This window comes from Raphanus sativus, chromosome 2 (genome assembly GCF_000801105.2).
Source record: "Raphanus sativus cultivar WK10039 chromosome 2, ASM80110v3, whole genome shotgun sequence".
NCBI lineage: Eukaryota > Viridiplantae > Streptophyta > Magnoliopsida > Brassicales > Brassicaceae > Raphanus > Raphanus sativus.
The window spans coordinates 20,587,203-20,658,877 of record NC_079512.1 but is presented as its reverse complement, the minus strand read 5'-3'; the positions used below and the strand labels follow the sequence as shown (position 1 = coordinate 20,658,877).

General features: G+C 34.1%; 7 protein-coding genes and 3 long non-coding RNA genes across 13 annotated transcripts in view; 6 read left to right on the top strand and 4 right to left on the bottom strand.

The window, feature by feature from the left end:
• The window catches only part of LOC108842966 (E3 ubiquitin-protein ligase WAV3), a 4,184-nt gene extending 1,351 nt beyond the window's left edge, over positions 1–2,833 (bottom strand). Inside the window, exons 1-2 of the mRNA XM_018616033.2 lie at positions 2,429–2,833; positions 1–839 (exon numbers count right to left, since the gene is read on the bottom strand). The exon at positions 1–839 is cut by the window's left edge and continues 1,351 nt beyond it. Of these exons, the coding sequence (XP_018471535.2) occupies positions 1–839; positions 2,429–2,626 (1,037 nt within the window). The 5' untranslated portion in view covers positions 2,627–2,833. The remainder of the gene's footprint in view (positions 840–2,428) is intronic.
• A 16,555-nt stretch (positions 2,834–19,388) lies between these two features.
• LOC108839957 (ATPase GET3C) lies at positions 19,389–21,848 on the top strand. The gene is given in 12 exon segments (XM_018612746.2): positions 19,389–19,673; positions 19,947–19,972; positions 19,975–20,160; positions 20,254–20,316; positions 20,393–20,497; positions 20,581–20,655; positions 20,740–20,808; positions 20,893–20,958; positions 21,042–21,122; positions 21,193–21,291; positions 21,369–21,503; positions 21,579–21,848. Coding segments are annotated over 12 exon segments (1,176 nt in total). The 5' UTR covers positions 19,389–19,540; the 3' UTR covers positions 21,717–21,848.
• Positions 21,849–24,662: 2,814 nt separating this feature from the next.
• On the top strand, positions 24,663–26,863 carry LOC108843076 (uncharacterized). The gene is made up of 4 exons (XM_018616167.2): positions 24,663–24,966; positions 25,096–25,230; positions 25,579–25,650; positions 26,024–26,863. The coding sequence occupies exons 1-4, from the start codon at positions 24,805–24,807 to the stop codon at positions 26,693–26,695; spliced, it is 1,041 nt and encodes a 346-aa protein (XP_018471669.1). The 5' UTR covers positions 24,663–24,804; the 3' UTR covers positions 26,696–26,863.
• Positions 26,864–31,800: 4,937 nt separating this feature from the next.
• Positions 31,801–33,370, top strand: LOC130507870 (uncharacterized). The gene is made up of 5 exons (XR_008942481.1): positions 31,801–31,990; positions 32,099–32,234; positions 32,497–32,617; positions 32,731–32,785; positions 33,046–33,370. It is a non-coding gene; the product is annotated as an uncharacterized LOC130507870 (long non-coding RNA).
• Positions 33,371–34,541: 1,171 nt separating this feature from the next.
• LOC108837105 (P-loop NTPase domain-containing protein LPA1 homolog 1-like) lies at positions 34,542–37,848 on the top strand. The gene is given in 6 exon segments (XM_018610177.2): positions 34,542–35,068; positions 35,594–35,868; positions 35,956–36,037; positions 36,127–37,053; positions 37,295–37,408; positions 37,483–37,848. Coding segments are annotated over 6 exon segments (1,911 nt in total). The 5' UTR covers positions 34,542–34,921.
• Positions 37,849–38,398: 550 nt separating this feature from the next.
• On the bottom strand, positions 38,399–39,846 carry LOC108825291 (uncharacterized). 3 transcript variants are annotated; one of them, XR_001945241.2, is made up of 5 exons: positions 39,616–39,842; positions 39,357–39,536; positions 39,117–39,226; positions 38,914–39,030; positions 38,462–38,767 (listed from the first exon to the last, which is right to left on the bottom strand). It is a non-coding gene; the product is annotated as an uncharacterized LOC108825291 (long non-coding RNA). The 3 variants fall into 3 exon arrangements; XR_008942480.1 differs by having other exon boundaries at positions 38,399–39,030; positions 39,117–39,275; positions 39,616–39,846; XR_008942479.1 differs by having other exon boundaries at positions 38,399–39,030; positions 39,616–39,844.
• Positions 39,847–42,428: 2,582 nt separating this feature from the next.
• Positions 42,429–43,636, top strand: LOC108840038 (uncharacterized). The gene is made up of 3 exons (XR_001947818.2): positions 42,429–42,856; positions 42,968–43,253; positions 43,459–43,636. It is a non-coding gene; the product is annotated as an uncharacterized LOC108840038 (long non-coding RNA).
• A 5,179-nt stretch (positions 43,637–48,815) lies between these two features.
• Positions 48,816–51,652, top strand: LOC108843237 (high affinity nitrate transporter 2.3). Its single transcript, XM_018616374.2, has 3 exons — positions 48,816–49,692; positions 50,575–50,690; positions 50,789–51,652. Exons 1-3 carry the CDS (start codon positions 48,871–48,873, stop codon positions 51,459–51,461), a joined length of 1,611 nt encoding a protein of 536 aa, XP_018471876.2. The 5' UTR covers positions 48,816–48,870; the 3' UTR covers positions 51,462–51,652.
• A 426-nt stretch (positions 51,653–52,078) lies between these two features.
• Positions 52,079–54,600, bottom strand: LOC108843238 (ABC transporter F family member 1). The gene is given in 6 exon segments (XM_057002548.1): positions 52,079–53,061; positions 53,064–53,318; positions 53,435–53,669; positions 53,756–54,040; positions 54,125–54,355; positions 54,444–54,600. Coding segments are annotated over 5 exon segments (1,722 nt in total). The 5' UTR covers positions 54,341–54,355; positions 54,444–54,600; the 3' UTR covers positions 52,079–52,330.
• Positions 54,601–69,850: 15,250 nt separating this feature from the next.
• Positions 69,851–71,436, bottom strand: LOC108820373 (heavy metal-associated isoprenylated plant protein 3). Of its 2 annotated transcripts, none has more exons than XM_018593328.2 (5): positions 71,300–71,436; positions 71,048–71,186; positions 70,696–70,928; positions 70,523–70,610; positions 69,851–70,425 (listed from the first exon to the last, which is right to left on the bottom strand). In XM_018593328.2, exons 1-5 carry the CDS (start codon positions 71,306–71,308, stop codon positions 70,043–70,045), a joined length of 852 nt encoding a protein of 283 aa, XP_018448830.1. In that variant the 5' UTR covers positions 71,309–71,436; the 3' UTR covers positions 69,851–70,042. The 2 variants fall into 2 exon arrangements, with proteins under 2 accessions (XP_018448830.1, XP_018448826.1); XM_018593324.2 differs by having other exon boundaries at positions 71,048–71,189; positions 71,300–71,360.
• Positions 71,437–71,675: the final 239 nt, after the last annotated feature.

Sequence of the window (71,675 nt, the reverse complement as noted above, 5' to 3'; positions counted from 1 at the left end):
GCGCCTTTCTTCAAACCCTCTGCGATGTTAGTCCCTCCGTTCGAGACCAAGGAGTTAACCGCTTGTAACGCCTCTTGTTTACCTGTCTCGTTCATGAGACGGAGAGGGAAGTTACGGCGTGCTGTTGAGGAGAATGATATGACGGAGAGACGGTCGAAGGGGCCGAGGTTCTGTATCACGAACCCCATCGCTCGTTTCAGCAACGCTAGCTTCGTTCCAGCCATGCTTCCACTCACGTCAAGAACCGTGACCAGATCAACGGGGGCTCTGCAAGAAGAAGAAGATGACGAGCTTGTTGAAGAGGACTTTGAAGCAGCGGAAGGAGCTTTTAGATTGATGAGCACAGCAAAGTCTTTAAACGAAACAGATCTCAACACTTCTGAAACCTCTGGATACGTTTTGACTTGTAGCTTCTTCCCTGTAACACCAACAGGTTTGGACTTCTCCAAAGCAGCAGACTCATCAGCGGCGGGGAGGTTCTGATGTTCCAGAGAATCGTCGTCGTTGAAAACAGCTGGCTCGGTGTTGAAGATCGATGAGACTGGCCTTAGACGCTCGGGACGTGAAGAAGGCTGGTTCTGAGACGACCTGCGTGGTGGTGGTATTGTCATCATCCAAGCATCATCTCTTGGTCTACTAGCTACAGGGGACTTGGACTTAGGATTAGTGCTCTGGAGAGGGACCTCGTTCCATTTGGCGCGACAGACGGGACATATCTGGTTGCCGTGTTTGACGTTGGTGGTGATGCAGTGGAAATGAAACGAGTGAGAGCATTCCGCTGTGAAGATTGCGTGGCCTTGTCCAGCTTTCATCGCCGTCAAACATATCGCACACGTTTTCTGGAGATAACAAATAATGAAAGGATTCAGATTCTTGATCAAGATTCTAAGTAATAAAGGAAAGTTGAAAACTTTATGAGATGGGTCATTATTGTAATTAACAAGAATCCAAGGAGACCTGACATGAAGTGGGTCGTGTCATAGTCTCTGACACATTTGTTTCTGTTACTATGAGGCTCTATTATTGAAATGATGCATAAAAAGAAGAGCAAAATGGAATCTTTCCATTTACCATAATCTAAAAAAAAGGTCAAAGAGACTTGTGTTTGAGATTAACCATTAGGGTTAGTAGTTTGACCATTCAATAATCTTGTTAGAATATAGAATCTTGATCAAAGTTCTTTGGAATCTACGAGAGGTCAAACAATTAAAAGAACAGTGGACAAAAGAGAGGGAAAGACAAAGGACACAGCTTTTATAAAGTTAAAGAACAGTATTAACCAAATCAGTGATTAAAAGCTTTTTAGGTAAATTCAACCCATAAAAGAAGATCAAAGTTGAAATAACAATAATGCAAAAGCAAAGTTAAAGAGAAATGTGAACTTCAAACCAGATGTTTATGTATATATATAGTTATCTAATTTAAAGTTCAAAAAATTACAGTTTACTTATATAGTAAGGATAATATCAAAGTAAGAGCAGTAGATTTAGAGTATTAAGAAGGGTATCTTTCAACAATAATTGAAAAGTTGAATGCAAAATAAAAAAGATTGGTCCTTAGAAGTGCACTTGACTATTCACAAAACTTTATATCCCCATAGTGGCTCCATTTGGGAGAGTTGATAATTACATCACAGCAAATTGCTCATAATACCAAGAAATAATGGAGAGAAAAAAAAAGAAACAAAGGCACTATAAACCAGGGACAAAGACAGAACCCGATCTTACTATCTTAGGACAGCTATGTATTGTCAAAATCTTGATGAGTATATAGTGGTTTGAAGGAGAGACGTACACCGATCCTAGTCTCACTAATCAGTCTACATTTTCATCTACTAATCCTCATTAGCCCTCGAGGCATTATTATTATTTGACCTAAAAAAAAGATTTTTCTTTCACCAATAGTTCTCAAAAAGGTCAATACTTTGAAAGTTTATGAATCTCTAACACAAGATCTATTGGCAGAAAAAAGGTTGATAGTCACAGACATAGGGTCATAGAAGTTGAAAACCCACATCTAATTATATGAACGAAACATTCTCCATTTTAAGCTTCTTTTCATAATTTATATTCCCTTCAAAATAAATGAGTTTTTTGTTTAGTCAAAAAGATCACTTGATGTGCGTGAAGATCCGAACACTTTTTAGAGAAAAAAAAATAGCTGAAGATTAAACAAAAATAATACAGTTAAAAATAGATACAAGTAACAACTTTAAAGTAAATTAAAAAGTAAATTAAATTAGTTTTGGATTTGCTGCCTCCCCGTCGATTCAACGGTGACGCAAAACGAAATTTCGCTTTATATTTTTGCTAAAACAATTTTGAAATGAGCAAAAACAAATTTGACCGGAAAAAAATTCAAATTTTAGAGATGAAATGGAATCAAAACGCATAGATGATGAACACACGAGATTAAAAAAAAATCAAACCTTTGATGAGGATTTGCTAAAAGAGCGAGGCAATCGAAGACCAGAGGAGGAAGGAACCGGAGTCGTGGGTCTTGGAACCGTTACCGGAGAAAGCGAAACGGCGTCGTCGGATGTTCTTGACTCCTCGAGCGTTTTGGGAACGTAAAGGCACAGATTTACACCTAAAGCTACCTTTGCTCTTCGCCATTTGCTTCCCATTTTCTTCTTCAGACAGGAACAATACTTGGAGGTGGGCTTGTCTGAATATCCGATGGAGAAGATCTTCTCTTCCTTCCTTCACCTTTTATCTTCCGTAGACATTTTTTTTGGGTTAAGATAGAGGAGATGGGTACAAATAATAATGAATGAGTCTGCAAATTGCAATGCTTTCTTTGTTTGTCTGCGGAGAGAGAAAGAGAGACGGTGGGGATGTTTTTGACCTTTTTTTAAGAAGAATGATGGGTGAAGGGTACTTTGGTCAATATTTTTCATTATGAGCACTTGGGATTCTACCAAAGTTCAATTTGACCTTTGATTTTTATGTTTTTTTAGTAATTCTTTTTATTGGTCATATATACACGACTTTTACTTTTGTTTTACTCAAATTAAAAAATGTTGTTTGCCAAATTAGCTAGTACATTTCAATTTGGTTTTGATTTTGATTACATCCTTTTTTTGGTCAAGATTTTGATTACATCCACTTACTTGTTGTAATCATTTACAATAAAGTATATATGATATTGTTTTGGTAATAGTTGACATCATATCTTAGAATTACGGCGTCATATTTTCGATAATTTGTTCGAGTTTCCAGAATTTAGTTGATGATGTTTGACAACATACCATAAGGAAATATCTACATCTCTTGGCTTTTGGCAATATGACTCGCTAAAAAACATTTTTCAATAACAACAAGGCTAAGATATGAATTTTCAGTTAGACGATCTTTTTAAGTTTTCAATGTTTTCTTCCTAAGAAAAAGAGTTTCAACGCAATTTCATTACATGAATGCATATACTGATTTTTCTTTTTTTTGAATGAATGTTAAATTTATTCGAATCAAAAAACTTTTTTACAATGAATGCTACTCTATTTGAAATGTGATTTCTAAAAAAACTAAACTTGAATCCTACAAAGCTCCTTCCTCAACGGCTTGCAAACCACTCTTGCAAGTACTTATCAAATCTCCCATTTCTGCTACCTCTAAGAGAAACAATACGATTCCGAATCAACTTGTCAATGAATATACTGATTTTTCTCACAAGAAAACGACTTTGTATTATAATTAGCTCATTAAATGTTATATGTCAGGAAGAAAACAAAAATAGATTGAAACTTCGTGAAACTAGGGGTGGGCGTTCGGGTACCCGTTCGGGTTCGGATCGGGTATTTCGGATTTTTGGGTATTTAGATATAGGAGTATAATACCCGTTCGGGTATTTCTTTACTTCGGGTCGGGTTCGGGTATTTTTAGTTCGGGTTCGGGTATTTCGGGTCGGGTTTTCGGATATTTATATTTTGGAAAAAATATTAAAATTTTCATTTGAGTTTTTGTATTTAAAAAATATAAATTTCACTTAACTGATTTTTTTTATTTTCTGACAATCGAATGATTAATAAATTTGAAGATAACATTTTACAAATAAAAGATAATAAATTGATTATTATTTTTAAATTTTGGATGTAACTTTTGTTAATGCATGAAATAAAAATCTTGACATGCATTTTAAGTGAGTAAAAATTTCACCTTTTTTCCAATTATATGTAAATTATCTAATTTTGAACTATGTGCATAATAAAAATAAACATTTTGAATAAAATTAAAGAAGTAAACTAGGAATATAGACCTAAGTATACATATGTTCGGTTATCTTCGGATATCCATTCGGGTTCGGGTATTACCCGTTCGGGTTCGGATATCCAATATCTCCTAATTCAATACCCGTTCGGGTATTTTGCTACTTCGGTTCGGTTTTGGTTCGGGTTTTTTCGGTCGGGTTCGGGTACGGATTCGGGTATCGGGTAAAATGCCCACCCCTAGGTGAAACTTGTAAGATTTAAACCGTTGAGGTTGCTGGAAATTCATCAATGCATGCATGCCTTATAGGCTTATACATATATATTTTTAAATGATTTAAAGAAATTTATGTTGACTTGGCTAGGATTTGCTTTTCTGTTTATTAAAACTATCTACTTATTTAGTTTGTTTCAACTTCCAAGCAATTTCAGAGTTTAACTAACTGATGCTTTGCCATTTCCAATCCTACTTTATTTTTCTTTCTAAAATAAAATTTAAAGCAAGAATATTCCAATAAGAATATATATTTATTCCATAATAAAATAAAAATAAATTTACTCTATAACTAGAGTAACTTATTTTTTTGTTCTATCATTTTATTTTTACTTTAGAATAGTAGAGTACTATTAGAGTAAATCTGAATTCTATTATAGAATTATTCTATTTTGAAAAAAAAAGAATTAGGGTGAACCATTGCAAAACTTTCAAAATTAATTTGGCAGTAATGTGGGAAAATGACTATTGCATACCTAACATATCGCATATGTTCAATTCATACCATATTTATACGACTGTGCCAAAACATATTTGTATGTTGGAAATTTTCAAATAACATATTTGATGTTTATTTTTTTGGCGAAATCATACACTAATCGCTACATCAACTGTCATGTCATATAATTTTGATGACGTGGATGTTATGTCAACTAACTTTGCTGATAAAAATGACATGACAGATAATATGGTGATTAGTATATGATTTCGCCAAAAAGATAAACATTAGATATATTATTTAAAATTTTAAAAATACATTTATATTTTAACGCGATCATATAAATTGAGTATAAATTAAACATATCTAAAGTATGAAATGGCCGTTTGCCCCAGTAACGCCAGAACAATTGATTGTCACGATTCATGATCATATCATCATCAAGTGTATTTTATGATTATGTTTTGGATTTTCTCTTCGTCTCACAAGTAAGAACTCTTCTCAATGGAATTTAATAGACAATTATAGAATGTTGGTTCACCAACTTTAACCACTGCTCTAGAAGGAAAAACATTACATATATTTATGTAAAACGAAATTTCAAATACTAAGATAAAACTAGATAGTTTATCCAAAATAGAAAATTTATAAGTTATTAAAAATTCTCTCGTTCTAATTTAAATTATTCATATAACTCTATTCTATCAATGTACCCTCAGTTACATTCTGAACACATTAAGGATTCTAGTTAGTGACATTAGTTGGTGCGTTTTTATGAAAGTCAACTAATAATGTAACAAGTTCTAGTGTTTGTAGAAGTCATCGTCCTGTAATGCGGCTAAGCTACTTAGATACTATGTGTGTGAGGGTATGTAATGTAATAGGCGCGGGGGTGTGTGTATAGATTTATGGGAGGGTAGTCTCTTTATGCTATAGAGGAAACTGATAAGGAAGTGCATTAAGTATGGTTGGAAAGAGAGGAGAAGTGAGTTGAGGATAGGAGAAAAGGAGGGGGGACAAAGATAAAGCAAAAACCTTCACAACCATTAATTAGAACCCATTCAGTAGGTGGAGAATATTGAAATTGTAGTCTATCAGAGGATGTCAATCATCATTTTTTTTTACTGAAAACACAAATCTGATGGAGAAAATTATACTTTTATGAAAGGGCGTTCAAGGGAAAATCATATCCAAATAATGAAACAAAATATCTAATATTCACATCTTTGGATTATAATATGTTGCTTAGCGAGTAAATTCTTGAGAAATCTTTTCATTTAGAATATAGCGGATATGATATATATATATATATATATATATATATATATATATATGTTCTCTCTTTAAGAAAATAAGAACAGATATAACAATAAAAAGTTGAAGAATCATGTGAAAAAGATTCACTAAATTTATTTATAACTTATGTCGAGTACATATGTCATTACAAAAGTGTTTAATTATACGATTTTGTATTGCGCATATTGTGTTTTATACGATATAATGTGTATTTTGTTTAGGAAATATGCATTAGATATCCAAGGCATCGTATATGCATTAGAACACTTGCACACCTACCAGAAGTCAATCTCCGATACTATAGTCACCCCTAATAGACGGTCTCATTTATTTGCATCCTCGGTATCTTGTGACTTGTCATGTTTTTTTTTTTTTGAAAAAGACTCTTGTCATGTTATTAACTTGTTCTTTTGATTTTCTATAAATTCCACGCACATTTTTGTGTGTATATAAAAATCTATACTTTTTATTCTACTATCCGTGCTTTTTGTTTCAAAATCCCAAATAATAAGTTTGAAAATCAGATTGTCTATCCTCTAAACCTTATGAAATCAATGCCAAGAAGAGTACATCTCTGTGGAAATCATATTCAATCCATATTAAGGTTGAACATAAATTATAAAATTCAAACAAAGCCTCTATCAAATCGTTTAACTGTTGCTTATCAAAAAATTAGTGTCGGTATATGAATTTATTTTGGCTTATTTAATTTATATCTCTTTTTTTTGGTCAAATTTAATTTATATCTCTTTGATATATTTTTATTCCGTATTGGGTTTGCTTTGCTGAATATAATTTTTTTTGAAATCGGTTTTAGTTTGCTATGGGATTTAGTTTATGTCAATAATATTCAACATAAAAAGAGGGTAAGATCATTGTGTAGCTATGTTTTTTTTTTTGTATTTTGATGAGTTGGAAGATCACAGTCTATTACTGTATGTACATCTTTTGCGACATTATACCATATATGTATTTTATATTTCACACAAATAAGAGATATTATACCATATATGTATTTTATATTTCACATAAATAAATATTAATTGATTTGAGATAATGCCGGCAGTTATGAAGAGAGTAAGACGTCAAATGAAAAAAATAAAATAGTTTTTTTTACGAAAAAATAAAATAAAGTATACTATGAAAAATTTATTGAAATTTTAATTTTGGATAACATGTCCATATGTCAAAGACCAAAGCAGAAAGTTTCTCATTGGTTTGCGCTGAATATTTCATCGAGTTTTCTTACGTACACCACCGCCGTTTTGTTTGAACTAAACATCATTTTCGCTTCTTATTAAAATACGAGTATTTAATTATTTATACGGTATTAAGGATGGTTTATCTTTTGAAATGAGATCAACTTAAAATGAATTTGTATTTTGCTTTAATGGTTTCTCTCATTTTTTCATTCAAAAAATATTTTTTAAATATATTATACTATTTTCATTTTTATAATTATTCTAAAATGCTTATTATTATATAAAACTTGTAAATTTTATCCAAATAATTCTTTTGAACAAAATATCTGTTGTATACATAAGTTTAGTTCTTTTACAATATATAATGATTTATAGAAACTTATAATTATATTACTAAAGTATTAATAATTTCTTTAGAGTACAATATAAATAAATTACATAAAAATCTGATATTAAATTTAAAAATAAAAGAATTTAAATGAGTTCTTTTACAATATATAATGATTTATAGAAACTTATAATTCGATTGTTCTGGTGGTCGGCGTGCGGCGGCTCCCATAGCGCCGACGTCGGCCTCTTCCATAGTCATGTTCTCTTTGTTTACTTTTGTAGTGTGTCGTTTTAATATGTGCTTGTCGTCGTTTAAAAAGGGTTTGGGGTTTCTTGGTATAGATCTGCATAAATCGTTGAGTGATTGTCTTGTTTATGCATCAGATCTGGTGTATTTGGCGCATGTGGTGTTCTTTTGCCTATTTCAGAGATTTGTGTTTGTATTTTATAATTTTATTCTTTTAAATTCTTCTTCTTCTAGTGGGTGTTGAAGTTGGTTCTCTTTTTTCCTCACTCAAACCAGGATCCAATGTCTCTCTACTTGGAGTAACACTTAATTTAGCATTTAGCAGATTATCTTCTAGTGGTGGTGGTCGCAATGTTTGCATGCCGTTCCGTTGTTCCTCCGTGAGTGAGACCGGAGCCTTTCGGTTGGCAAGACCTTGTCTTTATGGTGGTTTGGTTGAGCTTCTATCTAAGAGAAATTGAACGTTTATGATTGCGTCTCATCCCTCTCCGAAGGCTGTTTGGGTCGTGAAGCGATCTCTCTTATCGGGTCTTATCAAGTTATGAAATTTTGAGTCGTGGTTCTTAGACGTTATCGTTGGGCGGGCGAAAGTGGCAGCGGTAAGTCATGGTGTCTTTGGGTGTTAGAGGTGGAGGTTATCATGTGGCGGGTCAGGGATAGCAATGGTACATCCCAATCATTAGCTTCTGCTTAGTTCGTAAGTTTGCTAATTTTCTTTGTGTTGTGCTCCAGTGTAGTTGTTAACTGGTTTTCTGGAGTTGTGACGGGTTTAGTTTTTATGTTGTTGATGTAAGGTGTCTCGGTGAGAGTTTTAGTCGCCTCTTTTGTGGGCTTTAGTCGCCTTTCTTGTAGGCTCTTGTTTCTGGAGTTTATTCGTTATGCTACCAGTCGTTGTATTAAAACTTTTATTTCGATTTGGAATAAATTTCAACAGATGAGAAAAAAAAAAGAAGAGGTTATCAGCGGTACCAGTACCATTACCGAAAGAGCACAACAGCAAATGAGGAGAGAAGTTAGAAAATATGGTTTAGAGAGAGAAGGTTTCTAAAACAGGAGATTTTGGATTTGAAGTTTTAAAGAAAATATACTCATTGGTTTAAATACTGAATGTTAGTCATTTTACAGGCCATACTTAGTAGGATTTTTAGTGTAGTGTTTTATAAAGTTTTTGTACATTAATATGCTTTCTATTCAAATAATGACACAGTTTTTGAATTCAAAGATAATGATTTGGTCAACAAAGCAAATCTAATATATAATTGTCAAGGATATATTGGTTTCACCATTTTAATTTATAATATCACTAAATTATGTCAAACATTAACACGAATACATTGTCAAAAACATTACTTTAATTTGTCAAAAGCATTGCTTATACTTGTAAGAAAATATTACTATTAGCAAAAAAATGGTCAAGGTCAACATATAATTATTAACTGTTTGAAGGTGACATGGAATCCATATAACTTTTTTTTGACTAAAAATACATAAAACTTAAAGTGGAGATGACAAGCTCAAGAGTTTGAAAAGTTGAAATGCACTTGGAATCCATAGAACTTGCAGTGAAGATGACAAGATGTAATGCATGTTGTCATAATCCATGTTCTTGAGAAAAAATGATGTAAGATGATCAGAAAGATGTAAAATGATCATGATCAAGCATATACATGTCAGAATAACAATAATTCACATATAAAAGTGTAATGCAAACTTTTCTTTATCTAAAAACAATTTTTTTTTTCAAATATAACCAATAAAAAATCGTATATATTTTAAATGGCTAAAAAAGTCCGGAACTCAAAACTATAAAACATTTTTTTAATTAACTGTAGTAATCTAAATTTAAAATGATAATTGTTCCAGATAGTATTATTTTATTTTTAATGTTATTTTTTCTAAAATATAATTTTATTTTTAATATTATTTTAAAAATTTAAAATGATCCTTCCATATAATATATTTTTAATAACTCTATATTATATTATCCATATAATCACTCCAGAGAATAAATATGACTAGCCGTTTCGCCCACTATGCGAGCCCAATTATTCTATTAATATTTAATAATAAATGTATTATTAATTTAAATACCAACAAAATAATTTATTGTCTACACATCAATAACAAATTTACATAAAACTATTTATTTATGATACGGTCTTTCACTAAAACATATAATATATTTATTTTATACAAATTAAAGACAATCATGTTGTGTAAATATTATAGAAATCTCTTTATATACAACTTGCGTTTATTTATTTTAAAATTTTACTTTTTCATTAAAGATCTTCAATTATGTTTATCAAAACATAGCTAATTAAGAATTCATTTTTACTTGATAAATATATGTTCAGAATTTTGTCTACTGAAAAAAATAATATTAGTTTGGATAATACAGTAGATATGAATTATTTTGTCAAAAAAGTTTTTTAAATGTTTTTATGATAATTAATTCATGTTTAGTGTTAATTATATAAAAATTTATAAAATTAAATTTAGTTATTTATCAAGGATAGCATCGCAATTAGTTAGTATAACTTTTAAGAGAGATCTATTGCGAAAAATTACTTTGCAAATAATAGTATGAATTTATTTTTTAGTTAAAATAGTATTTAATCTATATAATCTCTATTTAACTAAAATAAATAATATTTGATACTAAGAATCTATATTATTAAAATTAAAATATTTTTGAAAATAACCATTATTGCATCACAATAATTAGAACTTGTGTAGTGATTTAATAATTATTAATTAATTAATTATAAATAATTTATTTTACTAGGTTATTCTCTAACCAAACTTACGAATAATCTTTAACCGGAATATTCTTTAGTCAATTTTACAATAAATTAAAAAGTTTATTTAAAATGTAACATATAAACTTTAAATATTATATATCCATGTATATTATTATTTTAAAATAGAGAATAGAAACTATAAATATTTTATTTAAACATATAAATTTATTTTAAATAATTTGATGATTGATATTATCTACAAACAAACACACACATATATATTTGAATTATGAAAATATAATAATTAAACTTTACTTTAACATTTTCTTCAAAAATAAATATAAAAGAAAATTTACTTGACTAATGAAAAACTTACAAACATATTTATCTAATTTAATTAAACATAAATTAATTTTATTTAACATAAAATATTTTATTATGGAAAGATAGATTTATTAATATACATAAACATATTAATTGGTATTTTAATTTATAAATACATATATCACAAATGGTTAATGTAAATAAAAAGTACTAATTGACGAATCTGTCAAATATATCATTTTGATTGATTTAGTATTGAACCACAATATGAGCAACCAACAAATTATCTATAATTAAAACTGTTGATTTATCATAAATGTTATATACTAAAAAACAAAACACATGTATGTGCAACTATTAGATTCTTGTGCTGAGAAGATTTTTATATGTATTTTATTAAAACAAAGACTTGTGCGGATGCACGGATCAAGATCTAATACTAATTAACGGTCAATTATATTTTTCCCATAATTTTTCAATTTAGTACAAGAGGGACTATGCTTTAGGCTCACTAATCATTATCAACAATTTATATATCTATAACTGCAGAATCAAAGTGGAAGCAAAAAAAAAGATTTTAATTGGCCAATCATTTACCATTTCAAATTTTTATTATCCCAAAATAACCAATTCATGCTGATTTTCCTTGTTCTTAAAATTTGGATGCAGTAGAAAACGATCTTGTTGTATTGAGAATAAAACAGTTTTAATTTTTTTATTTTTGAAAATTATCTTTACAAAACTATAAACCAATAAATTCAAAAAAATATGTTAAGTAAAACAGATTAATTAATAAAATTACATCAAATGTTTGTAGAAGCTTGAAAAACGGAATCGATACAAACGATATATATATACAAAACGACGTTAAGGAAAGTAACGAAATGAACATGGAGGCGAGATATGATCTCTTTCCTTAACTCTAAATATTCGCTCCGTAGTGAGACGTGCACTGGCGAAATATCGAGTCCCAGGATACAACCATGGCAGACGATTTACGCTTCACTCGTGAACGCCCTATCGAACTATAATCTACGAAACACTCTCGGAAATAGACTTACGCTAAGGGAGTTTCTTTGTTGGTTTTGCGAAAAGTAAAAGTAGTCAAAAAATGAATGAAGAGGAGGCGAGTATTTAAAGAAGAGAACGAGATTTGATTTTCGAAACTGTTGCACACGTTTTGCAAAAATATCTCTGAAATCTCGGGAGTGGGAAGTTGAGCAACTTTCTCCGCAAGACTTCTCTTCTGTTGACTCGTTCTAATCCATTTCGAACAGACAAACTTCGTGTCGTTTTCAAACGAACTACGCGTTGTTTATTCACGAACGTCATGCTGTTTTTCATGAAATAGAATGGCAAAACATTGAGCTTAACTTGGTCCAAAAAGAATAGTCTTAATGGGCCGGAGGCCCTCCACCAAGGCCCTCCACCAAGACCCAAGACCCAAGCCCAAGCCCAAGCCCACGCCCACGCCCACGCCCACGCCGAGCCGGACGGACGGCGGCGGCGGCGCGCGCGTGGAGTGCCATCCCTTCTACTGAGTTGTTTACACACTCATAGCAAGGGACCATATATAAACAACTCCATTCCTCTCTTCATTTCCGATGTGGGACTCTTCCACATTGGCAATTCTCATTTAAATGACATTTTACTAGGCCTACAGCATCTGAAGCCCAAATGCCATTTTTATTCACATTATTAATAAAAGCCCATGGCTATTATTGGTCCAACAATCCCCCACATGAATAGAAATGACTCTAAACATATGCAGACTAAATGCAGACTCGATAGACTCTAAAACTTAAAAATTTACTGACTAGACTTAAACTAAAGACTAGACAGACTGACTTATCGAGAGTGTTTGCGAAAAATTCACTGTGTTTGAGTAGGTAGCATTTTTAAGCCTTGAACCACTCATAGTTAATATCTGTCGGGTTTACTTTACCAGAAGGTGAACATGATGTCTTGAACTAACCGGTGTTTTATGTAGACCGAGACAACAGGCACAACGCAGCTTCATTTTCTCGTAGAACTTAGTTCTCTATTGTGTTCATTGTGGCCCTGAACTATTCCTGGTTTTCATGAGTGAACTTAGAGAATATAGCCTTGCATTCATTCTCCTAGAAACGGCCCCATTTCACACCCATTAGGTGATTTACCATGAAAAGTATTGAGTAATACTTCGCTTTAGAAGCTATGGAATCATTAAAAGCATATGCTTATCCTTCTCTCATTCGTTAGCACTTATCATCTTTAGGAGCTGGGATGAGACTACTTTGTCTCAAAGTGCTTTGGTTAGATTCTGCTTGATTTTGTTTTCCCTTTGAACCTACGTCTTGGGATCTCCAGTCATGATAGGTAGGGTTGCAGTCAAGCATCCTCATTAGTTATAGGCTTTAAACCCATTCCTTTTGATGATTTAGCAACAACATCTCGTGGCAAACCTTTAGTAAATGGATCCGCTAGGTTGTCAGTCGATTTGATGTAGTCTATTGTGATTACACCAGTTGAGATAAGTTGTCTAATGGTTTTATGTCGTCTTCTGACGTGACGAGATTTACCATTGTAGAGATTATTCTGAGCCCGAGCTATAGCTGATTGACTATCGCAATGTATTCTTATAGCTGGTACAGGTTTCTCCCACATAGGAACATCTTCCAAAAAATTTCTAAGCCATTCAGCTTCTTCTGCTGCTTTGTCTAATGCTATGAACTCAGATTCCATAGTTGACCTAGCTAGCACTGTTTGTTTGGTAGATTTCCAAGATATTGCCGCTCCTCCTAGTGTAAAAACATATCCACTTGTGGATTTTGAGTTTTTAGAATCTGATATCCAGTTAGCGTCACTGTATCCTTCTAAAACTGCTGGTTCTTTACCATAGTGAAGCCCAAAATCTTTGGTGTAGCGCAAGTAATTGAGTACTCTCGTTATAGCTTTCCAGTGTGTATGGCCTGGATTACTTGTATATCGACTAAGTACGTTTACTGCATGCGCTAGATCTGGTCTTGTACAATTGGTCAAGTACATGAGACTTCCGATCACACGTGCATACTCGTTTTGTGAAACCGCTTCACCTGAATTCTTTGTCAAGTGCATTTGGGGATCTAACGGAGTTTTTGCAGTACTATTAGAGTAGTTTTTAAATCTCTCTAATATTGTTTCAGCATAATGAGATTGAGTTAAAGTAATTCCTTTTGAATTTCTTATGATTTTAACTCCGAGAATAACATCTGCTAATCCCAAATCTTTCATCTCAAATTTTCCTTTGAGCATGTTTTTTGTTTGATTGATAATGTCTTTATTGCTTCCAATAATGAGCATATCATCTACATATAGACATAACAAAACATACGCATTTTTGGTAATTTTGTAGTATATGCATTTATCACATTCATTAATTTTGAAACCATTTGACATCATTGTGTTGTCAAATTTTTCGTGCCATTGTTTAGGAGCTTGTTTAAGCCCATAAAGTGACTTTACAAGTCGGCATACTTTGTCTTCCTGTCCAGGAATGACATGGTCCTCAGGTTGTTTCATGTAAATTTCTTCTTCTAAATCACCATTTAGAAAAGCTGTTTTTACATCCATTTGATGGATTTCTAAGTCTCTTAAGGCTGCGATAGCTATCATCGACCTTATAGATGTTATTCTGGTTACTGGAGAATATGTATCAAAATAGTCAAAGCCTTCCCTTTGCCGGAACCCTTGAACTACAAGCCTAGCTTTATATTTTCCACCAGGTTTTCGTGTCATTATCCATCTATTACCTAATGCTTTGCAGCCAGGTGGTAAATCCGTTACGTACCATGTGTAATTTTGCATGATAGAATCGAATTCACTTTTAACAGCTTCATTCCAAAAAGGAGCTTCGGGTGAAGCCATAGCTTCTGCCAAAGTTTTTGGAACATTTTCTACTAGAAATGCCATTAGGAAATCATCACCAAAAGATTTCTCCTTTCGAGCTCTTTTGCTTCTCCGAGGTTCATCTTTTTCTTCATTTTCTGAGATATCATTTATAGAAACTTCAACGTTTGTCTCAATTTCTGAGTCCTTGTCGTTGTCTCTTTCTTCTCGAGTTCGTTTTGAACCATGTTTTTCCTTGTATGGAAAAATATTTTCGAAGAAAGATGCATTTCTAGACTCCATGACTGAATTTTTATGGATGTCTGATATTTCAGATTCATGTACCAGAAACCGATACGCAGTACTATTATGTGCATATCCGATGAAAATGCAATCCACTGTTTTAGGTCCAATAGTGACCTTCTTTGGTGGTGGTACCGCAACTTTTGCCAAGCACCCCCACACTTTGAGGTATTTATACGAAGGTAAATTACCTTTCCATAGTTCATATGGAGTTTTGCCAGTTATTTTGTGTGGAATCTTGTTGAGGATATAATTAGTGGTAAGCAACGCTTCCCCCCACATGTTCTGGGGTGACCCAGATTCCTGCAACATTGCATTCATCATCTCTTTAAGAGTTCGATTTTTTCGTTCAGCAACTCCATTAGATTCTGGTGAATAAGGGGCTGTAGTTTGATGTATTATTCCATGTTCCTTACAAAATGAATTGAATGGACCATCATACTCGCCTCCTCTGTCGCTTCTAACTACCTTAATAGTTGTTTTAAGCTGATTTTCGACCTCGAGTTTAAATTCTTTGAATTTATCTAAGGTTTCATCTTTGCTATGTAAAAGATAAACATAACAATATTTTGTGCAGTCATCTATGAAGGTCACAAAGTACTTTTTCCCACCTCTAGTTGGCATGTATTTTAAATCACATAAATCAGTGTGAATTAAATCTAGAGGTTTATTAGTTCTTTCAACACGAGGTGATGGCGTTTTTGTGAGCTTAGCCTGTACGCATACTTCACATTTTTGTTTACTTGTTTTAAATTTGGGAATTAGATTTAAATTCATTAATCTTTGTAAAGATTTATTATTCACATGGCCTAATCTTTCGTGCCATATATTAAAAGACTCAACCAAATAAGCAACTGACTCTTTCTTATTCATTGAAACTTTTGGAGCTACAATTTTCGGAGGGACGGTCATTACATTCAACTTGACCAGTCCATCCTTAACATACCCCTTTCCCAAATACATCCCATTCTTCCTAATCACGAGCTTATCCGCCTCAAAGCTTGTGGCGAATCCATTCTTGCTGAGCAAGGTTCCCGAGACCAGGTTTTTCCTCATGTCAGGCACATGCTTCACATTTGTCAGAGTGACTTCACGTCCAGATGTCATCTTCAAAATCACATTGCCGCGTCCTTCAATCTTGGAGACTGCAGTGTTTCCCATCCTGAGCTTCTCCTGAGTCTTGCTTTTCTGATAGGTGCTGAACATCGTCCTATCAGTGCAAATGTGGGTGGTTGCACCAGTGTCATACCACCATTCCCTGGGGTTGTTGCTTTCAACCATGTTGGCTTCAGTCACCACAGCAACAAGATTCTCCTCAGTGAGATTTGCCTGAGCCTTCTCATCTTTGATCTTCTTGCGACACTCAACAGTCTTGTGTCCCACTTTGTTGCAGTAGTGACACTTCCCCTTGAATCTCTCCACATTCGCATTGATTTCAATGCCTTTGTTTTTGAAGTTTTTTCCAGTAGCCTTCAGTGCTGCAGCAGTTTTCGAAGGCTTTGCTGGAGAATGGGCGTGTGCCTTTCCTTTGCCTTTGTGCTCAGCCATGTTGACAATATGCTCCTTAGCATTGATCTTGTCAGCAATTCGGTTCCTGGATTCCATCTGAAGCCTCATGATAAGCTCCTCAAGGCCCATCTTCTTCTTCTTGTGCTTCAGGTAGTTCTTGAAATCCGCATAGCTTGGAGGAAGCTTTTCAATGAAGCTGAGAGTTGTGAATGTCTCACAGATGGACATCCCTTCAGCTTTGATTTCATGGCAAATGAGCTGGAACGCTTCCACCTGATCCATGATGGGTTTTGAATCCACCATTTTGAAGTCATGAAATTTTGCAACCACATACTTCTGGCAGCCAGCGTCCTCACCTCTGTACTTCTTGTCAAGTGATCTCCATAGCTCCTTCGCCGTTGGAATGTCACAGTAGACACGGTACAATGGGTCAATGAGGCGACCCAAAATGTAGCCTTTGCAGACGAAGTCAGAATGCACCCAAATGTCAACACTTGCGAGAGTGTGCACATCATCAATCCCGTAAGGGACAAGGGGCTTGTCCTCCTGGATGAACTTGTCCAGTTTCATCGTTGTTAGGAAGAACATCATCTTCTTCTGCCACGTTTTGAAGTTTTTGCCATCAAACTGGTCTGGCATCAGTCCTTGAGTGAACAGGCTGGGCACAGACGGAGGAGTTGGAACTGCAACCGGACCACTTGAGGTTCCTAGACCTGAACTCGTTTGATAAAGACCAGCACCGAACAAGCTACGACGCGTGGTTTCATCAGCACTGTTTCCCGCAGGAAGGGTAGTGGTTGTTGTTGCTGCAGCAGTTGAGGAAGCAGGGATGTTTCCAGCGGTTGTCACACCAGATACATCAGTTGCAGCAACGTTGATTGGAGTTTGCGCGATGGTAGTGTCAATGGGGGTGTTGTTTACATCCGTCATCTTTTTTCTAAATAAGAAAAACATGAAAACGGATTAGTACTCCATTCAACAATAACATATTAACATATTATTTTAAATAAAATAATAGTCCAAATCCGATTTTCATTTTTGGTGTTTGAACCAAATCATTTCGGTATAAGTCTGAAAACTGTTTTGCAAACTCGCTTATAAGCGTTCGCATAAACCTTTTTGTGTAGACTTTGGAATGTTTCACAAACTCGCTTAAGAAAGCGTTCGTGGAAACGATTCGCATATCACACGTATTAAAAATCGCAAGATACGCTTCGCGGAAGTGCTACAGAGCAAATCGCAAACACGATTTAGATATGTAAAAACGTTTCGCGGAAGTGCTATATAGCAAATCGCAAACACCGTTTAACAACCGTTTACAGATCCTTTAATAGACCGTTTTATAAACCGTAAGATCGACCCGAAACAGCTTTAGAAAACGATTTAGAGTTAAGATTGTAGAAGCTTGAAAAACGGAATCGATACAAACGATATATATATACAAAACGACGTTAAGGAAAGTAACGAAATGAACATGGAGGCGAGATATGATCTCTTTCCTTAACTCTAAATATTCGCTCCGTAGTGAGACGGGCACTGGCGAAATATCGAGTCCCAGGATACAACCATGGCAGACGATTTACGCTTCACTCGTGAACGCCCTATCGAACTATAATCTACGAAACACTCTCGGAAATAGACTTACGCTAAGGGAGTTTCTTTGTTGGTTTTGCGAAAAGTAAAAGTAGTCAAAAAATGAATGAAGAGGAGGCGAGTATTTAAAGAAGAGAACGAGATTTGATTTTCGAAACTGTTGCACACGTTTTGCAAAAATATCTCTGAAATCTCGGGAGTGGGAAGTTGAGCAACTTTCTCCGCAAGACTTCTCTTCTGTTGACTCGTTCTAATCCATTTCGAACAGACAAACTTCGTGTCGTTTTCAAACGAACTACGCGTTGTTTATTCACGAACGTCATGCTGTTTTTCATGAAATAGAATGGCAAAACATTGAGCTTAACTTGGTCCAAAAAGAATAGTCTTAATGGGCCGGAGACCCTCCACCAAGACCCAAGACCCAAGACCCAAGCCCAAGCCCACGCCCACGCCCACGCCGAGCCGGACGGACGGACGGCGGCGGCGGCGCGCGCGTGGAGTGCCATCCCTTCTACTGAGTTGTTTACACACTCATAGCAAGGGACCATATATAAACAACTCCATTCCTCTCTTCATTTCCGATGTGGGACTCTTCCACATTGGCAATTCTCATTTAAATGACATTTTACTAGGCCTACAGCATCTGAAGCCCAAATGCCATTTTTATTCACATTATTAATAAAAGCCCATGGCTATTATTGGTCCAACAATGTTGACTATATATCCATAACATAGATTTGATTAAAAATCACAATAATAAAATTTAAATTGATCCATCAAGATTCATAGTCAAGAAAATAAGAAATGAAATTAATTTGCTATCTAAAATTTATTCTTCAAGATGTATACTCACAAAATGTCCTGAGATAAGACAATGTCAGATATGACCTTGAACACGAGATGTCCTGAGATAAAATAATGTCAGATATGACCTTGAACACGAGATGTCAACTAATGTGAGGTCACCAGTTACTAGTAATTGGTTTTATTTTCCAATAATTGTCAAATTCGATTTGTAATCAAATCTGGTCCGACCGGCGGGTTAAAGAAAAATTAAAACTGGTTGAAATTTTCCAAAATTTCCGAAAAGTAGAAGGATCAATTCCTAAAAACCTCGCTAAAACCCTCCCCTCCTCTGTCGCCTGCTCCGCCTTTCTTTCAGCTCTCTCTCGGCGTCCTCCGGAACTGTGTGCTATTCACCGGGAAAGTTTCTATCTTTCTCATCTCAAATGGCGGCATCCCTTCTCCTGAACCGTGTTTCACGCTCTGTTTCTCTCCAACGGCTCGGAGGAGGAGCTCTGCGTTTCAGTTCCCTCGATGCTCAAATTCACGGTGGGAGAATCTCCGGAGCACTCTTTCCAGGTACCCTTTTGATCATTTCTCATCCACCCATATGTTAAAGCAAACGTTTTTGAGTAGAATAACTCTGGTTTCAGATCTGATTTGGGTTAAAGCTTCAGACTTTGATTACTGTCTCTGTCCTTACTTGTTAAGTGTGAGACAAATGTTCTATCTTTGTGTCCATGGCTTTTAGATTCTCTGTGAAAGTTGTAAGATGAGAACTTTCCTTTTACTGATTAGTTAAGTATGTGTCATTAACATTTTGGTTTCTCGCTTGTGTGTTTTACTTTTTAGAGAGGTCATTGGCTACTCTTGCGAAGGAGGAGCTTCTTGTTTTGATGAGATGGTCACTGCGAATCAGCGAAAGTATTACCTTCTGGGAGGGAAAGGAGGTGTCGGGAAAACAAGCTGTGCTGCTTCTCTCGCGGTTAAGTTTGCTAGCCACGGTCATCCCACCATCGTGGTCTCAACTGATCCTGCTCACTCCTTGAGTGATTCTTTCTCTCAGGTCTCTCTCACTCACCTTGGCTCTCGAAAGTGCAAGTGTGTGTGTTTTCAGTTATGAGCTTATCTCTTCGTTTGTTTTTTTTATGGAATCCAGGACTTGTCAGGAGGAGTGTTAAAGCCTGTTCAAGGTGTTGACTCTCCACTTCTAGCTCTCGAGGTGATTAACGAACTAAGCTTCCCCCTTGATATGTAGCATATATTTGCTGAGTTTTTTTGTTGTCGTATTGAAACAGATAACACCTGAGAGAATGAAGGAAGAGATTAAAAGGCAGGCGGGTGGTGATAAAAGCGTTAAAAACATGATGGACAGCATGGGGCTAGGAATGTTTGCTGGCGAGGTTTGTATTCTCAACATCTTCCAGGATGTTGTGTATTCTGTAAATATCTTGAAGATATGTTTGTCCATTTTTTTTTTTGGTAGTTAGGGGACTTGAATCTTGAAGATATGCTCAATGCTGCATCACCTGGTATTGACGAAATTGCTGCTATTTCCAAGGCACGTATCTTACCTTACCTACTGAGTTTGGAAAATCCCTTGAAAGATGAACTTTCTTAAAATAATGTTGAGATCTCTTTACAGGTTCTTCAGTTTGTGGAGTCACCAGAATACAGTAGGTTCACACGTATAGTTTTCGATACTGCTCCCACGGTTAGTATATGTACATACTAAGTTTGGAGTACATTCCTTCCACTTGGTGGAGTCTTCTGTTGATTCAATTTAGTTTTCTTGCAGGGACATACTCTGCGGCTTCTTTCTCTGCCTGACTTCTATGATTCATCCATTAGCAAAATAACAAAGGTTTGAGCATTTGCTCCTTTCTGCAAAGATTGATATGTTTTAGCTTTACCTCTGTAACTAAATGAATGATTTGATTATTTCAGCTCAAGAAGAAGATCACTGCAGCAGCTTCAGCCTTTACGTCAGTCTTTGGTAAAAAAAAGGAGATACAAGAACAAGGACCTGTAAGTATTTATAGGTTATTCTCTTGCTCACCTTTTCTCGAATGCTAAAGGTTCCAATTTTGTTTAACAGTCCAACGAGTTGGATCAACTGAAAGAGAGAATGGAGAAAGTTCGAAATGTTTTCCGTGATGTGGACACTACTGAGTTTGTCATTGTAACCATCCCAACGGTAACACTCTTCTCTCTTACTTGTTCACAAAGAATCATTAATTTACATACTCACTTGGCTATTATCTTTACTTGTAGGTGATGGCAATAAACGAGTCTTCGAGGTTACATGCATCTTTAAGAAAAGAGAATGTGCCAGTTCACAGGCTTATTGTTAATCAGCTTTTACCTCCTTCTGAATCCGACTGCAAATTTTGCTCAGTGAGACGAAAGGTAACTCTAGTATCAGCTTGGTAGTATTTTATATATAACTTTGAATGTGATATATATGGTTGTTGATATTTTCAGGAACAAACGCGTGTGCTTGGACTTATTGAGAAGGATACAGAACTTTCTGGGTTGAAAATGATCCAATCCCCATTGCTAGATGCAGAGATAAGAGGGGTTCCAGCACTTAAGTTCATGGGTGATCTCATTTGGAAATAAGAAAATCAATTCTCGGTTTTTATTTCTTTAAATAGTTTGAAATTTCTAGATGATGAGAGGAAAACAAGTTAGTTACACCAATGTTATTAACTTTTAAGCCAAGAAAGTAATGGAAGTTGTTGAAAGATTTTTCTTATTCTTACTTGGTGTATAAAACGGTTACACAAACTTGTAGTTACTTCTTTTGGATGCCGGTTAGTGTCAGGAAGATGAGGCAACGAGGGAAGTGCCTTAATGTTGTTACCCATTCTCCATCAGTGATCCACAGCGAGTGATGAGTCAGACTCCTTTATATCTGAGATATTTTATATGGAAGAGTAAGCAAGATGCAGTACTTAGATCAACCTTTGAGCGTTTGATACCACGAGGGGCCCATCTTGTGTAGCACACCTTTGAGATTGAATATACAATTTTGTTGTTGTTTGTACTGGTGGAAATTAGAGTTAAAAAATAAAAAAAAAATTAGAGTCAAGAACCACTGGAAGCAACACTGGCCACTGCGCAAAAATAAAAGATGTGAAACAAAGGGTTGTAGTCTTGAGTCTTTGCTTCTGTCTTCAGTATTGGGCACTTACCACTTGAGCTGGACCAGGTTCGAAAAGTATGGCCAGGGCATAAGCTATGCTAGTCACACAGTGGACAAGACAGATTAGGACAATGTAATTGTCTGCGACTGTTGAACATGGAGAGATAGACGAGTAACTTGACTATGGTGTTGAGTGATCACTGAGCAACTGTCTTTTGCTAGGAAGTAAGTTAGTAATCGGGAGGATTCACAGGCTCATCAGGGACAATATGATCATGAGGCTCGAGAAGTATTCTTCAATCCTTGGTAGTGAATTAGTCCCACCTTTTGCCAAAGGTATTAGATCTCATCAAAACATCCGGAACAGAGTGTAGCTGCATAAAGAAAAAAAGGAATGAGAGTAAAGATACAATCCTATAACTTAATGTTTGTTTGGACAAAGAGGATTACTCACTTTTTCAGCAGTTAGAACCTGTTCTGCAGAAATGTCTGGAGCAAACAAAAGATTATTAGTTTCAGCAGATTAGAGAAAGATGAATCTCAGATCTTAGTTAGGTGCTGTTCGTTTGTTCACCTGGGTGATCCATCTGGGTGAAGATGCAAGTTGATGTTCGTTTTGTACATTAAAATGCTACATCCAGATGGATCACTCAACTGCATTTATGAAAACTCATCTCAAATTCTCATCCAAATGAGGGTGAGTCTTCACGGAGCATCTGGGTGAAGGTGAGTCTTCACCAAAAATTTGATAATTTTTTTGTCAAAACAAAAAAAAATTTCGCCAAATCCAAAAATGCAATTTCCCGTCAAAATTGGAAAACACAATTTCTCGTCAAAATCGGGAAAAGATAATTTCGCCAAAACCGAAAAATATAATTTCCCACCAAAATCGTTCGTCAAAATCAGAAAAATGCAATTTCCCGCCAAAACCGGAAAACACAATTTCTCGGCAAAATCGAAAAAACACACACTTTCAAGCCAAAACTGAGGAATCACAATTTCCCGCCAAAACTGGAAAATATAATTTCCCGCCAAAACCGAGAAACCACAATTTCCCGCCAAAACCGGAAAACATAATTTTCCGCCAAAATTGGAAAATGCCATTTCCCGTCAAAACCGGAAAACACACAATTTCCCGTCAAAACCGGAAAAACGTAATTTTCCGCCAAAACCGAAAAACGAAATTTCTCGTGAAAACCGGAAAAACGCATTTTCTGGCCAAAATCGGGAAAACGCAATATCCAGCCAAAACCGGAAAAACGCAATTTCTTACCAAAACCGGAAAATACACTTTCCCACCAATACCGAGAAAACGCAATTTCTCGCCAAAAACGCAATTTCCCGGCAAAACTAAAAACGTAATTTCCCGTCAAAACTGGAAAACACACAATTATTCGTCAAAACTGGAAATAAACAATTTCCCGCCAAAACCGTAAAAACGTAATTTCCCGCCAAAACTGAAAAATGAAATTTCTCGTGAAAACCGGAAAAACGCAATTTATGGCCAAAGCCGGGAAAACGCAATGTCCCGCCAAGACCGGTAAAACGCAATTTTTCACCAAAACTGGAAAACACACTTTTCTACCAAAACCGAGAAAACGCAATTTCTCGCCGAAAAACGTAATTTTCCGGCAAACCGAAAATGCAATTTCCCGTCAAAACTCGAAAAACACAATTTCTCGTCAAAACTGGAAAAATACAATTTCCCGTCAAAAATTTAGAAACAGGTCTATTTTAATTATTTTAATAACAAGTTTATCTCGATGTAAATGTAAGTTGAAAAAAGCAAACAAACATAGTTGCATTCAGATGATTCATCTGGATGGATAAACGAAATGTAGAGACGAACAACACCTAGGTGGAGCATCTGGATAAGGCATCTAGATGGACCATCTGGATGCATCTTTTAGATGTACAAACGAACAAGGCCTTAGTTACTTACACTTTTCTGCAAGGAAGCTTGTGGATAGATAGATAGTTGAAGGACAAAAAAAAGATCCAGCAGCTGAGCAGAAAAACTTCACCGCTGCTAACAATATCAGCAGCACCACCACAAGTATGATTTGAACATCTCTAGGAGAGTCCGATCAAGACTAGAAGATACGCACGTACAGATTCTGTAAGTACTTCACGCACTGAAGATCCAAACTCTAGTGAAAGCAGATTAGATTTGCTTTAAAAAAGGTCCAAACGTCTTTAAATAAAGATGGAAACATTCTGTTGAGTAAGTTTTAAAAAAAAAAAGAAAAAAAAGCATTTTGACTAATACTCTCCAACAAAACATTTTGTTAACAATGAGCCAAAAGACTCTAACTGATAGAGAGTATTAGTGAAAATTACCCGATTACCCCTTATTCGTTCGTTTGCGACTGCGTTGAAACCACACGCAAAATTGGTTTCGTTCACTTGTGGTTGTTGTCACGAAGAAATCCCCAAAAAAAAAAACCCTAATTAGAATCTCTCTCTCTGTGTGTGATGAAAGCCTTAAGAAGATTATTCTTTTCTTAGCTTCTCTCACTTCTCGCAGGGGGAGATTTATAAAGCTTAGGGGGGGAGGGTCCCATGTTGACCTCACCATGCTCGTCTTCGTCTCTATTCTGCCATCGCCCAGCTCTCTCCTCCATCTCGCGTTCCAAGTTTAGGCTTCCTCGTCGCGTCCTAGTCTCCCCTGCTCTCACCCACGTTTCTCCTCTTACCGCCTCCCCTTCCAAGTCCGCCAAGCACGTACGCCTCTTCTTCTTCTTCTTTCTATCTATGAATTGCGTTTGAATTATGATGAAATTTTGTAATCCAAGAGTAAAAATAAAGAATCCATAGTTTTTGCCTCAGTTGTATTAAAAATTTGGTGTGCAGAAATGGAAGATTCAGTGCTTCAGAAATGAGGATTCTGCTCCCGAGAATCCAGAGCCTGGGGAATTCATTAAGCCAGATCAAGATATTCAGCCATGTACTGATCAAAAAGCTAATTGGAACACAACTCTTCACAAGGTAACCCTGTCGCTCCCTTCACGTTTACTGTATACTCCGTACACATGAATAAAAAGAAGAACTACTTTTTTTATCTCTGTTTTAGTCTAACAAAAAGAACCAGTTTTGACTATGCTATTATCTATCATCGATTCATCATCCGCTCGATTTTTGTTTATTAGTGTTATCAACTTATCATCAGAGGAAGCTGATGTTTCTTATGATTTCGAAATGTGCCATGAAACTCTTTTAACCTTGGTTTTATTGAAACTGATGAGATAGTGCAAATAAATTGACTCTAAGAAAGGCTTTCACGATCTTGTCTTCAAAACATCATTATTAAAAGCATTTTTTTTCGTTGGCTTTCAGGCTGCCGATGCAGTTTTGAAGGGAATTGGTACTCGTTGGAAGGTACCATGGACTGCTGAGACCATTGTTCAGGTACCTACATCTTTATACCCGCCTTTCTTTTTGTTGTCATATTGGATTCACACTTTTACACAAGAACATTCCTACTAGAGAACCTTTACTTGTTGGTGTTGCAAGATTTGTATTATAATGAGTGGGATACAATAGATATTAAGTGTGCTTACGAAGTAGTTATCGAAAGTGGAAAGCTAATATACATCACTAGAAACTGGAGAGTACACATCTTGCCTCTTGACCCTGTATTAGTTAGATTTAGCTTTGTTGAAATGAAACTTTTAGTTTGAGCTACTAGTAATATAGATGCCTTTGGTTCAGTTTCAACCAGATTATTTCCTTGGTTAAACTTGCGATTAACTCTCATTCCCCCCAACATAAACTTGGTCAGGTAATGCTATTATGGGTAGCCGCCTTCTGGTTCATTGGATCTTGGATGATCCCCTTCATGGCTCATATATCAGGTTTCCACAAGGATTCTCTCACTTTTAGAGGCCAAGCTTTGTTCAGTCTTATAACCGATGTAACAGAAGGACTAGCCGGGATTGCTATCCTCCACCGTTGCCTCTCAATGTTCCGTCCACTTGCAAGTGATTGGTTCCGCTTTACTCTCAAAGGAAACTGGCAACTAGACGTCATCATAGGCTGTTTCATGTTCCCTTTCGTTAACCGTCTCTCCCAGTTAAACCTAAACCTCTTGCCACTCCCACCAACCTCAAGTCCTGTCTCGCTCTCTAGTGTGGAGCAGTCGATAATGGCTAGAGACCCTGTCGCGATGGCCCTGTATGCGGTTGTGGTATCGGTTTGTGCACCGGTTTGGGAAGAGATAGTGTTCAGAGGGTTCTTGCTGCCGTCTCTGACTAGGTACATGCCGGTTTGGTGTGCGATTCTTGTGAGCTCGGTTGCGTTTGCTTTGGCTCATTTCAATGTGCAGAGGATGTTGCCGCTGGTGTTCCTTGGAGTGGTTTTGGGTTTGATATTCGCAAGGTCAAGGAACTTGTTGCCTTCGATGCTGTTGCATAGCTTGTGGAATGGCTTTGTGTTCATGGAACTGATGCGATGATGATGATGAGGAGGAGGAATATATCTTATGTAGGGTGTCTGTTTCCTTTTCCCCTTATTCTTGTAATTGATTCATGTTATGATTCTTATATATTTTTCATTAAATGGACAGTTCAACTGTAAAAAGAGAAAGAAAAAAATGTCAAAAGGAAAATGAAATGAGCAGATAGATGATGATCAAAGACATAAAAGTTTTATTAACATTATAAAAGAGAGTTTTAACACTTCTGAATAGATAGATAAATAAGTAAAGATCGTACTGAAACAAAAGCTAATTTATACAATTTCAAAAAGTTATATGATTGGTACCAAAGAATTGAACTGGTTTTAATTTCGTCTTTCAAGATTTCGAAACGATTGGACTAAGCTTCCATCTTGATGGATATGGAGTAAATACTATGGAAAACGACATCCATGTTCATGTACTAATAATATTAATATATATACAAGCAAGATGTGAATTAAGTAAAAAAGAAAACACAAACAAGTGCATGTCTGTAACTTAGTCTTATCACTTTTAAATGCAATCAAGAAGGCCCATTATAAGTTCCAGTTGGTTTCCCTAAAAACACCCTTTGATAGTGATACAACTCGTTGTTTGAACGCGTGATTTATAGCGGACATAAGGTTAGTTTCGTCATTTCGGGGAGGAATGATTGTCCCTGTAAGACTTTAAAAGTTAAGACAGTTAAGTTTTTGACTTTTTTTTTTTGTCGACATTAAATTTCATTAACTATGCTCAAAGGCATTGTTTACAAGTTGGCATCGGGTTTTACAACTTTAAAGCCCAACAGAGAATTAATAAAGTTACAGCCCTTTTTAAAAAGAAACTCCGAGAAGCTTTAGAAGCCACGTGCCCAATCTCTATGCTTCGTCTCCAACACGTGTCTCACCTGTAACAAATGGTTGTCACAGTCACCGCTATGGAGCTTCAACATCGGAAAAACTCCCTGCACCGCAACTTGAGCTCCTTTCCCCACCGTATTATCTCCTGGAAATTTAGATGGGGATTCTCTCTGTCTATACTTGATTAAAATGCCAACGCCAACAAACCTTTCGCTCAAACCTCAATCTTTTGATAAAAAAAACTTGATTCCTTGTTGATTTAAACAGGAGAAACATCAGTCGGATGAAGATAGATCTTTTGTTGGACCGTTATCAAAACGCCAACTTTACTAAATCTTCTTCAAAAAGACCTAAGAAACCCAATAAAACTCAATCATCCCTCGACCAAGAAGCTTTACCTAGAAGCACCAATTCATGGCTATATTAAAATGGTAAAGACTGATTCTTATGGAAGGATGTTCAGTTGAAACTAAGAATCAAGCTTCTAATCAAATAACTGATGGAATTGAATGAAGAACTGCGAAAGGGGAAATTTTCACGGATCATTATTTATTTTCATCCTTAGCGGAAAAGATAGGAATGATAAGCACTCCGATTGGATGAAACTACAAAACAAAAATCGCCTATGCGAATAAGAGAATCCGCAAACGGAAAAAGATAATCGCCTATGCGAACAAGATCAAGAAAAGTAGATATAATATGATACAAGATTAAGAAACAAAAAAGGGTGGCGACCGGTGGCGAATTGCACACCGGCCACCGGAAGCAGTTTCAATTTTTTTCTTCTTAGAAAGAGGTCGGAGCGTTTAGAGAGAGAGAGTGATGGACACCAAAAGTAAGTTTTTGACTAGATGAATGAAACATGTGACTGAGTACTCAGTTAAGTTCGTTTTGTTTTTGGAAATCAAATGTTTTTGGACAATAAATTGAATGCAAACATAGGTGAAAGTATAAATCTAATTTATAGGAAGAGTATATTTGTGTAGTTTCACAGTTTCGTTTATAAAATAAATAATTTACAAATTTGTTAAAGTTATAATAAAAACAGAAAAAGATTTTCTAGTTAGAGCATGTTAAACTTATCAACTTTTTATTTATTTACTCATATATTTTCGTGTGTCATCTTATTACTATGGACCTATGGTTAGGTAGTGTTACATTATTTTTGGATCTTAGAATGAGGAAAAATATTTTGCCAAAAAGAGGTTTTGTAGAAATTGGGTCATATATATGATCCGTTCATTTCAAACAAAATAAACAATATTAATTTTCTCAAACAGATTATTCACCTTTGTAAGTTGGAACACAAAAATCTTGATTTGAGCTTTTTCTTCCATCAATATTTTTAATAAAAAATAACAGGCCGAAACCCAAACAAATTATAAAGCCCATTACAAACCGGGCCAACGAACACTACTCAACTGAGCCTAAAACCCAAATTCTAGGAAACTCTAGCTTCTAGACGTGGCCGCCTTGCAAATCGGACTAGGAAGAGGAGCAGACACGTGTTACTAACCTCGCCGTCGAGGGACACTGGCCGTCACGGCACCACCGCTATTCATCCAACCGGAGGTCCAAACACCGAATCACCAGGCCTCGCCGGATTCGACACCTCCACATCACTCCACCGTGAACGCCTTGAATCTCATGGGTGCTCGAAATCGGAGAGCATCAATTGCCATGGCGAAATTTCATTCGCCAGTAAACTCCGCGAAAACCCAAGAGGAAGCTTCACATGCATCAACATCATTTCCGTCATAGGTCTTCACCGACCTCCGACGAAGATTCAAACAAAGAAAATAAAAGGAAACGGCTAGAACAGAACAAAGAAGGAAAAAAGCTAAACCCTAAATGATACGTCCTGAGATTGGACAGGATCACTCAAACGGACTTAGGGGATATGAACTCGCCAAAAGGGAGAACTAATAGTTTGAACGGTGACACAAAGGGTTGCGGAAGGCCCAATGATACTACCAGAGGTGAACTCCGAAGAGAACTGATGGATTGAACGGTGACACAAAGGGTTGCGGAAGGCCCGATGATACTACCAGAGGTGCTTGATTGTCGCCTGATATGACTCACAGGTCCGACAAGGAAGCAAACTCGATCTGTTGCCGGATGTGACGCACCGGTCCAACGAGAAAGAGAGTGTTACTTGGAGCTAACCACACCAAGAACAAGAAAAGTGAGATACCCTCTCAAGGTTCCAAAAATAATCTCTCAAAGCTTATTTTATTTCATTAATCAAATGGCCTTTATATAATAGGCAAGACATACAAAAGGTCTGATTCCAAAATACTAGTCAAACATAAAAATTATCAACTTATAAAAACAAGGAAGACTTGACCAAAGACTTTGAATTGACCAAAAATCATAAATGTCTTGACTTGACCAAAATTGAATGATTGTGGTCGCAGAACTCTTCGGCTCTGGTCTCGTGCTTCCGCATGGTCGACGGTCTCTGAATTACCGTCAGATTGATATATTATTGGACCATACCTTCTCGTTTCTTGTTGGGCCTTTCTTTCTTTGGGCTGAAACATGTTCATAAACATATTTTCATAAATCGTCAAGCCCATCTCGTTTAAAACTTAAGCCCAAAAGCCAGATTTTCTTGATTTGTTTCTGCTGCTGATTCAGGGCACATCATTCCCTCCTTCTTTAAAAAGATTTGCCCTCAAATATGTCTTTCTTTAGCTTCAGATAGAATGATCTCTTGGCTTTTTGTAGAACCTTTTTTTTTTTCTTTTAGAAAAGAAAATGAAAGGTAGAAGATGGATGAAGAAGATGGAAAGATGAGAAAAATGAACAGACAAGTACCGGTTGAGTGGCTCTGATACCACTTGATAGAACCTGAGATTGGACAGGATCACTCAAACGGACTTAGGGGATATGAACTCGCCAAAAGGGAGAACTAATAGTTTGAACGGTGACACAAAGGGTTGCGGAAGGCCCAATGATACTACCAGAGGTGAACTCCGAAGAGAACTAATGGATTGAACGGTGACACAAAGGGTTGCGGAAGGCCCGATGATACTACCAGAGGTGCTTGATTGTCGCCTGATATGACTCACAGGTCCGACAAGGAAGCAAACTCGATCTGTTGCCGGATGTGACGCACCGGTCCAACGAGAAAGAGAGTGTTACTTGGAGCTAACCACACCAAGAACAAGAAAAGTGAGATACCCTCTCAAGGTTCCAAAAATAATCTCTCAAAGCTTATTTTATTTCATTAATCAAATGGCCTTTATATAATAGGCAAGACATACAAAAGGTCTGATTCCAAAATACTAGTCAAACATAAAAATTATCAACTTATAAAAACAAGGAAGACTTGACCAAAGACTTTGAATTGACCAAAAATCATAAATGTCTTGACTTGACCAAAATTGAATGATTGTGGTCGCAGAACTCTTCGTCTCTGGTCTCGTGCTTCCGCATGGTCGACGGTCTCTGAATTACCGTCAGATTGATATATTATTGGACCATACCTTCTCGTTTCTTGTTGGGCCTTTCTTTCTTTGGGCTGAAGCATGTTCATAAACATATTTTCATAAATCGTCAAGTCCATCTCGTTTAAAACTTAAGCCCAAAAGCCAGATTTTCTTGATTTGTTTCTGCTGCTGATTCAGGGCACATCACTAAAGACCTAGGAAATCCGAAGCCGGCGACGCAAAACTGTGGTAGCTTTCACTTCCCAAAAACTAGAACCGACGACGCCGGAACTGAAGAAGCTTCCACGTCCCGGAGATAAAAACCGGCGGTGACGAAACTGTGAGAACTCCCGTCTCCCGGAAACAGAATTCAAACTACAAAAACTTTAAAGAGGAGGGCGGGATCCGGCGACATCACACACGCTCACGCGGCGGCCGACTGCTAGAGCCAGATTTACTTTCTCTCTCTTCTCTCTCTTCTCTCTCCAAAGTTTGAACTGTTCATTTACTTTCTCTTTTATTTTTTGATTTGAGCTTTTCTTTTACAGGAAAACATCGAACATAGATTTTAAAACCTTTAGTAAAACAACTACAGTGGTATATATATATATCTTTTCTTGGAACAACCAACTACAGTAGTATCTATTATTATAAAGAAGAGTCACTCTCTCCTGTGAGACTGCCACGTCACTAAATAAGGCAAGGAGAGCATGACATCTGTCCGCTTTATTTAAACGGTGTGTTTCGTTTTTGGTTACGATGTCATGTTTGGGCTTCGTATTGTATTCTATGAAATCAAACCCATTTCGCGTGAAACAATGATGTTACTGATCCGTAGCGTTTCGTTGATTGGGTTCCACTGTATTCGTCTGTGTCTGCAACTAGAGGCGTAACTTTTGGTTCCACCACAATCGTCGCAATTCGCCATTAGAGAGACTGAGGTGCAGTCGGTGTGACGATTCCATTCGTTGGTTTTGATCAGGTCCTTTCGCCTTCTTTCGATCAATCGAAATGAGGTAGCTTCCAGATCCATGGCATTAAATATGTTATTAATTCCTTCGGCCACGATCTGCACTTAATGTGTTTCAATCTTCTTAGAAGCGGTGCTTTCATGGTATAAATAGGTTAGCTTAGCTCCTCTTCAAACCATCTTTGTCGACTTTCATGGCCAAATAAGAGGAGATCGAGAAGAACAAGTGGGAGGTTTGCAAAAGGATTTAAGCTCAGCTTTGTTGTGTCGAAGAAGAGACCGGGCGATTGGTGAGTTTATATAACTTTATCATCCTCATCACAATCTTATTTATTGTACAAAAAAAAAACTTTCCTTCAAGGTTTTGTTTCTGTAAAAGATCCGACTTTAATGTTAGGCCTAGAACTGAAGTGATCAATATCACCAAAAGACATGATATAGTATGGTTTTTGAGGCTTTTATGAGTTATGTGGATCAAAGCTCTTTCCTTTTTATGAGAAGAACCATTTGTTGAGGGAAGAAGTAGAAAAAGATTTCTTTTTCCTTTTATAGGATCTTCAGACTATGTTTCTTTGTTGAGAGAAGAAGTCGAAAAAGATTTAACAGCTTCCGTTGGGAAAAAACACCTCCTGGAAAACAAGAAAAGACCAAAAACTGTTCAGAAGCAAATAATGTAGTGTTCCCTTCTCTCTTTCCCTCTATAACACAAATAATGTTATAGCTTTGGTTTGTTGCTTAACATTTTCATTTTTGGTTGCTGACTCTTTTCCGGATTGTGACTAGCAGAGGACATAACACAGGCTCTTATGACCCCCCTGACGCTGAGGAAACATGATCAAAGGTGTGATTCCTTGCTTCGGTTTCTTTTCTTTTCTGGTTTCTTCAGTTTAGTGTCCGTACAATTCTTTGTGTTCTTTTTAAATGTTTTCAGTCGTAAAAAAGAAGGACAATTAGCAATTTGTCCATTTTTTGTGAATGGAATCTTCTCTTTGTTTTTAGTAAAGAGGCGAGTGGTGTTTATATTAGCAATGCAAGTATAATCTGTATTATGATGTTTCGGTATTTACATAGACATGTTTAATAACGAACTCAATGTATCAGGGACCAGGGTGATGATGATGATGGTGATGACAACAAGCCAGCTGTCAAGCCAGTTCATGTTATGTCTGAATCTGCAGGGGGCAGTGGTAATACGCAGAAGCAGGCGGCCAACTCAGATTTGAAGATGGTTAAAAAGGCGCGTGTTGCTTGACATGAAGTTTCATCTATACATCTTAATAATGCTTTTGCATCTTTATTGCCTTTCACGTATTTTTTTTAGACTGAAAACCTCTTTTTCTTTCTATGTTTTGACTTTCTCCAATATTATGAGCACTCTATACGTTTGTTCCAGGCAGTTTTCGTAATATGAGTTTATTTTTCCTTATTGCATTCCGTTTTAGGATTATAATGAACAGGTTTAACAACGACCATTTTCTTCATAGTCCAAAAAGTAACAACTCTCTTTGTTATTAATTATAATTTATAAGTAGTATTGCCCAAAAGCACAAATATTTAAAAGAAATGCACTTATACCTTCAGCATTTGATTAATGAGAGAAAATAATCAAAAACCAATCACACTTCTATTTTAACTTCTAGCTTTTTTAAAAATATAACAAATCACACCTCTATATTACCTTATAACTTTTTAAAACTATTGTTTTATCTGATTATTTTTGGCATTAGATTTTAAAAACAACTTATATTGTGAAACAAATAAAAAATATTAGAAGTACTAATAATAGAAACATATGGAGTATTATTTTGCTTATCTAGCCCTAACTTATTGCTAGCTTATTATTTTCCAAAAAATATATTTTAAAATCTATTAGTTCAAGTTATGAGGTAAATAATTTTGTTATGGTTAAAATTTTTTTTATGGTTATTGCAAGTACATTAATAGGCTACCACTATATATATTTTTAAGTTAAAAATTTATTTACGGATTAAACATGAAATGTCTTTTTCTTTAATCATTTATTGAGTAAACTTAAAACATATTTTAGTTCAAATGTAAGGCCAAATCATTTGTTCGTGTCATTTAGACTGAAAATTTTTAACAACAAAAAAAAATCAAGCTGATAAGTAATAATAAATTTTAAAAAATAATAACTAATCTTCAATAAAGCATGGTTTATTTATTATTCAATTACAATAATTGTAAAAAAAATAATTAACATGTATATTCTTATGTGAAAATTTATATTAAATATTTACGTTAACTGTTTAAATTATTTTAAATTTTCATCCCGCCCGTAGGGCGGGCCAACCCTAGTAACTTATAAGAATACTACTACTTTTACTCCTGAATGTTTGACAAAGGCCGGATCAAACGAGGTCGGCGGAAGACTTGGTTATAGAAAATTTTTAAAGAAATGTTCTAACCAAAGAGAAACCAAAAATGATAAAATTATAAAATCAAAAGATTCACCCCTACACATGTTGACTTGGTATGTGAATTCTGAAGTTGGGATCTAACCTAAAATTAAACTTAAACCATAATTAACCGACTATAATTTAAAAAAAAAAAGAAGTTAACCCGACGCGGATTGAAGATCTGCTACGGGGTGCAATCTGATTAAACAAAGTTAACAGTAACATTTGTAAGGAAAAGATAGATACGAGGTCCGAGTTAGAAAAAAGAACCAAACAAACAAGCAAATTAAAATATGTTCTGTAATGAAAAACAGAGAGGAAGGTGGATGATCCCTTTAAAGAGAGAGGGAGGGTACTCGTGGAGGCTCAACTGAAACGATGCGTCACGAAGCTGACACAAAATGGCCCCAACATCTTTCTTCCTTCTCTTCTTCTTATAACGTCGATACATTCATCACAATATCCGCCTCTTAACCCTTAACTAAAAGCTAGGTTTCGCATTCCTGCATGTTATCGGTTGATCATCAGTTGTAGAGTCCGGTTTAGTCTTTTTTAGCAACATGGCGGAGACGACGAAGGTGATGTACATAGTGGTAGTGGACGACGATGACGTTGATGGGAATTGGAAAGAATGGTTTAGGTATACGCGTCCGGTTTTGCAGAGTACTCTTCAGCTAATGGGTTGCAAAGCCCGTCACGCCTTCAAGGTCTTCTCTCTTTCTCTTAATAAAAGATTCTTTCTCTTTTTTTTTTTTTTTTACCAGCAAACATCGCTTTCTTCAAACTCTGATTCCGTTTTTGTCGTTTAATGGTCTGAGATTTACTTCCCTTAAGAAAATTGGATGGAATACGAATTGCGTTCTTGAAAAGTGATAGTGTCAAGATTCAGACAAAGATCAAAGAATGTTTTTGTCTTAATTTCGTTATTTGGCATTACTATATGTCTATTCTTTCTTTCACTGATGTTGTTACTAAATATTATTTTACCTCGGAGATAGATCATTTATCCTGAGCCTGAGTAGTATTATGTTGTTGCCCGTGTCTTTCACATTTTATTCGAGTATCTTTGCACCCATCTTTGTGTGTATGCTCAAAGTCACCGTCTATGATACCTTGTAAAGGCACACTTGTGTCTAAAAATAAGATAATAAAGTTTCAAGATTTATGTTGTTTGTAACTTAACACTTGATAGATAGATCATCAAGTTTTGCTTTTTTTGTTGTTGTGGGCAGATTAGCCGCAGGGTTTTCGAGCTAATAAGAAGTGAGGGCTCACTAATACTTTCACCCTCGCATGCGAAAGAATCTGTATTTAACAAGACAAGTGATGCTCCTTCGGCTACTACCGATGATGTTGACAAGAGTAGAAGTAAGCCCTTTGAGATGCATAAAAGGCGCACAACCGTTGTTGTTCCTCGAGAAATATTCGTTAACGTTGTATGTGACGCTCTTGCTGAATACAAGTATGTGGGTCATGACCAAAGAGCAGACTTGATTCTAGCTTGCAAGTAAAATCTTCTTTACCTTTTATTCAGTAACATGTGGTGAAGAAAGATCATCAAAAATAGGGAAGTTCTTACCATTATTTCCTGCAGGATTCGAGAAAGGAAAGAATCTGTGACTGTTCTACTATGCGGCACTAGTGGCTGTGGCAAATCTACACTCTCCGCACTTCTGGTATTCTTCATCATGAGCTTTATAGATAAGGACATAAGAAGATTTGATCTTTTGCTTTAGGACAGTGCTGCATTTTTGGGTGTTTACAGGGCAGCAGGCTGGGGGTTACAACGGTCGAGGATGACACTACCACTGTTGCAGCTGCTTTGTTAAGTCACAAGCACATGGCTGTAGAAGGATTCAAGGCTCAAAGCGAGATGGTGATTGATAATCTCGATAGGCTCATTACATCATGGGAAGAGAGGAAAGAGTCTGTGGTTGTTGAAGGTGTCCATCTAAGTCTTAACTTTGTGATGGGACTGATGAAGAAGCATCCATCGATTGTTCCTTTCATGGTTTACATCTCAAACGAGGAGAAACACTTGGAACGGTTCGCGGTCAGAGCCAAGTACATGACACTTGACCCCGAGAAAAACAAGTACGTCAAATACATACGCAACATCAGGACGATACAGGACTACCTCTGTAAACGAGCCGACAAACATCTCGTTCCCAAGATAAACAACACCAACGTCGACAAGAGTGTGGCTGCGATCCACGCCACGGTCTTCTCCTGCCTGCGTAGGAGAGAAGCAGGAGAGCAGCTCTATGATGCTACGACTAATACCGTCTCTGTGATCGACGACGAGTACAGGAACCAGTGTACAGCTGACTCGTTGAGTTCCAAAGGAATGTTTCAGCTGATCCAGAGGAAAGGCTCTTCCAGGCATCTGATGGCTCTTCTCAACACTGATGGCACTTTCTCAAGAACATGACCTCTTGGTGGTAATGGTAAGGTTGATGATGAGACAGTGGAGGAAAATGGAATGGTGCATCCGGTTTATGGATATCTACAGAGAGCTGAACCGGTTAATCTTCAGTTTGGTCTGTTTGGGATCAGTGCTTGGCCTAGTGATGGAGCTACGAGCCGTGCTGGGAGTGTAGATGACTCTAGAGCTGACTTTGGTGAAAATTGCAGTAGGCATTACTCTTCTTGCTGCAGTTCTCCTAGGATGTCTGAAGGAACCTCCAAAGAGGTAACTCTATAACTTAAGTTGTGAGAACTATAAATATTTACACTTAATAAAAACAAATTATTAATTTATGACTTTAGTTGTATTATATAATTACCCAGGATCTAAAACATTGTTCTTATTATATTATTTTATTGATTTTGCGTCATATTTTGATAAAAATGTATATTAATTTATAGTGTTTATTTATTAATTCATATAGTTTCTACTATATTTTGTATCTTATTATATCTTCTTCATTCAGCTAAAGGAGGAGCAGTCCGTGCATGGGAGCGATGAAGAAGGTGAGGACGATCCTCCTGATGAGCAAGATACAGATTTTAGCGATGAGGATGATAACAAGCAAGACCATGAAGAGGTAAATAGTATTTTCATATGATCCTGTTGGCTTTGTTTCATATGTTAAAAAGATGTTGGGTTGATATTTTACAGGTTGGATCAGTTGATGAGCAATCTACAAAGTCAGATGAGGAGTACGATGATCTTGCAATGGAAGACAAAAGTTACTGGACTGATAACGAGGAAGAGGCACGAGATACGGTGGCGGTAATGTCTGAGAAGCCGGCGAGAAAAGATGATAAGTATGTGCAGAACTTAGACCTTTTCCTTCGGACCGCGGCGGCGAACAAGAAGCTGGTTGAGCCGCTTGAGCTATGCGCATCGCTGCTCACGTGTGAGAATGGAAACAGAAGACTCTGGTCGGGTAAAGAGAAGATGAAGAAGCGTTCTCTAAGCATCTCGGCACTCGGAAAACACGGGTTGGGTTTGGGGGATCCGATTCTCTTGGGTGCCCCATGATCCTTTGCTAGTAAATTCCTTAGTTTGTGTAATCCTTTATTTAAGTTTTGTGTGTGTATAGTTTTAACGTGTCTCAAACTTTGGGGTGTCTAATACGTTTTTATTATTCTTATCACTTAAGAGTTTAGATTCTAACTTTGATCTCAGATTGTTATTATTTTTATTACACATTGTGTTTGAATGTGTTATGATGTTATCAATTGCTGTTGGTCTACGTGTAAGTACTGTAGGTTCCAAAAAGTACTTTGTGTAATTTTGTTAACATTGTTTTATATCTTAGCTTTTTTATGTTTCAGTAGTAACTCTTAAATTAATTCATTTGTGCAAAAGAAAAAAGCTCATTGGGTCGAATTATAGATCACTTCTCTCTACACCATAATAGCATTTCTTGCCTTAGAGCATCCACAATGGTGGACTTGGTTAAGAGAGTCCTTAAGATTATTAAAGTATTTTTTCTTTTTTTTTAAATAGTTAAGGATTCTAGTTAAAAAGTGTGTGCAATGGTGTACTTGATTAGGGGAGTCCTTAGTATTATTATTATCAAAACAAAAAGTAGAAGTGCTACTTGTTTACTCTTGTAGTTTTGAAAAAAAAGGTTGAGACTTTCAATCGATTAAGCTAAAATCACTTTCAAAATCACTCACTCATAAACCAATGCATAAGATAAGATAAACACTCATATTTCTTAGGGGCCATAACATAAATCACTTTCAATCGATTAAGCTACACAACACCAACTCACTGATCAGATAGCAATAGAGAAGGAGATGAATCTTATTCTTACAGTGCCCATAGTAATCTCGCTGATATTGAGCTCGGAATCCCCTAACTTCCTGTACTCCATTGCTTTCTTCATCTGTCTTCTCAGTCTCCAAAACCCAAGTTCTGAATATTCTCCTCCGAACATTCGGCGATGGAGCTACACAGAGGCATTACATAATTACCTAACTGGCCACTTTATCACACCAGAAACCACTTTTCTTCATTAAAGACACTTAACTAAATCATGAAAACTATACAATATTGTCACTAATGAAGAGGTAATGTGAGAGATGCAAAAGTTACTCGTTCTGCTAAGCTATGACTATCTGTTGCTTGACCATGTCGAGCTCTAACATGAACATACGGCAGCTTCTCGTTCTCTTCAGAGCTTTTGTTCTTCTTCTTCGTCGAGCTTTTCACCTAAGACATGTTACGGACATGAATCAGTGTCTGGAACATAATGTAAACAAACTAACTTTGTGTGTCTCTCTCTCTCACAGTCTCACCTTCTTGTCGAAATCTTTCCTCTTGCCACATCTATTGTTCTGTTTTTCTCCTTGATCAGAAGTCTCTGTCTCAGCAGGCAATGTGTTCGTTAATACCAAACAAAAATCACCTGAAATTCTCAAGAGTCAGAAGCTGAGTGATCTCCTTGTAAAACAAATCTTCGAGATAAAACAACAAACACAAATGTAATCATCATCATCAATACAAAGAACCACACTAACAAAAAAAAATCATTTTACCGATCTAGAGCTTCGAGATACTTTTTCTTCCTGATCTCAAAGAAAATCTTCATAGAGTAACGATTATCATCAACCTTAGTGAAAGCTGAGAGATACTTCTCCACTTCGTCCCATTCACCAGCGAGAGCTTTCTCTTCAAAGTACTTTATGTTAAAGTGGAACCCAGATTCCTGCTCTAGCCTTCACACACACACACACACATCAAACCTAAAATTACAAAACCGTTCAGACAAATCTAGCCTCCGATTAAAGAACTTACTTGTGAACAGATTCTTTGAACTTCTCTTCATCTAAGAACTGAAGGATCAAGAACACTAAAGTGAACAGATTCTTTGAATAGAGATTAACCAACCAAAACTTTCAGATTCTATTAAAAAATTAAAGGAAGATGATAGAGGAGCCATGGTGGGAGATGATGGCGCTAGCAAGGAGAAGAGATTGAGAGAGAGAGCGAGCGAGGAGAGATAGAGAGAGAGAGAGAGGGAGAGAGAGACACGTGTTAAGGATTGAGTCCTTAAAATCCTTCTCCAAGAATTGATCCTTCATTAATTAAGCCAAAATATTATTATTATATTCATTAATCCTGCTAAGGATTTGGGAAGGATTTCCGTTGCAGATGGTCTTAGAAATAGACTAACAAATCTGATAACGTGATATGGTCTTTTGAGGGAGCTCATCAAGCCCAATTAAATTCTAGTTTCTTTCTCACAATTTGATTTAACTCTGAGCCAGCCAGCCCATACTAAGATCATGTTTATTGGTGACTCTTAAGTGGGTGCGTTAGAGCATCATTATTGCTGGGACTATTTTGAATCCTTAAAACAAAAAAAGCAAAGGACGCAGGAGAGAAGCAAGGAAGAAGCAGGAAGGACCAGCAAAGACGTTACTTAGAGCATCCACATTGGATGTCCTTAAAATTTGGTCCTTAACATTTTTTATTAATTTGTTGTGCTTAAGAGATTTTGGTAAGGACTTAGTTAAAAAACCAGATTATTGGTAGGACTTAATTAAGTATCTTAGGAAAATAATTTTGATTTGTAAATGTAGTGATATATAGAAAATAGAAGTTTAAAAAAATAAATACATAAATAAGAAACTTAGCATTATAATTGAAAATTACAAACTTTTAAAAAAAATTACATGTTATTTCAAAGATCTCCAAATTTATTCCATATAAATTCGATCAAATCATCTTTTAAGCGTTGATGGACTTGGTTATCCAGAATTTGTTGCTGAGGATCAATTGCATTGCCGAGATCAACCGCATTGATGAGATTTGAACCTGAACCGACGGAATATGAACGCACCACACCTTCTCCTTCCCCTTCTCCTTCATTAAATTCTGAGGATGGAAAACTTTCATAATGAAAGTTTTGATTACCAACATTTTCACCTTGGCTGTGAAGCAGCCCTACATAACTACTATACTGGCTATATTCATTCGTTGGATCCATTAGACGAGGAAGAGAGATAATACTTAAGAAAGTGGAGATGTGGTTGGTTTATGAAATATAGAATTGATTTTATAAAATGTGAAAGGTAAACAAGCAATAAGTTACAACAACTAACCATTATCTACATATGTCTAATCAGAACTTATTACAGAAGTAAAGCAAGTTGCGGAGGAGTTAAAATGAAAGACATACTGCTTTAACTACCGATATGAAGCTAACTCTAATTAGACACTTGCCATTTTAATTTAATTAGACAATAAACACAGAAGTAAAGCAAGTTGCAGAGGAGTTACTTAAAGCCATTTGCATTTACTTACATCAAGACAGAAAATAAACACAGAAGTAAATTCAACACGGTTTCACAACAACCACAACTGATCAGAGTTCTATACACGGTTTCAATGCAAGTAATCAGTTCATTATCACTACCTATCTTTGTTGTAGTGGAGAAAAAGAACTATTATTATCAAAGGTAACCAAAACAAACGACAAATAAGAAGAACAACCTTTACTTATTATTATCAGTTCATTATCAAGTGATCAGTTCATTTTCAAGTGATCAGTTCATTATTAAGTTCATTATTATTATCATTATCAAGGTGGAGAAGAAGAACTATTAATATTATCAGTTCATTATCAAGTGATCACTTCATTATCAAGTGATCAGCACCTTTACTTTCTATCAGTGTTCTAGCCTAAACGCATTCAAACGAACCTATCAGTTTCATCACATCTAACATTTAACAACAAATAAGCACAACTAAACTAGATCGAGAATCACTGATACACTGAGTAGATCGAGAACCACAACAAACTAAATCGAGAATCACTGATACACTGAGTAGATCGAGAATCACTGATACACGCAAACAACTGTACAAACAAACCAACATGCAATCTCAATCAAGAGTAGATCGAGAACCACAACAAACTACATGCAATCAACTTCGAGACCGAAAACAAAAAAGATAGAGAGGGAGTTAATTACCTTTTCCGAAACACACGAGAGGTTACAATCGCCGATAAGAGACAAAACGCGAGGAAGGGACATACGCCAATCGAATCGCCGTGGAGAGGAATGGAGAGACGCCAAGAGAATCGCCGTTACCACCGCTCGAGACACGCCGACGAGAGAGAACACCGCGATGAGAACCCAGACGATTCGCCTCCAAGAGAGAGAACAGAGAGAACAAGAAGAAGAGACAGAACAGAATGAACCCGAATCTGGACCTTTCATCGCTCTTCCCCCACCAGTTTCGCATCAACGGCCAGGAACCAAACACGTGCCTTCTAAGGACGCGAAATCATGTCTCTTAAATTAGGGGCGTCCCAATGATATTAGCCATTTTTGATTTAAATTTTGACCTTAATTACTAAGATATTTGGCCTTAGATACGCCGATAATCATGGTCTTAATTAAAAAAATTTCTCTTTGGTTCTTCTGATTTTCATAGGTCCCACCATTTAAGGACAACACTAAGAACTGCCCGATAATTATGCTTTTAACGTAAATACTAAATAGGAATTTAAAAAAAAAAGAAAAATAAATGAAAACCTAAAGCACGTCCCTTAGAAACACGTGTTGAATTGTTATTGGACAGAGGAAATTCTCTCGGTGATTCTGCGATGCGCTAGTGCTTTCTACCCATGTGCCAAAATCTCCATCATCTCCAGCGGAAACGACGTTGTCTCGTACTCCCCCAACGTCTCCCGTTCCCCCGACGTGCGATGCAGAACGTCCATGGCTGTGATGGGACACAAGAATCTTTCTGTGATTCTGGCGGAGACCCGTTGGCCTAGCTCCGGGATTGATTCTGGCGAAGTCGACGCTACGTTGTTGTATAGTGAGATGTTCTTGAAAGTTTTGTTGGCGTATTTGAGGAGCGGTGGTGGGACGAAGATGGTGGTGGTGGAGGGAAAGGAATAAGATTGGTGGAGGTTTTGAGTTCTAGGGTGGTGGTGGAGGGGAAAGAAGAAGATTGGTGGAGGTTTTGGTTGGGTTCTTGGTGGGGGTGGTGATGCTTTATTTGTTGGTGTAAACGAGAGGTATACTTACTATACCTCTGATGCTTTCTTTTTGTTCTTTGGAATTGGATCATATTTGAAGCTATTGTTTGTGTGCATATATTTTCTAATCCTGAGATTGATTAATGGCAGATAAACTCAGATGAGATAATTCGTGTGAGATTAACTCAGATGGGATCATGTGAGTGAAGAGGAGCATGACAGAGAGAGGAAAGTAGAGTCCTTTGGTCAAGTTTGATTGGAGATTTAGTCAGGTTCGAGTAAAAGGGGGAATGAGGATGGAGAACGGTCATGAGAACGATTCTTTTCAAGTGGGTGATGAAGATTCTTCTTGCCGGAGAATGACTTTAAAAACGATAACTTGTTGCAAGTCATCAAAGCTGTTGAAGCAGCTGAAACCACCACCATCAAGCAGCAGGTCTTGGTCTCTTTCTATGTGTCTCTGTTTGAAAATTGATTCAATGTGTGAACCATAATTCACTCATGTTACCTGAGTTCTGTGTAAATTTATGCAATGACATGTCTGATTTATTAGCGTTGGGTAGAGAATTGATCTGTTAAATTGATTGAACATTTTGTTCTGTCATATTCTTGTGTTCATTGTTCTGCTCATTGTTTTGCAGGTCAAGAATAGCAAAAACAGAGTACCATTAAACCAGGGACTGAAGTGAAGCTTTTTTTGCTTGTGTCTATTTTTTGTATTTGTATGTGTCATGAGAATGGAAGAATTAGGAACTGAAGTTAAGCAACTACCATTAAACCATTATAATTAAATGTTCTTTATCAAAGTTGCTTATCTCACTTTTAAAAGTTAAAAATTCACTAAGGGCTATAAGTGGTCTTACCAATAAACATGCTCTAATACAACTTGGTGTTATTCTGCTTTGCTATCGTTTTACCATTAAGCTTTACCTTACGCCGAAAGTTGAACTGATTCTTTTACCAAAAAAAAAAAAGTTGAACTGATTTTTTTACCAAAAAAAAAAAGTTGAACTGATTTCAAAAATATGTGCAATGACAGATGTTTTTGTTATTAAAAACGTCTAAACCATCATTAAAATCAAATTGGAAGGATTGTGCGGTTCAGTTTTTGTTTTATTCTGTTAACGATAGTTATTAATCAGAACTTATAAAGTCCTAAAATTTATGCAGTTTAACTAACTAGGATATAAAACTAACTAGGATATAGCTCCGCGCAAGCGCGAAGTCTTGGATGTCTAAATTTTTTTTGATTTGTGTTCAAGAATTCGACATCTATTAACATTTTTTTTCAAGAATATGTCAGATATAAACCATATATCCTCTCAGATTCAACATCTGATACGCTGACTAATTGACATCCTCATTAGCTATCCAGTAAATCTGCAACATGTGTAAATATAAGAAAATAATAATCTATCCCAAATTAGAAACCCCATATAATAGTAAAACCCTTTATTAAACATAGCACAATAATATATACATACCCAGAAAAATAGCCAAGACGAGATTTTTTAACAGAAATAAAAAATGAATCTCCATGAGCTCCTCTCAGATCTATGCGAACTCTCTCGGTCCATCCAAAAAGTTGTGTTTCTTTTTCATTGGTTTTTTCTGTAGTTATCAGCTGTGTAAACAATTTTGTTCGCCTCTTCCTTGAAACTACCAGTGTTTTTTAATTCAAATTTGAAGTATGAGAAATTAGTAAATCCCTCCATGGCGTACATGTCTCAGCGGACAACTTCAGAAAATAGAACAAAGAACATAGAAAAGTTGTACTAATCAAGTTTTCAGTAGGTCTATGAAATTATATCAATTTAAGGAGTTTCAATGATATGTGACACTGAATAGAACGGTTTAGAGTGTAATGGTTTATCATTGGATGTGAGTGTTAAGCGACAAAGTGGGAGAACCCTATGCTATATTCAAAGACAATGCAAAAGAATATACGATTAGGAAGCTTTTTGGGTATGTCAGACGCATCAGCCTCATCTTTTAAAGATTATGTAGAAACTGAGTGTCATAGGCCGCAAGTTAATTTAAAATGACCCAACAATCATTAATTCATTACATAATCATGTTCGAAAACTCACTGTCGAGGACCGTAAAATCACCGGAAAACGTAATTCGGACACCAACGATGACGATTTAAACTGACTCAGTCCAAAAACTGAAATTCTTAAAAACTTAATTTTTCACTCATTCATCCTATAATCGAGTAGTATATTTAAAAATTCATGAAGTTTTCATGAAAATGGCAAAAACGAAGAAACTGATGTATAACTCTTGAAAAATTATGAGCTGTCGGAGTCAATATTGCAGAAAGTCTAAAAGTCTAAAGAAGAAGACGACTTGTAAAAATCATAATTGCCTTTCATTAAATTTAATCATAAAAAATACAAAACGCACATGCTCTCTATTCGAACCCGGGTTGTGAGCTTCTTTAATGATCATAAACCACTGCATTAAGTGATATTTAGTGATATTCATATGAATACATACTATTTTAAAACAAAAATATAAAAATGAATCCCACAAATATTTATTAAAATCTGATGTTATAAAAAAAGTTTCTCATTATATATATGATTTTGGTAAAAGAATATTACAAACATCATAAGAACTTTTGTCTACCGTACGAGTCATAGCTAGATGACGTGTAATAACTAATAACATACAATTCTTTGAATGATAAGGATTACAGTCAGAGAGATGGCGCCGTACTTCTTCCGCATCATACGGACAGAACCCAGTGCTGTGATCTGTACGGTTTTTAAAATAGTATTCACGGATAAGTCAATCGAATTATCATTAATGTATGTTACGTAAGTCAATAGTTAGCAACTATCAGAACAAAAAAACATCATTAGATGAGCACGTTAAGCATCAACCACTTTTCTGGTGAACAGAATCCAGCTCCACGTTCATCTTACCTAAAAATTGCCGTCATTCAAAAAGTAGATATCTTTTTAACCCACAACTTTTGACACTAATCTATTCACACCGTTTACTTTTGAATGAAGCCACTTGAAGTCTACACGAGTGTTTGTTCATTCCAAAAGCCAATCTCAAATCACATCTGAATCTTTCGATTTGTCTGATTCTCATATTAAACTTGAACCACATAAACCATTTGGAAAAAGAAAAGAAAAACAAATAATTATTTTGTTAAAATAAAAAATAAAAGAACTTTACAACAAAAAGATATTCAATGTGACTTATTTTGAACAACTTAAAGACATAACCAACCCAAACTAGTTTAAAACTTTTGATGATCCGTTATGCCAAATGAAATTAACCAACTTGATATGCAGAAGAAAATATACCAACTAGGCTGTTTGCATTCTTAATTTAACATACAGTATATATGATGCTTTGAAAGTCTGCCAAGTTGCAACTAAGATAAACCATGGACATTAACTAAATATAATAAGTCAATGAGCCATTACTCATGTTATGAAAGAGTTTTTTGTCTGACTTCCCCACAAGATTTGAATTTCATAACCTATAAACATTGGACTTCTATAGTTGCCTTCCCTACATGTAAAAACAATAAAACTAAAACCACTGCAAACTTGACCAAAAAATAAAAACCATTGCAAACAAAAACATTATTAAACCTTTGTTAAAATGGTTATTTTCTAAAACCTTTTAAGTTTATAAGTGTAGTACTTAAAATCTATAATTTACAAAACAAAATGTGACGAGTATAGAAGTTATACATTGAGATGATATAATATTAGGGAAGGTTTAAGAAAGTCAACTTATCATTTTGTTTAGTGAATACTGAACCATGGGAATATGCGAATATCATGCCGAAATTTTCTATATGTAATAGACAATATATATAAAGTTCAGAAACGTTAGAGCACTTTTTGTGGGAACTTACTTTAAGATAACAACTAGGTTTTGATCCGCGCTTTAAAAGCACGGGTTTGTTTTTTTTTTTTTTAATAAATTTTGAATAAGTTTGTGAAATGAAATATTTTTATTTATTTTCATTGTATTGTTTTATTTTTATTTTTATTGTATAAATGGGTATTTATGTTTAAAATTGAACTTGATTTTTTTTTTGCAAAAATTTGAAGTGGTATTTTAAATTTTTTCAATCAATTTTCACTTTTATGTACTGAATTTTTGAAATATATAATTTTAAACAGATTTAACTTGTGAATAAATTAATATTATATTATTTTAACAATTTTAAGTCTTTCATTATCAATATTAAAATATTTTCAGAAAGTTTTAATTATATTGAAAAATAAATAATAATAATTATGTGTAAATATTTGTTAATATCAATATTAGAACTTGGTCCAAACGAAAAATGTGAAATTAGATAAATATTAAAATCGGCCCAAATGGCCCAAAACCGTGAAATTAAAGGAACAAAAAAAGTTTGGCCTAAAATTAAAAGATCCATTAAAAGAAAATGATACAAAATAACAGAAATACCCTTAATGAAACCTGCGACTTCTTTATAACTGAAGAGTATGTTTATGTAAAATTCAAATAGGATATTGCTTTAATAATATAGATTAGTATTTCATTTGGTGGTGAGTCGACCACATGGAAAGCTCAAGAGACATACTTGTAAATTGTTAAAGCCATTTTGACGCTTTTTGCCATCATTGATGTGTACGGCCAATTAGGCTTTTTTAGCTATTGTCATTTGCCAGCGGAATGCCAACTGTAATGGCATGCCAAGCCCAAATAGATTTTACGCGTAGTTTTGTAGATTGCATAATTTGCATTTACATACTTTAAAATTCTCTCTTTAAAGGTTCAAAATAAAATAATTTTTCTTTTCCTTATTATGTCTTTTACTCAAAATCATTAAATTTTGTCAAACAAAAAGTGTAAAGATACTACAAAATCTTCCAACTTTATGGAGGTTGCTTGAATTTTTCTCACTAAATTTGATAAAACCTCACGGTTCCTGTATATATATAAATCGTTACCTTTGTTATTAAGAAACAAAATACCTAAATAAAAACCCCATAAAACTGCATTAATCAGAAGAGATTGGATTTATTTTCGGGTTAGACAATGACAATGCTCTATCAAAGTTCTTGTGTTGTCGGGCAAAACTCAAGATATTTAGATGTGATTAGTAACCTTGCGGAATCTTGTTTTAAACGCGGTTAAGTAAGTATTTTGTCTATCATAAAAAGTTGCTGCAGAAAGAAAAAAATACTACTTGTGTTTTTTTATGACAAAAATACAAATGAAATTTTTATTAATTAGAAAAGGAAGTTTTAGTAGATTATTTACAAAAGTAATACTTTCATATTATTAAATTATATGATAACACCATTTCAAATTTTTAAATAAATGGCAATAAATAATTCAATTATAAAATTATACTAGAATTTGTTTTATAATATTATAAGATGTCAATCTATTATTAAAAATATATTGAAAAATAAGGTAAATATTTATAGTAAGAAGTAAATTATTTTTAATAAATTTTAGTTATTTTCATATTTTGTAGTAATTAGTTTATTATTGAAATTTATTTTGACTTCTAATAAAGTAAATATTATATAAAATATTTTAATCAATTTAATAAATATTCCACCATCCCGCAAATTTTAAAAATTTCAACAGTTTAATTACTTTTTTCTGCAATTTCGCTATTAAGCGATATTTAACGATCGGAGACAAAATGTAGTACACGTATGAAACGTATTATTAGCATTTAGCAGCTACGCTATGCATGACGAATATGTTTAGTTCTCAAATTCTAAATCTGATGTCTTTCCTCCGCCATTAATAATCAAAGTTAGAAGTCATATATAATTAAATGCTGCCATCAGTTGATAATATTTTGTTTCTAAATCATAAATCATAAAAAATAAAAAAAATTGGTACCTTTTCTTCTATTATTCAAGTCCCATCTTTGAACCCATCTAACCCTACCACCAGTTGATATTCCCTCTAGCTCTATATATATAGTTAGCATTTGCCAATCTCCCAATTACACCAAACACAAAACAAAGAACGATAAACATTCTCCTCCACTCAAAGTCTTTCATCTCAGTCTCAGCCTTAAAATGGCTTATAATGAAGAAGGCTCAATAGGAACCTCATTGCATGGAGTCACAGCAAGAGAACAAGTGTTCTCCTTCTCCGTAGATGCTTCATCCCAAATCCTCCAATCAGACGACCCAACCGCTAAATTTACCCTTCCAGTTGATTCCGAACACCGGGCCAAAGTATTCAACCCACTCTCATTTGCCAAACCTCACATGAGAGCCTTCCACTTAGGATGGATCTCATTCTTCACTTGCTTCATCTCAACCTTCGCCGCTGCACCATTAGTCCCCATCATCCGCGATAACCTCGACCTGACCAAAACCGACGTCGGGAACGCAGGAGTGGCCTCCGTCTCCGGTGCCATTTTCTCAAGGTTAGCCATGGGAGCTGTTTGTGACCTCCTCGGTGCACGGTATGGAACCGCCTTCTCCCTCATGCTAACCGCTCCAACCGTATTCTCAATGTCGTTTGTGACCGGTCCGGTGGGATACTTAGCCGTCCGGTTCATGATCGGCTTCTGCCTGGCCACGTTTGTGTCGTGCCAGTATTGGACCAGCGTCATGTTCAACGGCAAGATCATAGGACTAGTCAACGGCTGTGCTGGCGGGTGGGGCGATATGGGTGGTGGAGTGACTCAGCTACTCATGCCAATGGCCTTCCACGTCATCAAGCTCGCTGGAGCCACTCCGTTCATGGCTTGGCGCATAGCATTTTTCATCCCTGGTTTCCTTCAAGTCGTAGTGGGCATTCTCGTCCTCACTCTTGGCCAAGATCTCCCCGATGGTAACCTTAGTACCCTTCAGAAGAGTGGTCAAGTTTCTAAAGACAAATTCTCCAAGGTACTTTTCTATATAGTAAATATAAGAAATCAATATTTGATACAAAACATTATTAAGAGTATTTTTGTTTAGTATATTTTGCATGGCCGTTTTTCAGAATGTGAAAGTATAAGTAATTTTTGGGCTTCTGTTTTTAAAAAAATCTCCATAAATATCCCTCTCATAAAACTGTAAACCCTACATATAAATATTTAATATTTTTAAAGTTAAGAAAGAAGTTAATTTTGATAAGCAAATCAAATTGACTATATGTATCAATTTAAAACCAACGTTTAATATACAAACGACCACAACCTACACATTTTATATATAGTTGCGGTGAAGTTATTATATATTGTAAGAAATTTTAATGTAATTTATTCTAATTATTAAAATCAACTTCAATATAAATAGGTTTATAAAAAAAAAGATAAGAAGTATTACTATGAAAAAGAAGTACTATGTAAGATACGGATTATCCTTAAATATTATCTAACTAATGCAGTATTTTAAATTAATAAATCAAAAACTGATGTTCATGAATAAACATATTTTTTGGCCAAAATATCTAAACACATTAGTGAACAAACACAAACAAAAAATAATTTCACACTTTAAAAGCATAGATCAAAATCTAGTTTTTTCTAAGTTGGATAAATTTGTAAATTATAGTCTAATTTGTAAATTCTACACTTTTAGATATTTTTCTACATTTAGGGTTTATAATTTCTAAGGAAATTTTTAAATATATAGATAAAGCTATTAACGTTTAAAACTATTTCATTATATTGTTAAACATGCTGTTAATATTTTTTGAATAGGAATTAGAAATAATTTGAAACAGTTCTGATATTTCTAGCTACTCGCTAACGGGTTATATTGTTATTATGCTACTTGTTTTAGGTTTTCTGGTTCGCTGTGAAGAACTATAGAACATGGATTTTGTTCGTTCTTTATGGATTTTCCATGGGAATTGAATTAACTATCAACAATGTTATCTCTGGATATTTCTTCGACAGGTTTGGTTTCTTCTTCTTTAAGCTCAAATGGTGACTTTTACTTATTTCTAGCCTAAGTAATAATAACAACTTTTGTTTTCTTGTTATGCACGTATCAGGTTTAACCTTAAACTTCAGACAGCCGGTATTGTAGCAGCCAGTTTCGGAATGGCAAACTTCTTCGCCCGTCCCTTGGGTGGCTACGCATCTGATCTAGCAGCCCGAGTCTTCGGCATGAGAGGCCGGTTATGGATCTTATGGATCTTTCAAACCGTAGGAGCGCTCTTTTGCATCTGGCTAGGTCGTGCTAGTTCACTTCCCATAGCAATATTAGCAATGATGCTCTTCTCAATCGGTACACAAGCCGCCTGTGGAGCCCTTTTCGGTGTTGCACCTTTCGTCTCGCGCCGCTCACTAGGGTTGATATCGGGACTAACTGGCGCGGGAGGAAACTTCGGTTCCGGTTTGACTCAGCTGATTTTCTTCTCGACTCCGAGGTTTAGCACGGCAGATGGACTCTCGTTGATGGGAGCTATGGCGGTTTTGTGCACCGTCCCGGTTGCGTTTATACATTTTCCGCAGTGGGGAAGTATGTTTTTAAGACCGTCGAGGGATGGAGAGAGGTCGAAGGAGGAGTATTATTACGGCTCTGAGTGGACAGAGGATGAGAAACGACAAGGGTTGCATGAAGGAAGCATCAAGTTTGCTGAGAATAGTCGGTCTGAGAGAAGCAGGAAAGTAGCTTTGGCTGATTTTCCGACACCGGAGACCGGAACTCCAACACATGTCTGAATATTTACTTTTATTATCTATATAACCATTTAACCCTTTCATCGTTTTCATGTCGTAATGTTATCAAATATCAGATATGTAGTGAGTAAGACCTTGCTTTGACTAGGTAAGGTTCGATGAGCTCGGTACTTAGTATGAAAAGGAAAAATATTTTAACAACTCTTTATGTAACTAAGAAATGCTTTTCGTTAGTCACACATTTAAGCAAACTTTGTGAACAGAGACTACGGAAGAAGCAATGGAAAGACTGAGTTGTCTTCATACAACAGAAACAAATCAAACAAAAAGAATCTGAACAGAGTATGAGAGAAACTAATAAACTTTGAAACCCGAAGCTGAAATTATCTTTGAGTTAAAGAAACAAGCCGTCTCAGGAGCTTTCCAGCGCCAAGAATCGTGAATCCAGATTGCTATAAAAGCAAGGATTTCAGCTAAATTACGAATTGATAAAGAGGACTTCAAAAATCAGACAAAGAAACTGAATGTACGAACTTCACATCTTCTAACACTTCACAAAACCATAAGCTCAATGACGCGAGTTTCCTTCATTTGAAATTTTGAATCAACATAAAATAGAATCTTCGGTTACACTTCCCCGACGGATATTCGAATCTAACTTTGATAAAATTAAATAAATAACATAAAATCGTCAAAAAATCATACAATACCACCAATCCATCTCTCTGTTTCTTCGTTCAAAAACAATTAAAAAAGTGCAACAATGATAATAATGGTGTCCCTCTCTCTCTATCACAGATGTGGCTTTAGAACTCGTTAAAAACCATTCCCAAAACCATCATCAAAAACAAACTCCCTCTCACTCTCTCGGCATGACCCAATTAAGAGGAGATAAGACTTGGACTTTATCTTCAATTATCAAGTCCAGCCTTAGCCTTGAGGTGCTTCTTAAAGTTCATAATGTCACCGTTCCATTTGGTGATGCACTGTTTCTCACGCACCCATATCTCATGAGCCACTTGGTTGATCAGCCTGAAGTCATGACTCACCAGAACCAAACCACCATCCCACTCGTTCAACGCCTCGGCCAGAGAGTCTATTGTCTCAATATCCAAATGGTTAGTTGGCTCATCCAACAGAAGCATGTTAGGCTGCTTATAAGCCAACCATGCGAAGATCACACGGCTCCTCTGCCCGTCAGACAGATTCTTCATCGGCATTACCTGAGCTTTACCAGTTAGACCGAACCTACCAATCGCAGCTCTCATCTTCTCCTCCTCGTTGCCTGGGAACTCGTGCATCATGTAGAGAAGCGCATGCATTTCCAGGTCTAGCTTCTCAGCCAGATGCTGATGGTACTAAGCAATCTTCAAGTGGTTGTGACGACGCACCATTCCTTCACTCGGGTGCAATTCACCAGTCATGAGCTTCAAAAGTGTACTCTTCCCTGCTCCATTGGGTCCAACAAGGGCGACCCTCGAGTCCAAATCAACACTAAAGTCGATGTTCTTGTATATGAGGTAGTATGGTGTGTACCCAAAAGAGACTTCAACAAACTGAAGCACTAGCGGTGGAAGTTTCCCAACATTAGCAAAATGGAAGACGAGAACACTGTCTCTGGCCACCTTTTCCGTGAGGCCGAACCGTGACCGAACCGGGCAATGTACTCCTTCATGTTGGAAATCTGCTCCTGCTCCCACTTGTACTGCTTCATCTGGTTCTCTTCAAGCTCAGAACGGGTCTGGCAATACTGATCAAAGTTACCAGTGTAGTACTTGAGCTGCTTGCTTTGCATGTGGATGATATTTGTACAGACTCCATTCAAGAAATCTTGTGAGTGGGATACCACAACAAGGATACGGTCAAAATTCTTCAGACTCTCCTCTAACCAGACACAAGCTTCCAAATATGTTTCAGGAGAGAAGCAATAGTCATCATTAAAAGATACACAATACCAATGAACACATATCTAATAGCATCCAAAGCAATCAGATAGGAAGAAAAAACTAACTAACCCAAATAATTTGTCGGCTCATCAAGCAAAAGGATCGTTGGCATTATGAAAAGCGCTCTCGCCAACGCAATCCTCATCTTCCATCCACCAGAGAAATCTTTCGTCTTCTTAGCCTGCATCTCCTTGTCGAAACCAAGACCAAACATAATCTCAGCAGCACGCTTCTCTGCGGTTGCAGCATCCATGGCTTCCAACCTATCATAGATAGTATCAAGACGCTCTCCGCCTCCATCATCCTAAAAAAAAACTCTATTTAGCACCAAACATAGTAAAAAGAAATCAAAACCTTAGCAACAAGTCTGCAATAATCAATCACACAAACCTGCTCAACAAGAGCTTCAACCTCCTTCTCCAACTTCAACCTCTCCTCATCACAGCTCATAACAGCCTCAAGTGAAGTCATGTCAGTAGCTTCAATCTCATGGGAGAGATGATAGATATCCATGTGGTCAGGAATCAGCGACTCCCTAAGCCCAATAGCGGTTAAAAGAGTGGACTTTCCACAACCATTCAACCCAAGCAGACCATAACGTCTTCCATAGTTAAGCTCCAACATCGAATCAACAATCAGGTCATGACCATGAAACGTGACAGACAAAGGCTCAATCTGTACACAAACAAATTAAATCAATTATTCACGAATTCGAATCCAATTAAAACACAATTCAAACCATCAATCAATGAGACTAACCCTAATATCTCTAGACTGTGGTTGGGAGCAGAAGTTTCCGGTACAGGTCCGGTCAGATATCTGAAGAGCGTCGACACCACTGGACAAGCTATCAACTCCGTTGGAGGAAGTACCGGCGGATTTGGAAGAAGCTGCGGCTGCAGCTTTACCGCCTCTTTTGGCGGCGGCGGCGGCTTTCTTCTGTGCAGCCTTCTTCTTGCTAGCGTCAGACACCATCTTCGAAGCTCTCACCTGAAAATCAAATCGGATTTAGATAATCAACACCAAACGATGGAAACACACATATCGAAAGTATCAATAGTCGGAATAGTGAATTTACCTGTGGGGTGAGGGGAGATCGAGAGATCTAGGGTTTCAGAGTAAACGGCAGAGATTAGGGTTAGAGAGATGGTTTATGTTGGACGCGGCGCGAGGCGGAAGGATTGGTATTTATACCTTCTTTTATAGGAGATGATACTTTTTTGAGAGTGTCACGTGTTAGTTTTAGACTTTACTTGAATTTAACTACAGCTCCCACGTGCGGTTTGATGTGGGCTTTAGCAAATTAAAGGGCTAATATATGTTGGTCGAGATCTAAATGTGAAAATATAAGCCCAAGTATATTTATTTACCTAAACTGATGAACAGCCAGTCCAGCCCTGTTATATGTATCGGTTGATATGAGATTTTAAGTTGTGAATTTTCCAGCCATGTTGCTGAGGTAGGACACATATTAATATATAATGCTCTTCTTTGTTTAAGAATTATAGGATTAGTAACACGAAAAGAAGAAGTAGAAGGGTTGCCTACTTGCCTCACATGATCGAGGCCTTCTTGTGAATGTGTCGTTTTAAGATAAGAACATGACATCGATTTTTTGAAAATCTAAATCATGTGTTTACCTCTGCTTTTCTGTGAGAAGATAAAATTCACGTTTATCTAAGATGTTGAAGGTATATGCATTTGAAAACCATTGATGCAACGTTCATATATATCTTGACTTCCCGTGTTAATAGATTGGCTCAACCTCGATGAAACGTGGTTTTGTGAAGATATGTGAAGCAGAAACTAGGACCAAATAAAAAGAAAGGTTGTGTCACACATTCGAGACCTCACTAGTATATGGTTTAGAAAAATAAACAAGGCAACGAGTGTCTAAGTTCTAAATGTAATTTATGTGTTTGTGTCTGAAAGTCACATGTTTGATATAGAAATATTGTAATATACTTTTGCAAATGGTAAACCGTACATACATCATTTCCATTTGCGTCTAGCCTTTAAGTTTACAATGACCAAGCTGTTTAAAGGGTTGGTTCATTTGAAAGAGAAAAAATACACTGAATGCTCAAGTAACTTTTTAAAGTTGTGTTTTAAATGTTTGATGCAATCAAATTCTGTTCTTTCTATGCAATCCATAATGTTGAGAATCTGACGCGGATGTAAATAAGAAACCCATTCCCGAAGATGATCGTGATGATTGATCATGAACATGTTATGTCTTATCGAAAATTCCGTCAGCTTTTGTGTTATATTTCATCTTGTAGATAGACCGTAGAATGTAGTCAGATTCACGAGTGTACACGTGGGAATAGTTATGCTTGTAAACAGATAAAAGCTGATTCTCCTTGGAAGTTGAAGACCCCTCCATACAAGTAAATGGATTGTTGTTCATCTGATATGATGTATCATCAAGGTCTTCATCATCCCATTAGCTTTGTAGTTTACAATATATATATCTATCTTATTAAAACAGAAACATTCTGTTGGACCTAACATTTATTTTGTAAGTTTTTAAATTAAATACACATTTATACTTTATAGTTAAACATATATTAAGTCATTAATGTTCCTTTCTTTATACTACTATCCATGTTTCCAAACAATATACTTATTTCTTTATACTACTATCAATGTTTCCAAACAATATATTTTTATACTACTATCAATGTTTCCAAATAATACAATAATTAATCTTAGTTTTTTTTAGATCTATCATTTTCTCTTTAAAATTTTGTAGAAACGTCATAATTTCATAAATTGCAAAATAGTGAACTTTAAAATTTCGATTATAAGATTACAAATTATGAAACTATTACAATTTAAATCCAATTAGATTACATATCGGTCATCCATCAGTTCAATCGGTTAGTCTCGGGTTTTAGTGATTTTGTAATATGAATATTTTAAAAACATAAATTGAATTGTCAGGTCTCCGGATTAACCGGTATAATCACAATCAGGTTGAATTTAAAAATACTGATTTAAATGCAAAAATATTTTAAATACACACTCTTTAAAAATAACCAAAATATTTGTTAAATTATTAGTGAAATTTTTCATCGTAAAATATTCCGCGCTTCAAAAGCGCGGGTCAAAATCTAGTACATAAATGCATATGCAATTTAAATATGCGTTTTTTGATTTGCTATGTGAAACAAACAAAAAGTTGTCTTAATATGAAATGTGGCATTACATTTTCCCTACCATAACCTTGATTTTTGAGATAATGATGAGTTCATATTCGACAATGAGGCAACTCCAATTTGTTTTTGCTAGTTTAGAGTCTCATGCATGCTTTGTATGTTGGAAGTTTTTGTGCTACAATGTTTTAAATTAATGGATTCTCGTACGTCTTAATCTATAGAGTTATCTGAATATTTATTTATATATTTTAATTTAAATATATGTATGTGTATATATGTATTAGATTTGTATTGTTGATAATATAATTTGCAAATGTATAGGATGATGCATTGATGTCGCATATATACCCGTTCATATAAATAATTTATGCAACCTAGGCTAAAAACTTAATATAAAAGTTAACCATTGACCCATATTTGTCAAGTCAACCATATCGTCTGGTCTGGGAGGAAGATTAAACGAAACCATCAATTACGTTATATCTCCGTGTAATGTATTCATATTGGATTTGAAGTGTTTTTCCAACGAAGTAGAAACTTCATCGTCCTTTCATCACCCACTCATTGTAAAAGAACTTTGGAAATTAGTGTATAGAAAGAAATCAAATCAAATATAAATTTCACAAAGTACCAAAGTAGAGAAAAATGTGAAGATGAAGACAGAAAAAGGGCAGAGGGCAATGGCATTGACTCCTAGAAAGGCTTCATGTCTTTCTCTTTTCCTTCCTTTTTCAATTTGATTTTATTATTATTTTCTCTTGTTGTGGACCTCATCATTACCTCCTTGTGCAAGAAGGTGTTGTTGTGAATAGACCCTATGTCTTGTATACTTCTACGTCTATACACATGGTCAACTTTTTTGTGGAGCAATCATATAATAATAAAGCGATAATTCGAATGAATGGAGTAATACATTAAAATAAAATACAACTCCCTTTTGGAATTACACTATTTTTGAGTTTAAAATGAAGTAATACATTAGAGTGCTCTTAGTAAACTTCTATTAGTCCAATCTTAATATTGGTCAATCCATTTTAGAAATGCAAAGATATATGGTCAATCTTAATATTCACACCCAATCAAAAACTAAGAGTTCAACATATATGATTAACTTAAGTTCGATGAGCTAAGAAAACATCATTTTCAGATTAAAAAAAACTTTGGAGATTTAGTCATATGGTATCACTTATTTCTTAAGAGTTCAAAATAGTTGGTATTCGGAGTAAAGTTAAAAATATTCTTAGCATACGCGGTCAGGGACCGCCTCAGGACCCACCTCAAAATAACCTTTTCAACTTTTTTTTACTTTTTTGTCAACTTTTTCATTTTTATTAATATATATATATATAAGTAAATTCAAGTCAGAAAATATCATAAAATAAGTTGTTTTAAGCTTTTTAAAATATATTATTAATCGAATATCAAATAAGAATAAATAGAATAGCTATTTTGTAGTAATTTTAAATATTTAATTTTCTAATAACATTTGTTTTTTTTGAAAAGAAAATTATTAATGGAAGAGCCTAAAAGATTCTTTTTGCCCATAGATCCTTGTTTCTATTGAGTCGGCACTGATGACGTATCAAAAGATAGTAACACTCAAAAATAGGACTGTTCAATATGATAAAACCGAATTGTATCGAACTGAATTGAAATAGAAAATATGGTTTAGTTTTGGTATATACCATACAAATCGAATAGATATGATTTTATAAAAACCATAGGATTTCAATATGATTTGGTTTATAACCGAATAAACTGAAAAAAACTGATCAAAAGTAGAATTATATAAATATGTATATATTTTATAACGACACATGAAAATCTATTTGTTAGATAAGTTAAAGTTTTGTTAATAACTATTACCATATTTTTATTATAATAAAAAGCTATAATTTGTAAGACATTTGAACTATAACTAAATAATAATTCGTCGCAACCTATGTTTCTTATTTCCTTGGTCTTTTCTTTTTAATCTTTTTGCTTTATTTTAGTATTGATTAAATTGAAGTGAAAATTATAAATTTGATGGATACAATTAATGAAAAATCTTCACATTTTTTTTCTTTTTTATAAGCGAACAAAGTTTTGTATTCAATCAAAGAAGTATGACTTTGATGAACACTAAATATGGAAAAATGGAAAACTTTTTTTACATGCTCATTTTTTTGTTTTCTTCTAAGTTTCGAGTTTTGATTTTAATTCTATATTTAGTTATTTTATTTGATGTATAAGGATTTTTATTTTTATTCTTTTATTTGAACATATAATATCTTTTAATAAATAATTGCATTGACAATATTAACTCTAAAATTCATATAATATGATCCAAAACTAAATAATTACGTCTTTTAGTATAAAAATCGAATAAACCAAAAATTGACGGTATGTTAACAAAATCGAACCGAAGTAAATATGAACTTGAAGCGGTAGTTGTATTTTACTAATCGAAATACCGAAACGTCGAAAAAAACAAACCGAAATCGAACCGATATTCGGACTGAAGATTACTCAAAAGGGATATTCATTAGAAGAAGTTGCATTCGATCCAAAATTGACGGATCTATGCTTTATGAGATATAGTCAAAACTTAGTATCAATGTTTCATAAGTTACCTTCCTAATCGTGTTAGTTGTTTATGAGATCAAACTCTTGAATTTTTTTTTTTTGACAAAAACTCTTGAAATTTATTGCTAGATTTTTTTGGTACCACCAACAATTGGAGAACTTAATTAAATTAATTTAAAATGTGTGTTTATAATTGGTTTTGGGTTTCCAATTCTCTCGATATAAGGCAACATGCAATTATGTATATGAAGAAAGTGCATTATGAAAACAAAAAATTGTATATGCATGTAATAAAAGAATCCTCGAATATTCTGGTTACAGTTTTTTTTTTTTGAGAAAGGGCTATTCTGGTTACAGTTTCGTTTAACTTTTGTTCTATCCGGATAATGATGTGCATTATAATTTTATAACACCTTCCAATTATTTTTCTCTCTTTATTTACTTTTCTTTATCTTTTTCTTTTATTTTATGGTCTTTTGGTCCACTTTTCTTGACATGCCCCCACATGGTAAGAACCAAAGACAATCATCAAGCCTAAAAAGGAATCATTTTTTTATCGCTTATCATCACTAAACTATTGGAAAACATTTAACTTCTTAGTCATTTTTGGACAAAATGCTGAACAAACTTATTGCATTGCAACAAGCTCTAATTGTTGATGAAAGGTGTAAATGAGGAATATCATGTGCGTTTCCGTAATATATTTTTCTAATTTCTGGATCATACCTTTCTTTATCAACATGAAATAACTTACTTAGAGCTTCTCAAAAAAGACATTTTATTTTAAAATTTCTACAACTTCATATTTGAAGTTTAAAGGTGATTTATCCAAAAGTAAAACTTTAAATTTAATTTTTAAAATATTTATATTTTATATTATGGTACTTATATTTATCATAATTAACTGATATCCATAATTTTTTTTATAAATAACTAATAAATATACAAAATATTACAACAATATTAATTAATAAATTGTTACGTTAAAATATAGTAAAACTTTAAAGCAAAAATACATACTTAAATATTAAATTATAAGAAAAATATCATATTATTCTATAAGACTATTACCATAATTCTCTCGTATATGAACAACTAGTGTGTTTCAAAGTAAAAAATGACTTTTTGTTTTTAATTTATACATTACGAGTTAAAATTCGTTAAAATTGGATATCCTCGTTTTTTTGCCAACTCAATTGTTGCTTCTACCATTGATCTTGTATTCCTTATTGATGAAAAATATGCCAAACACAATACCAACAACAACCATTTTCAGTAAGACAAGTTTTGTTTGTACAATATTTTGAGGAATTTAGAGGTTCCTCATCAAATTTACTTGACTATTAGTGTTAACGTCGTATTTAAATTTTTGTAATAATTATGTATCCATGTACTTTAAAAAAAATTGTTAAGTTTTTTGTGATATTGTTGTTGTCTAAATCTAGTTTTATAATGTTTTAAATCTTTTTTAAAATAATAATTATAAACAAATTTGAAATATTTATGAGATATCAAATTTTTAAGAATTAAAAGGATAAGCAACAAAATATTTAAAAATCATAAATGTGTATGTTTGTAAAGACCAGAATGGAAATAAAAGATGAATATTTAAATTTAAAATTTTGAGTAGTGACACTTCAAATATGAAATTATAATACTCCAAATTTTAAATTTTAAATTTTAAGTTTCAAAGTTTTTTTCAAGAGCAAAAAACTCCATATTTAAAATTATAGAGTTTCTTGATGAATTTGGTTAGATTATTACAGTCTTTTCTTGTTTTACCATTTCTGATCAATAAAACTGAATTTATGAAGCAGGGTATGAAATATTTTGAATATTAAAATTATATTAAAAATGAATATATAAAGTGTATCTTATAATTTTCATATTTTCGAAAAGCTTAATAGATTTATTTTAAGTTTGCCTAAGGATGCTAAAAAAATTATATTAAAAATGATGCTAATATGAATATATAAAATTTTGAATATTTTGAATATGAAATATGAAATATATACAAAATATGAATTTTTTTGAATATTAAAATTATATTAAAAATGAATATGTAAAGTGTATCTTATAATTTTCATATTTTAGAAAAGCTTAAAAGATTTATTTTAAGTTTGCCTAAGGATGCTAAAAAAATTACAATGTGGTTTCTTAGTTTTCAGTTTTTTGGGTTAAATAAAACTTTCTTTTAGGTTCTTGGCCAAGACTTTTAATCCTCCAGGTCCGTGACCTGGCTAGGGCTGATACCATTTTCGCATAAAGCATTCTTCTCATGATGGACCAAACCGAGGAACAGAATAGCACCAATCCCCTTCTTATTAATCAAGGAGCATTTTTTTAGAGTAACCTTTGTTTTGTAAGTTATTTACATGTGTGTCATGCTGACGTGGCGACACCATATTCATTCTCAGCCCATTTTTAGATTTACCCTCAATTTACTAGAATAATTACATATGAATGCCATTATGATACATGTGAATAATCGACTTATATAATATAGTCTCATAACCGAATTATTCGCATTCAACTAATGATGCATCCGTTTATAGCAACCTTAATTTACAGCATTTAATTTCGTGTATTAATTTAATGCCACTAATTTATTGTTTTTAGTTTCGTGTGTACATTTATAGCAACCTTTGTAGAGCAATTTTAATTTGGTTTCGATTTTGGAAACTACTATGATTGACAATTATGATCCGTCCATAATGATTAAACAATCATTCCTTATATCGTTCATTCATTTTCAAAATAGACAATTATGCTGTCATTCAAGGAATGGCAATTATGAGTCAAAAATATCGGGTATTAATTGCATAATACTAACGGAAATTTAAACTTGGTGCACAAGATCTAAAAATATATATAATGATAGTGGATGTCATTCCGAACAAAATAAGTCGTGTACATGTAGGTGTGATTATATAAGGTTTTTATTACTTTTATTGCCTTATAATTCGTGTACATGTTGCTCCTTTTTTTTGTCTGATAGCAATTCGTCTAATGGTTTCCAGGGTCTTAACCATAGCATTTTCAAGCGAGAGACTAAGAATCGAAGTGGAGCTTTATCTTTCCAATTCACAGGTTTTTGTAATTCACATTTTTTTTAATGTTTACTTTTAAGTATATTACTTTTATCTTTACCTTTCTAATTTACAGGTTTTTCTGCGAGACTAAGAATCGAGTTCAGACTAAGAATCGAATTTGAGCTTTACCTTTCTAATTCACAGCTTTACTTTTCTAAGTCGGTAAAAAAATACTGACTTGCTTTACCATCCTAAGTCGATAGTTTTTTTTTTTCAAATTAGGCCACAAGTATCTTTCCTTATTTCTTTTATGTTTACTTTTAAGAATATTATATGCAGTTATTTGTTACTCTTTGTTATTTTAATATTTTTGATTAGCAGTTATGTAATTTCGGTAAATGAATAGACTTGATTTTTTTGAATTGTTGTTTATTGATTATTAGCTAATAATCAAGAATTTGATAATAGCCTCATTCATGGAAGACCAACTCAGAGAAAGCAGCCACACAAGATATGTTTTATTATATGATTTATATTTGGTGTTCATATTTTCAAATACAAATATGAGGACTGACCACATATTTATTTAATTTATTATAATTGTCACACATATAAATAATATGGAGAATATATATATAGAGAATATGAAATTTAATATAAGTAGGGAACTATATATCTAGCATATTGTAAAGTCGGAAATATAGAAACTTATATCAAAGTATTTTTTCTCTATATGGAATTTTGGTTACCGTACAATTAAACTTATCTTACTTGGTAAAACAATATATTTAAAGCTTCTTCACACAAGTTTGTCAACATTAATTGGATTTTTAATTTATGGAAATATATGAATATATGGTGGAGCATTGATAGTAGTACATTTACTACTCAAATATTCTCACGAGTTTATATCTTTCTTTTTTTTAGTATAAAACAAATAAATTCAATATTGGACTAACAATCTAACATATAATTACTTTTCCTTTATTGATTAATAGGTGAATACATTTATGAACAAATTCAAATTAATAAATATGTATCATCCCTTTCTTATTAATAGGGAAGCAAAGTAAAAAATAACCTTTTAGTTAATACTTATTTACTCCAATACCATACTGACATGTCAGTTCCACAATTCTCTTCAGACCATATTTAGAAATACCCTTAACTTACTAAATATATTACAGGTTTTGTCATTGGTCTCACTTCTCTCAAATATTGGTTTAGACTATAGTTACATATATAAATCCTTTTTTCCTATTTATGATAGTGTTTCGAACACCATAAATAAGAAATATGAATCCTTGCGTAGCCCGCAATAAGAAAATTGGAAATAAGCAGTGATTAATTACTCTATATATTTGACTATATTAATAAAGAGAATAATTTAGTTTCTTATTCTGTACAAAGTAAGTTACTCATAGTTAGCAACATTTATGCGAGATTTCCTAATCAAAATATGAAAATTTATTTTTGCATTTAAAGTAAAAATTAGAGATACTAAATATGATTATTTAATTTGACCAAAAGTATGATTATCCTCTATATATTAATAAAAAATATTTTAAAAGTTGTAACCTTAAGTTTGTATTAACTAAAAAAATCTTGCTTAAATGTCACTTAATTATGATGTTAATTTTATTTACGTGGCACCATAAAAATCAATTAAAAATTAGTAAGTTCAAAATCCAATTTCTAGGAAATATTATATTTATCCAAACATAAATGTATATGATATGATAAACTTAATACTCGGCGATCTCATTAAATTAATACTCGGCGATCTCATTAAATTAATACTCGACGATCTCATTAAATGATACTTTCTTTAAATGGCTCAAGGTTGATTTATATTGTGATTCAACATAATATTTTTTTTAAATGTGTAAGATATACTCTTAGTCCATATTACTAAAACAGAAATTTAAATCAAAATTTACTATATATTATGGTCTAAGTATTGCATGATTTTGGTATAAAACAGAAACTAATGATTTTCTAAGTGTTGTTTTTTTTTAATTAATAACAAAGAGACGCTTTGATAAAATAATAGCAAAAGAGACGCAGCTATTCAAAATTGTTTTGTTAATAAAAGAAAAAAATATTTTATAGCAAAGAGACACAATTTTCGTTTAGTTTTCAAATTTGTAATTGTCTTTTTTAATATTTTAATTTTCCATCTTATATTTTCAAAACGAAAGTAAAAATCTGATATTTTGAAAATTAGTATAACTTCAAAATCGAAAAATATTTAAATTTTATTTACTGACAAGTTAGTAAAAGAAAATATCCATATGTATCAGCCCAACATATAGATGATTATATAAACAAACAAAAATTGTAAAAAAAATCGATCATATATAAATCTTAAATTTGTCAATACAATATGTTTAATTAGAAAATAACTATTTGTTTCGGATTATCTATAATCAATGTCGTTTAAATGTTCTTTTTAATTTTAATTGAGTCGAAATAGAATCAATTGTAAACTGCCGGTATTATGATCATTAGAAGACAGTAAAAATCCTAAGATTTGAACCAAATTTTCCTGATACACAATTTACGTATCAAACTCTTTTGGTAAGTTTAAATTAATTGTTTTTATACCATAATGTTTGAATAGTTGAGAAACTTTTTGACCAAGTTAATGATTCCACCAAATTTTTAAGCTTGGTACAAAATTTTGAAGAAGTTCTATATGGTAAGTTTAATTTATGATAATAATATACTTTGTCACCAAGTCTAAAATTTCGACAACTTAAAACAACTTTGCTAAATATGTTTGTGGTAGTTATTGAAAATTTACGTAAATATTGGTTCAATATATCACATTAAAATATGGTTTTTAGATAATTAGTGCTAATTATTTTAACTTTTCAAACAATCCGAAAACCTATCTATGCTTACTATATATATACGGTTGAGTTTTTCCTTATAAATACCATCAAATGTTTTCATAACCTTTAATCTATGATTATAAGAATATCAATGATATCTCATTTTAATTGTTTGATTTGAGCTTCTATATTTTTTTATGTGTACCAAATATTTATACTTAATTAATTATTCTACATTGAAAAAAACATAAATATCAAATATATTTTAAACACAAAAACACATGTATTCAGAAATCATGAAATTTTACAATATGAAAACATAAATTTTAAAATAAATATTTCACCATGCGTAAGGCGCAGGTCTTATCCTAGTTACTACACTTAAACCAACTGGACTACTACATTCGTAGTGGTTAAATAAAACTTTCAATTTACAACTCATGCTTGACATTTAAAATGTACAAAGTAATAAAATATTTCAAATGAAAATTTGTAGATTGTACCTAAAAATATTATTTGAAATATTTATATACAATAATATTTGAAATATTTTAACCTACAGCCTTATTTGTACGATTTGAATTTTGGCTTAGATTCATAAAATATTATTAACCACCCGAAATATAGCATTTTTTTTTCCGAAAGTTAGCAGTGAACCACTACTAATTGAATTATTTTTGTCAACATCTCTTTTTAACTCTCGTTAATTTTTTAGTTTATAATATAATTTATTAACTAGGTATTGATCCGCTTTGAAAGCGCGGGTATTATTTTTCACTTTTATGAAATATATTATTTGTTTGTAATTATTGAATGTATTTATCTTAGTAAAACTTTTTTTATAATAAATTCGACACATAGAGTGTCTCTGGTAAACTATGTGTTTCTCTGGTTTTGTTTTATTATCTCTCCAATTAACATATTTATCTCGTTTGTTGTTAAAATAAATGATTTTAGAACGCAACTGTACAATACTTTTACATTGATATTTTGTTTAAACAATGTGACATATTTATATATTAATTAATATAGAAATACCTGAACGGATTTAAGAGAACCCAAACAAATTCGAAACGAACCCGAATGGATACCTAAACGTCCAGCCCTAGTCATAATTCGAACTGAAATTTAGAAATATATGAATGGAGCTGAAATCTTTGACCCCGAAAACCCAAAAACTCAAACAAATATGAAACGAACCGGAATGGATACCTGAACGCCCAGTCCTAGTCACTATTATAGTATTATGTATCAAATATATGTCATCATATAATTAATTGTATTGGTTCATCATATAAATAATCATATAATTAATAGTATTTTATATGTATCATCTTATAAATAATCACATATATTATATTCTTAAATTTTAATGTGAAATATAAAAACCACAATTTAAGTTGGTATATGAAATTAATCTTTTTGTTGTATCTTTCTTATATTTATTGAAAACATTTTTTAATAATGGTTATTGGAAAATATTTTTAGTAAAAATAAATTTTTGAATATATGCATATTTTAAATCAATTTTTGATAGAAATCAACTTTAAATTATTATTTTGATTTGAAATATGTATATAAAATACAAAAATTTTATTTTATGATTATTTTAGACAAAACAATGTTTTTAGGTAATTAGATTAGTCCATTTTGTATATTTTAAAACTGATATACTTTTATCCATGTTTCAAATTTTAATTTTTTGCATTAGTTTTCTATGAATTATTATTAATTTTATGTTATTTTTTTTAAATTGAACTCTTGAAATTTTTATATTTGACTAAATTAAATAAGATAATAATACTGTTTTTAAAAATTGTTTTATATAATATACTATTTATATTTCAGTTTGTGCTTTTATTTTTACCATAAATAATTGTAAATATAGTGACAAAATTGTAAATAAAAGGAAATATAGAAAAAATGTTGTTTAATTTATTGTAAAAACTGGCTAAATTCTAAAATAAAAAGAAGTATTAAATATGTTATTCATGTTTCTAAACAGTTCTCATTTGTTATTAATTTATTGAAAATACAATGGCTAAATGTCTAAATAAAAGAAAATACACATCTCTACTATCTATGTTTCCAAACATATCTCATTTATTCTACTATCCATGTTTCCAATCATATTTCATTTATTCTAATATACATGTTTCCAAACATCTCCAATCTGTACTTCAACTTTAATAATATAGATTTAGAAGTCCAATGCACTTTGGACTACAAATAAAGCTTCTTGCCAAGTTTACCTTTTGACATACAGAGGTAACTTTAAATATATGTAAACTTCTAGTGTTTATAAAGTGAAAAAGGTTTCTTACAAAAAATATTCCCACCTGTAATTGTTGATAAGAAAATGATAAAGAGAAATGAAATGTATAAGCGTGTTGAAAAGCTTGATTAGTTACTTTTTTGTAACAGGTGATTAGTTACTTTTATGTGATTTTTTTCAAATCCTTTAGTTCCTCTAGTTGCCTCGAACGCGAATGGAACTTTCCTAGAAAAGAAAGTCGAAAACTAACATGTATGATAATGACGAATTGATGATCAGTGAAATGAATCATGTTTTCATGGCATGAAGCACCCCGCATCATGATCCCAAAGTTCTTAACACATGTTTATGCATGTATTAAGGTATTAACGATTTTAATTAATATTGAATGAGATGTCGCATCAAACGCACATGCATAATAAAACATGAATACGACGAATATGTTGATGTTAATTTAAATTTCTTATTAATGATATATTTCCCCAGAAATAAATAAATAACTTTTGGCTTTACGTTACCATAAAAGAGTGAAAGGAAACAAGTAGTAATGTGAGCATTGATGTCATGGGTTGGCATTCACTATATGTTGACTTACCTATTGAAACAAGTAGTAACATATAACTATACTATTTCGCTTTTCACTTGTAATTAAGTTTACCCAAGAAGACCAAATTGTAACGTTTGAAAGAGCAAACACATATACCAAATCTAACCTTGGCTAATCTACAGGTAAACAACAATAGGTTTCAGGTCATTATAATCTATTAACCATAAATTTGATGTTAATAAGAACTTAACAAAAATAGGTTTTGTTTCTTTTGGCAACAACGCATTCTTTAAATTACAAAAGTAGTTTCATATCCATTATTAGGTAGTTGCTTGTTTTGTTTACTTGTTTTTCTGAGTAGGCAATGGTTCGATTCATATACTCTCCATATAAAAATAGTAGTTTAGATATAGATATTTAATACCAATATAAAAGGACATGTTCTAGTTCAGTACATCAGTCTGATATATTATATGGACTCAAATGTATCCAAAAATTAAGGAATAATAATATATTCCAACAGTTACAACTTACAAGACGAGAGAGGGCACGAAGCAGAAGACAAGACTCGAGAGCACTCCCATCCAACTCAGCTGGCTGGCTCAAAGTTTAGTAGAGACACCTAATACCGACACCATTTCCTCAAAACCCTAATTTTATTCCAAAACTGAAACAAAACTATATATTAAAAATGTAGAATTTTTAAAACCACAAAAGAGCAATTGAGACGACAGAGATTGCCAATCTAGCGAGTGGTGGGAATAGCAAACTACGTAAGCTAATTTATTACGAAGGGAAAAGGAAGAGAATGGTAGTTATATCATTATGCATTTATTATGTACTTTTGACTCAGTATTTATGGACATTCACCACTGAGCTTTTATTTTTATAATTTATTAGTCATTAAATTGCTCTTGGTAAAATTAAAACTCAGTAACTCATTATAGGCCAAAAAACTGTGCAGGCAGACAGACAACATGACAACTCTTCTATGTTGGTACTTATCGACTAGCATGCAAGTATAAAAGCTTTTTTTTCCTTTGAACCACTTATAAAAGCTTTGTTGTTTATAGTAAAATACATGAAATTTTCCAATTAAGTTGTATTGGTGATAATAATGCATGACAACAAAAATAATTAAAGACTAAAGGTCCTGATGCTGTTCAATTTTAATATGCCATGCATTATTATCACCAATACAACTTTAATTAGACAATTACATGTATTTTACTATAAACAATAAAACTTTTTTACTTAACTAGACTTGCACAAAAAAGCTTAATTAGACAATTGCAACGTTGCTCGGTTCAGTGATTGGGTGATTTAGTTTTATTTTTTTAGAATATAAAGCTTAGGTCATCTCTAACTCAACTGCAACACACTATTTTAACGTATTTTTTATCCTAAAACTTTTTCAATCCAACTGCAAAAATCACACCATTTTGGTATAAAGTTATAGTACCACACCAAATTTGGTATGTTACTGTTCATAACGCCAACACTGTTCACACAGTACTATTTATTACATTAAATATTATTTACTTACTTTTATTAGTAAAATATTAGTTTTATAATTATTAGTGACAAATTAAATACATATAAAAAGTAAAATAAGTATATAAACCAGTATATTACGTATAGTGAAATAGTTTATTTAATTTATTATTTAATATTGTTATATGTTAAATTTGTAGATATTTTTAAAAAAATAATTATGTGTGATTTATTTTGTTCAATATAATTACATAAAAAGTTTATTTATTATATATTAATTAATATAATTCTTTTAGTTTAATAATAAAAAAATAAAAAGTATAATTTTGATGTAAATTTTAGTGTTGTGGTTGAAGAGAAAAAAAATTTAGCGTTGAATTACACTAAAATGGTGTAGTTTTTACACCGGAATAGTAAATGACAAATTGAATACATCTTCTGCACTTCAGATTACTTAACATCGTTTTTTTTTCTGGCTGTGTCTTAAATGACAACAATCCTTATCTTTTTGGATAAAATACAGCATATAGGCTGGGTAAAAGAATGGGGTAGCAATTGGAAAAATAGCCTATGAAAAAATACTAAAAATATTATTATTAAACGTAGGAAATATTTGCATGTTTTAAATTAAAAATTAGAAACGAACAAAAAACAAAAAGGAGAAATTCAAAACTGAAACTGTCGTAGAAAACCCAAAAATTAAAAACTAGTATTCCCCGGAAGTACCCCAAATTATAGCATATTTACAATTTCTTCCGCCGCCTTACATAACGACGCAAGCATTCACGTTCTCATCGCTGAACATCTGCGGCGCGTGGGACTGAATCGGGTATCCATACGGCCCACCCGGATAATACGCTGCCCCGTAAGCAGGCTGAGCCGCCACGTACTCCATCGCATTCACCCCCTCGCCGCCTTTGTTACCACCATTGCTATCCTTTCCTCCGCCGCCGTCTCCTCCTTTCTTCTTGTCCCCAGACTCCTTCTCTTTCCCGTCACCACTCTCTTTATCTTTCTTCGCCGGCGGCACGACCTCCACCTTACGTTTCAGCTTCTCGGACAAAGCGTCGGCGAGCTTCTTCGCATCCATTGTTCCTTTCACCGTCAGTAGCTGCTTCTCTTTGTCCATTGTCAGCCCATTCACACCTGCGATTGCGTTTGCACAAACAAAAAAACAGTGTGAGCGTTTCTGAAACGCGATAATAATCATTGGTTTGTGTTTGTGTTTGTGTCTCTCTCTAACCTTTGGTTTTAGTGACAGTCTTTTGGATCTTCCCGATACAACCTTGACAGTGGAAGTCCACCTTCAACACCGCCGTTGTCGCCGCCGCCTGGAAAAATTAATCAAAGTTATTAACTTTATCATCTGTAACAATCAGACAAAACCCAAAGTTTTTAGACTTTATTGTGTTTTACCTCTTTGGGTTTCTTCTCATCTGGTTTCTTTTCTTTGTTCTTGTCTTCATCGGTTTTAGTTTTGTCCTTGTTGTTGTCTTTCTCCTTCTCTTTCTCCTTTTTGGGTTGAGGAGAAATCAAGTCGACTTTCTTCTTCGTCTTCTCTTCAAGTTTCTCCCGGAGTTTCGCCGGATCTACATCTCCGGTCACCGTTAATTTCCCAGACTCTGACTCTGATTTCACAGTCTCAACGCCTGAGAGAGAGAGACATTATTATTAATTTACCAGTAACAATTCAACCAATTAAATAGGGGATATTTAAACCACCAACGAATAAAAAGGACTGTAACGTTAAAAGAAATAAAATCAAAACCTTGGAAAGTACGAACGCATTTAACGATCTTGGAAGCGCAGCCTTCGCAATGCATATCGATCTTCAAAACGACGGTGACCGACGCCGTTTTCTTCTCGCCGCCGCCGCCATCTCCTTTGTTCTCCTTGTTATTGTTGTTCTGCTTAGAAACAGAACAGAGAGAGCAAATCAAACCCATTAGATAAGAGTGAAAATAATAAAACAAAGAGAGAAGATTCGAGAATGCTGTTAAGGACGGTTTGACTCAGTTACCTTGCCCATGATAACTCGGTTAGTTTAGTGAGAGAGTAGTTAGTGGGTGGAGACAGAGTCGGAGGATGGAGAGAAACACTAGACTTTTGATAAAAAAAACTAGAACCTTTCGTTTCTATTTATAGTCGTTTAATGGGTTTTTATGATGATGATGAATGGTGTGATGAATGACATGTATGTATACCATGTTATGGTCCATCACATACGTTTTCGTATTCCTTTTTCCGTTCTCTCATATTATTACGGGTCAATTAGGGGAAAGGGCAACTTTTAAGTTTGAATTAGGAAAATAAGCCACCTCAAGTTTATATTAGGCAATTGGGCAACCTAGTAGAGAGAGAATAAATTTATGACATTTTTAACCTTTTTGCCTATT

Bases quoted from the DNA above. Each gene is read 5' to 3' on its own strand.
- LOC108843076 (XM_018616167.2), top strand. From the start codon at position 24,805: ATGTTGACCTCACCATGCTCGTCTTCGTCTCTATTCTGCCATCGCCCA. The intron at 24,967-25,095 runs GTACGCCTCTTC...TTTGGTGTGCAG, and splicing joins CTTCCAAGTCCGCCAAGCAC to AAATGGAAGATTCAGTGCTT. The intron at 25,651-26,023 runs GTACCTACATCT...AAACTTGGTCAG, and splicing joins CTGCTGAGACCATTGTTCAG to GTAATGCTATTATGGGTAGC.
- LOC108843237 (XM_018616374.2), top strand. From the start codon at position 48,871: ATGGCTTATAATGAAGAAGGCTCAATAGGAACCTCATTGCATGGAGTC. The intron at 49,693-50,574 runs GTACTTTTCTAT...TACTTGTTTTAG, and splicing joins CTAAAGACAAATTCTCCAAG to GTTTTCTGGTTCGCTGTGAA. The intron at 50,691-50,788 runs GTTTGGTTTCTT...TGCACGTATCAG, and splicing joins TCTGGATATTTCTTCGACAG to GTTTAACCTTAAACTTCAGA.
- LOC108820373 (XM_018593324.2), bottom strand. The intron at 70,929-71,047 runs GTTTTGATTTTA...TCTCTCTCTCAG, and splicing joins ATGCGTTCGTACTTTCCAAG to GCGTTGAGACTGTGAAATCA. The intron at 70,426-70,522 runs GTTAGAGAGAGA...ACGCAATCGCAG, and splicing joins GACTGTCACTAAAACCAAAG to GTGTGAATGGGCTGACAATG.